Consider the following 72,089-nt stretch of genomic DNA (forward strand, 5'->3'; position numbering starts at 1 on the left):
ATATGACATCAACTTTAAATTGTCGGGAGTGTAAATGGATCTCCTTGACTGTTAACTAAGGGCTGAATGAATCAGAGGAGATTTCAAGACAGGTTTCTCTATTGTGTACAGGGTAACTCTATACATAGGCATCTCCTGTTTCTACTTATCTATTATGGTGTAGAATGCCTGCATTCTAATTTAACAAACTAGCTATGCCATAAATTGTATGATGTTGCCATAATCCTGTAAAACTTGTAAACGTCCCAATGACTATTACGATCAAGCATTTTATGTATTTTTCTATATCTTCTACGTAGATACCTACAGAATATGGTAGTAGTATGCCTGCATTTTAATTTAACGGACGGAAGAAATCTCCCTTGTGGTCAAGGAGTGACCACCCTGTTCAAACAGTCACCAACTGCATCTATGCCAGCGTGCATTTTCAAAGGTTCCCGCTGGATCCCGAAGAATCTGCGACACAGGACACAGACTTCCAAAGCTGAGACCTGTAGCTGACACGACAGACGTGGGACCGGAATTCCTAGACATCCTGCATTTTTGCAACTGCATCTACTTCCTGAGGTATCCCGAATTTGTGCATTAGGGTATTTGAAGCACCTGCCTGGAGCTCCTTTTGCACCGAAGTACAGGCCAGCACTCCACGAGTGACCCGTGAGTCCCCTTTCTTCACCACAGCTTGAGGCGCCTTCATGGTTCCTAGTCCATTGGCTAGTGACCCCCCACGAAGGCCAATCCTTTGTTTCATGAGCTTACCTGGTTGCTCCAGACGTGCTCTCACTCCACTCCTCTCCAAAGGAGGAGTCCCTCAGACCTTGCTAGTCCGCACCAAAGCCAATCTTGTCATCTTATGTGGGTTTTAAAATGGAAATTTATGTTTACTTTTTTTTTCTCCTTGCAAAGTTAGACAGTTGTTGCTCAGATATAAATTTACCTTAAATAAATGAAAAGTCAGGAAGTGCTTGGCAAAACCGAACAAGTTGCTTTAAATAATCGCTGCAGCTGGGAGAGCCTTTGCAGAATGCATCTGCTCAAAGTTTCTCGGTGTAAAACGTTTTGGCCATCAATGTATACAGTTCATGGGGTACAATAAAATGTTCTCTACATTTCTAAAGATCATCTTAGTCAGAAATCAATCACATGTGTGCATCTGATAAGGGCACAGATGACTCTCAACCTCGAGGCGAGCTAATGTGGGCCAGTGTGTATGTGCCCAGATGTCGGGTGTGAAGAGCGACTGTTCACTACGTTTGGTGTGCATGTCATGTCCTGATTGGTTGAGTATACCTATCTACATGTGGTATGTGGCTTGTGGAATTCCTGGCGAATGCAAGCCTTTGTCCTAATGGGTTTTATTGGTGCCAATTAGCTCGTATTTGTTGGTGGTGCAACTATCTATCAGTGGAACTGATCACAGTTTGCCCTGGGTGCATGTTTTATTTGGTTTATGGGGGACCCCACAAGTGACCTGTTACTCGATAGGCGTGGGTATGGGTCCCAGGACCTACCTGACCACTTATATCTGACTCAGGGTTGATGGAGCGGTCACCTTGAGTGTATCAACAGCAATGATGTAAGTTCCTCTGAACACCTAAAAATAATATGGCAGCCACTGATATCATGTTTATCAGCATTACACTTACAGTGGTCAACTTGTAAATTGATATAGTTTGCGCAGGTTTCATGAGGTTATGTTTGCTCTGGTCTGAACGCACATTGACATTGGTCTTATTAGCAACAACAATATTATCGTACAAGCATGGATTATTACATACATTGGTATCACTGTTGCTGGATTCGGCGCTTCTGTGGGGGCACAAGTTATGGTATACATTGACATTGCATTGATGAGCATTGTGAGGCACAAGCTATGGCATATGCTAACATTGCATTTACTGATATTGTAATTGAACGGCATGACAATCATTGACAATCATTGCCATTGTATTAAACCATTCTAATACAATCATGCTGGGGTAAAGGAAGTGTGAAAGGAAAGGCTGTAGGGTGTCAGTTCTTTCTAACACACAGCAAAATATAACTGAACTGAGGAAATATTTCAAAATATATCAGCAGTTAGGAAAGTACAAATTAAGCTCTTTTTTTGTAATTCTGAAATGTGATTGAAACAAAGATTGCAATAGGATCAAAGCAAACCAAGGCAATTGGTGATGTGCAAATGTAAACTATTTGCTGGAAACTGATTTCCACACATTATTGTTTGTGCATTATATGGATTTATCAGTATGTCATTGTGAAATCAGTGGCCATTTCAATGGAAAATATGCTATCTGTAAATGACAGTGTTTTATCGGACTATGCGTTAGTAATGCATTTCCAACAGTATACTCTAAAAGGCACCACTGGATAGCATCCACACCCTTACCGCTCTCCTTCTGAATGCACGTCACTCATTTATTTTACTTGTCCTTGATAAAGCGCTTGGATTTTTCACTGTTCCTATGACTTTAATGTTATAACTTTGATGGCACCACCCCTGATGGAGCAAGGTTTCACTCGTAAAGGGACTTGCTCAGATTCAACCCTCTCAAAGTAATATATAATGTTTTAATCAACATGTTTCATCTTACTAATAACGCACCACACAACATTTATAGCATCTAGCGGAAGGTTTCATATGTGCTTTCACTAACTGTAACTTGAATGACCTAATATGGCCGCGGCAATGCGGGAACTTTTCTAAGCATGCGTCTGTCACACTCACGTGATGTGACGTATTCTTTACTTGGTGGGAAATCTTTACTTGGGCACACTAGAACTAAAGATGGCTGCTCTATGTTTTCATGTGCTAACGCTTGCATTGCTGTTTTTATCAAATTGTTTGTTCTGCTTTACTCCTAACGCTGGCTGTAGTTAAAATAAAATATTGGGAATAGAGTAGAGATAAGTGGCATACAGTGCATTCATTTATTCTTTGTTCTAAAATAGTTTCACTTTGACTTTGCTATTAGCTCGTACTTGGACCTGATGCAATCTTGCTGCACTCCATTTTGCAATCCTGCGACTGCACAGAAGAGCTCAAGAGTCCCCAAGTCATGGAATTGAACTTGTGCCAGTGACTGCCTTGCCTGAAGATGCGCCTGGGAAAGCCACCCTTCGACCTCACGAGAGGAAGTGAAATTAAACATTTTCAATACAATGTAGTTGTTGTTGAAACATCCATTGTTGGGTGGAATAAAATGCATGGGAAAATAAAGTTATGGGCGGAAAAGATAATTTGCATTATTGAATCAAGTGACCTCATAACTGGTATGGTGTGGTGACCTCTCCTCGTCTTTTGACCAATCAAATTGAGGGAATACACAAATTTGCAACATTTGGGGGTGGTACACTGCCCTGGAAAATGGTTTATATAAGGTAGGCTTAGTTAGTTAGATCGTCCGACTTGTCAGGATAGCTGACCTGTCACTGACTCAACACACTCAATAGGTAATGGAGAGCAGAGGTGCTGGCGGAGCATTCTGTCAGGAGAATCGATAACCCAATCGGGGTTCTGGGAAGGAAGGAATGAATGAATTAATTAAGTATGGGCGAATTTTGCGGATCTGCAATCCGCAAATTCGCGCAAAATCAGCAAAAAAATCGGCGTGTTTGCGGGAAAATCCGTGAACTCGTGGATTTTTAGGGTAGAGTACTTTCTGGCTAATCAGTAAGTGCTACCTCGCTGGGTAAATGTATAGTGCTTTTCCTAACACTACAGCTGCGTAAAGTGCCAGAAGAGTTGTCTCCAGTGACCATGTGTGTGTTACTATGCCATCGGGCTGAAGGGTGCAGGGGTCCCTTGAGTGAGCTGTCCATCATAGTGGGTAAACGGTGGGAAGACGGTGACACTGCAAGCGTGTGGGCGGGGCCAAACGGGCCGGATTTCTATGCAACTTCACATGCCTCTTGTGTGTATAAAAGGTAAGAGGCCGATCAGAGCAGCAGACGAGGAGAAAGTAGCCCCTGGACACAGGAACTGCACAGGGATTGCACTGGTGAAAGTGAAGGTTTCAAGGGCCTCCATCCAGCATCACAGATAATTTTCGACTGTAGTTATGGGGGGAGGGCACACCTGCCCAGCGCCAGTGTCCCTTGCCTCATAGTGGGTAAATGACAGGAAGACGGTGACACAAATAGTGTGTGGGCGTGGCCAAAGAGCGGGGCTTCTATGCGACTTCACATGCCTCTTGTCTGTAAGAAAGGTCAGAGGCCGATCAGAGCAGCAGATGAGGAGAAAGAAGCCCCTGGACACAGGAACTGCACGGGGATTGCACTTGTGAAAGTAAAGGTCGCGAAGGCCTACACCCAGCATCACAGCTAATTTTCGACGGCAGATATGGGTGGGAGGGCACACCTGCCCAGCGCCAGGGTCCCTTGAGTGAGCTGTCCCTCATAGTGGGTAAATGGCGGGAAGACGATGTCACCACTAGTGCGTGGGTGGGGCCAAAGAGCGGGGCTTCTATGCGAGTTCACATGCCTCTTGTGTGTAAAAAAGGTCAGAGGCCGATCAGAGCAGCAGATGAGGAGAAAGATGCCCCTGGACACAGGAACTGCACGGGGATTGCACTCGTGAAAGTGAAGGTTGCAAAGGCCTCCATCCAGCATCACAGTTAATTTTCAACTGTAGATATGGGGAGAAAGCACACCTGCCCAGCCTTGACAAAGCACATGATTGTTTTTGGGCTGATGAATGCGTTACTGAATTTGACCTTCAACTCAGGCACGTGCTTAGTTGTAACTATTCTCTGACCCTGCCTGACCTGTTTAGGGTCAGGACAGGGTCAGAGAATGAAATGAAAATGGATTTTATAAAGCGCAAATAGCTGCCCTGAGGCGTCCAAGCGCTGAGACCGAGGTGCTGCCTACAGAGGCCCATGGGCCGAGGGAGAGCTCTATTTATTAAACAGGAACGTTTTTGATTGTTTACGAAAGGAGGGCATATCAAAATTAGATCTCAGATAAAGGGGAAGGGCATTCCACATTTTGGCCACGTTAAAGGAGAACGAGCGGTCTCTTGCTCTTGGTCTCCTGATCTTGGAAACTATGGCTAGAAAAGCATGAGAAGAGCGCAATTGTTTGCTGGGATGATATGGGGTAATTAGAGAGTGATTGATCACTGGGCCTGTTTCCCAGAAGGCCTGGTGGGCAATACACAAAGATTAAAAATTATTCTCTCCCTAACAGGAAGCCAATGCAGGCTTTTCAGCCCAGGGTAGCTGCAGAAGTGTGTGCGTTGCGCAATTTTGAATTATCTGTAGTTTAGGTGAATTCTGGGGCTCCTAAATACAGAGCATTGCCAAAATCTAGGCGAGATTGAATCAGGCCTTGAATCACAATGTGCCTAGCCTCAAAGGGTAGCAGGGGGAGAATCTTCTTAAGGACTCTAAGGAGACCAAAACAAGTAGCAGATAGCCTGGTTGCCTGGCTGTTGAACGTTAGGGACCTGTCTAGCCAGATTCCAAAACTCTTTATGATGTCCGTAGGGGCTGGTGGCGAACCTAGACAGGGGGGCCAGATGGAACAGATTGAGACTGGAGCGGATCGACCCAGTAGCATAAGCTCTGTTTTATCTCCATTGAGCTTAAGACATGATAAGGTCATTAGTTTTTCACTTTCTCCAGACAGCCTGCCAAATCCACCTCTGCTGGTGAGCCGTCTCCCTGCACCAGGGAGACCACCAGCTGAGTATTGTCCGCATAGGTAATGATCTTAATACCATATGGACGGACGATCTCAGCCAGTGGTCTCATATAGACGTTAAACAACGTCGGGCTCAGGGATGAGCCCTGAGGGACTCCACAGCCCAGGGGTTTGCTAGAGGAGATGGTATCTGGAGAAGTGTGGCTCACTGGTTAGAGCGGCAGACTCTAAAGCAGGGATCAGGCCTGGGACCAGGGTTCAATTCCCGACGTGCCATGGTCTTGGGCTCAATGTCTGCGGACTCGATAATTCTCGCCTCAGTGCCTACTCTAATCATGGGTCCCATGCTGCAACTCTGGGCAATAGCTTGCTTAATCTCCACAACGGCCCCTACAACACTGGGATGCCTGGCTTCACCTTGGGGATTCCCAGGAGGGGCATCTCACAGGGAGAGCCAGGAAGGGTTCCACAGCGTTCTACAGTGCCGGGACGCCCCGTTGCTGGGGCAGCTGTGCGCTTTACAAGTATACTACAAGTATACTACACATCTTCATAAACTTGAAAGTTTCCGTCACTCAAAAAAGATTTAAATCACACTAGCGCTCTGCCTGTGATTCCTACATTAAGGAGACGCTGCAATAAAATGTTGTGATTCACTGTATCAAATGCAGCGCTTAGATCGAGGAGGATGACTACCACCGATCCCCCTCGATCCAAGATCAAGTTTCCTCCATCACTGCAAGCAGGGCGGTTTCTGTCCCATGCTTAGGGCGAAAGCCCATCTGAGTAGGGTCAAGCAGATGGTTACTCTCGAGAAAAGGTGTTAGAAGGCCGTTTATATATTTCTCTAGGATTTTGCTGACCCAGGGGAGCAGTGAAATGGGGGGATAGTTGTTAAAGTTGTTAATGTCCAAATTGATTTTTTTAAGAGTGCCCGCACCATGGCCTGTTTCCACATAGGTGGGACAGTACTTGTGGAGATGGAGGCATTAAGTATGTCCAGCATATTGGGAATAATGGTGTGAGTGACAGTGGCCAGTATGCAGGGAGGAGCAGGGTCACAGGGAGAGCCTGATTTCACTTGCATCATTAGGGGGGAAATTGATTCTGAGTTTAACAAGGGGAACTCATCTAGTTTGGCTGGAGAGTGACAGGTAGTTTCCTGAGAAGGTGAAGATGGCGATTCCGCATGGATGTTCAAATCCACTTCCGGGAATGATGAGTAAATTAGGTAAATGTTTTTAAAGAAAAACTCCGCCAGATCATCACCACGAGATTGCAGGTCATAGTTGGTTAAAGAAGGTTGAGGGATTTGGTGAGGCTTTTCACAATTTGATATATCTCTCTGGAATTGAGTGAGCTGTCCCTCATAGTGGGTAAATAGCGGGAAGACGGTGACACCACTAGTGTGTGGGCGGGGCCAAAGAGCGGGGCTTTTATGCGAGTTCACATGCCTCTTGTGTGTAAAAAAGGTCTGAGGCCGATCAGAGCAGCAGATGAGGAGAAAGATGCCCCTGGACACAGGAACTGCACGGGGATTGCACTCGTGAAAGTAAAGGTCGCGAAGGCCTACACCCAGCATCACAGCTAATTTTCGACGGCACATATGGGTGGGAGGGCACACCTGCCCAGCGCCAGGGTCCCTTGAGTGAGCTGTCCCTCATAGTGGGTAAATGGCGGGAAGACGATGTCACCACTAGTGCGTGGGTGGGGCCAAAGAGCGGGGCTTCTATGCGAGTTCACATGCCTCTTGTGTGTAAAAAAGGTCAGAGGCCGATCAGAGCAGCAGATGAGGAGAAAGATGCCCCTGGACACAGGAACTGCACGGGGATTGCACTCGTGAAAGTGAAGGTTGCAAAGGCCTCCATCCAGCATCACAGTTAATTTTCAACTGTAGATATGGGGAGAAAGCACACCTGCCCAGCCTTGACAAAGCACATGATTGTTTTTGGGCTGATGAATGCGTTACTGAATTTGACCTTCAACTCAGGCACGTGCTTAGTTGTAACTATTCTCTGACCCTGCCTGACCTGTTTAGGGTCAGGACAGGGTCAGAGAATGAAATGAAAATGGATTTTATAAAGCGCAAATAGCTGCCCTGAGGCGTCCAAGCGCTGAGACCGAGGTGCTGCCTACAGAGGCCCATGGGCCGAGGGAGAGCTCTATTTATTAAACAGGAACGTTTTTGATTGTTTACGAAAGGAGGGCATATCAAAATTAGATCTCAGATAAAGGGGAAGGGCATTCCACATTTTGGCCATGTTAAAGGAGAACGAGCGGCCTCTTGCTCTTGATCTCCTGATCTTGGAAACTATGGCTAGAAAAGCATGAGAAGAGCGCAATTGTTTGCTGGGATGATATGGGGTAATTAGAGAGTGATTGATCACTGGGCCTGTTTCCCAGAAGGCCTGGTGGGCAATACACAAAGATTAAAAATTAATTCTCTCCCTAACAGGAAGCCAATGCAGGCTTTTCAGCCCAGGCTTGGCTGAGAGCCTGCAGGGTAGCTGCAGAAGTGTGCGCGCTGCGCAATTTTGAATTATCTGTAGTTTACGCAAGGTGAATTCTGGGGCTCCTAAATACAGAGCATTGCCAAAATCTAGGCGAGATTGAATCAGGCCTTGAATCACAATCTGCCTAGCCTCAAAGGGTAGCAGGGGGAGAATCTTCTTAAGGAGTCTAAGGAGACCAAAACAAGTAGCAGATAGCCTGGTTGCCTGGCTGTCGAATGTTAGGGACCTGTCTAGCCAGATTTTTTGACTCTTTATGATGTCCTTAGGGGCTGGTGGCGAACCTAGACAGGGGGGCCAGATGGAACAGATTGAGACTGGAGCGGATCGACCCAGTAGCATAAGCTCTGTTTTATCTCCATTGAGCTTAAGACATGACAAGGTCATCCAGTTTTTCACTTTCTCCAGACAGCCTGCCAAATCCTATCTAAACAAATCGTAAGAGAGGGTCCGAGGGAAGTGTTTAATGACAAAACAGGCTAATACCCCCTTTAAGACTACCTAAATAACAACAAAGCCTGTAAGTCAAATGGTGCTGAGGTACGACTATTGACACTGGTATACTTGTGCACAAGTGAGTTTGAGGAAATATAAATTTTTGGTCATGTTATGTTCCCTAGCGCGTACCCCACCGACTCCATGTACCAGCTTAAAGTGCATGTAACTTCCCTCCTGTGCCAGCTATGAAGACGCAAAATCATTTGCGTCCAACGTTAACTTGTCCTCTTTCAGATCCACCCTGAATGGATTATATAGTCCGTTCCTAAGTATGCTATGCCACCGTCTTTTTGTAGTGTACTTTACATGTTTTTCCTGCTCTGGCAGAGTAGGCCCTGAATTTCTGCCATCGAGCCTCTTTCCTGGCTTCTGACTCTGACAGCCTCTACCCAGGCTGCCGCTGTACCCGTGAACTCTGACTTACTTCCAGCGCGGCCCTCGCGCTCAGCTCAGCCTGCTTTTTGCCGAGACTGACTATAACCTTCTAGTTATCTGTTCCGCTCCTCGAGAATACATTCCTGCCTACTAGCTTCAGTAAACATCCCCTCCAGCTGCAGAGCCAAAGGGCCGACCTGTCTCAGTGCAAGTAATTCATAGCCTCTGTTACCATGCTCCCATAGAAGGCCCCGTGCCCCCACGCTTCTCATGCAGACACTTAGGCGCTTATACACGCATCCACAGTTAGCATAAGAATAGCTTCTGCCCTAGAGACCTTTCCGTCCAGATAATATGGTTCCTAAACATCAGATATCAGATATGATAGAAGTATAAGTTGATCTGACATGCCAGACTTCTGTCTCTTTCCGTCAGTGTAAATGTCAAGCCCCCTGCACCCCTCCAATCACACGTCATGCAGCTGCGCGCGCATCCAAGCTTCCGATTTCTGCCGACATTGCAACAATTCTGTTAGTGCCACCCCCTTGTGACACCTATCAGTGACGTTTCTAGCACACACCTCCAGTGCACGCCCAGTTCACGCCTCTTGATTACGTACCAGTACCACGTGTATACTGTTATCTTGACTTCTCTCAGCTGTTACGCCTCTTGCACTGTTGCTTATGACATGAATTAAGTATATAAGCTATGTACTGTTAATAAAATGTAGCGCTCTATCCCTTCTGACACCCCTGTGGTGGTCAGAATCAGATATCCTGGTCATGACCATTCCTTTTTAAGGAATAAAACCCCTAAGAACTCTAACACCACGGACTCTGTCTTTTTTCTTTCCGATCTGAGTTATTATTGATTAAGTACTTACCTGCATAGAAATTAAGAGAGTAAATTCATTATTTACGTCATTTTGGCGCCCGAATAGGGACCCCTCCCCCACCTCACGCGCCGGTTGGCGCATTGCAAGCTCTGTCCCCTGCCATCAGTTAGACGGAACCTACGCGTACCGGCAGGATTTCCTGCATCTCCCTCTGGCCCAAGGAGGTGACGAAGACTGCGATCAGTGCCCAGACGAGGCGGTGAGGAGTGCGGAGGATCCCGACCAGAGCCTAGCCGAAAGAAGCAAGGTCCGAGGTGTCAAGAGGCCCACCAGGTTTCCGAAGTTTTCCGAAGTTTTCCGAAATTTTCCGAAGTACCGAGTCGAGTCCAGTCGAGTTTTCCGAGGCCTTCTGTTTCCGTGCTTCCCGGTGAGTACCATTGCTGGGACGTATCTAGACGGGTTTGGGTACACAAGTCCGGTCTGCACTGTTTTTAGGCAGTGTATCTGTACTGTTTAGCAGTATATCTAGTATTCTGAATTTCTGCACTGTTACACCAGTGTATCTGTACTGTTGAGCAGTACATCCAGTATAGGGGGTAGTCATCTATGTTTCAAATGTCTTCTTATGTGATTAATGTCGTGGTATGAATGTGACCGTTTTAATGTGCATTATTGTGTTTCTTGTATAACCTAGCTGTAACCAGTATTTAAGGAGTAAGGATCGAGCATTCAGTAATAAGTAAGCAAAATGCCGTTTTTCAGCAAGTTAAAGCAGATAGGAACTAGGAAAGGGATACTGGAGGAAGAAATTCCTATTCCCCCTAGGGACACTCCAGGTAACTTTATGTATCATAAACATGGCATAGATGCCATATTGTATTTAGACTTATGGGCCGATTACACCAAGCACCTAGACGAAAGACACAGATGGCCTGTTACTGGAACATGGGATGCCGAGTGCATCATGAAGGTAGAAGAAGCATTATGGAAAAAGAAAGCTAGACAATCTCAGAAAGACGCCATAGAATTTTGGCGTAAGGAATCACATAAGCGTGCTGAGAAAGCACTCCGTAGAGAAGACAGACTTAAAGAATCAGAAAAAGCTCAAGAAAACGAATTAGTTACTGAAGGGATCCGAGTAAAAACAGAACAAATAGACCGTGCCCGAAACAATCTTGTAAACGGTATGTATCTTGCAGCCGAGGGCACATCTGAGGCCCTATCAGAAATACCGAAAAACTTACCGCCACCATTAGTTCCAACTAAAGTAATACATAAGACTACTAAAGACATATTCCTAAATTCTTATCTAGAGGATGTAGCACCAGCTTACACCAATTTGCCTGTTCGTGCCCTGCCTCCCGACAGGGACGGGGGTGGCACTCCGCCCCCAGATCATGTTCCGCCGGTACCGCACCAGACCTCCCCCGCTCCGCCAGCTCCGCCACTTCCCGCACCCAAAATTGACCTACCGAAACAAAGCCTACCCGATCCTACTAAACGACAAATTCAAGTTCAGATCCAGACTCCGCAGGGAGATAATGCCCAAGCTTCCGCTTCAGGAGGTGCGACCGCGGGTCTTCGGACCCCGCCATTAACACCCAGATTCAATTTCAGAGACATGCAGAGTCCTCTCACGTTCAAGTCACCCCGTCTTGACGCACTCAGAGAAAACATTTCCGTTTGTAGATATGATCCAGTACCTGGTAAAAACGATCTAATGATATTGGCATCACTACGGTTAAGATCTGCCACTGATATCTTGCTATGCTATGTAGGAATGAAGGAACGTCTAGATAGAATATATGAGTTCGTCCAGACAGGGAAAGACCCTGACAGTATCAAGGATGCAATGGAGAAACAGAAGGTTGACATTCAAGCACAGATACTACGATTTTTCATAAATTGTTTAATAAGAGAACGAGACAGGCCCGGAACAGATCAAAGTGAATTAGATGCACTGAACAAGTGGGGTCAAAATATAGCCGATGGAAAACATGACAGGGGGGCTTGCATAGCCAGTATGTACAAGAAAATTAGAAAGGCAGTGATAACGGTACACCAGAAAGGGAATGACAAAGCTTCCTCCGAGGAGGAAGAAGAACTTGAAGAACCAGAAAGAACTACAGATACTATAGCGTATGTAGGTAAGGGAGCTTACCTTAGGAAAGGCATCCGTCCGGAAAACAAGAGAGTTTTTCTCTCTGCTTTAACAAACCCAAATTCTTCTGAACACCAGTTCCAGGAGACCGATAAAAGACTACGAGAAAGAATGGGGTACCATGTACTCAATTCGATGGATGAACAAGAACTAGCCCGGTCAGCCATATTATGGGCTGAAAATCCAGACATATATAATGATGATACCTTAGCACAGACGTTTCTAAACCTTTCCCCAGAGGAACAGAAATTAGCAGGTGTATACATGATTCAGCACCTCCTCATCAAGTACAGAAACCATCATTCTGATCCAGGTCCCTTACACGAAACATTAGAAGCACTACTCATGGATAGATGGAGAGGTTTCAGTACCAAGTTAATACAAATAATTCTAGAACAACGACATAAATATAACACCTTCATAAGCTCTGAATATGTTCCCGTCCCACCTCTAGAAAAGAAAACGTACCACATGCAATGCGGTAGTGGCATTGAAAGTCAGAACCCCTTACGAGAAGTACACCCAGTTATGGGTACGGATCACGTCTTGAAACGTGTATATGTGCACACACCACTGACTAAGTTAGAGCTGTTAGAAATGAAGAAACTAGTTCCGAGTCATGATAAAGACCCTGCAGGTTTTCACAGAGAGCTTAAAGACATGTTACTGATGGGGGATTACACGTATGATGATATTATGAAAATGTTAAAGGTGTTGTTGCCCACGGGCATTTACGAGAAATTAAAGGAAAAAGAATGGGAGGTGGGGGACACAAAGATTGCATGGGCAGAAATAGAAGACGAAGAAAGCAAGCGAATCCCAGGGGTAGGCCTTGGGGACAAGACTAAAGCATTACCCGGTTTAATAGTACAGGTTCTGCCAAGATTATTGACAACTAGAAAGGAAGATTGGGACGCCATCTCGTCCTGTAAACAGAAACATGATGAAGATACTAGTGACTTCTATTCCAGATTCGAGAAATGTTTCATTATAAATAGTGGCCTACAACCAAGTAGCGAATCATATCCACACCTTTTTGTATCAAAACTAGTCGAGAACTCCCTACCCCTAGTTAAAAATAGAGTGTATAAAGTTGAAAGTACTTGGCAGGCAAATACGCCATCCCAGATGTTACAAATGTTACAATATCATCAGAACAGAATTAGAGAAGAACAAGATCAGGAACAGAAACGTATGAAAGACACCAAGATGAAAATGTTAGTAGCTCAGACGGTCCCAGCCGACGGCCAGAGAAAAGGTGGGACCCAGACAAGTCACACTACAGCTCCCGTTAAAGGGACATGTAATTATTGTAAACAGCCAGGTCATTACGTACATGAATGTCCAGTCCTGAAACATAACATTTCAACAGGTAAAACTAAAGAAAGACCGCATCCGCCTAGACATGATCAGGTCCAGCAACAGACCTCACAAAATGTACAGCCAATGCAGAATACACAGCCTATGCATGCTCCATCTCATACAGCACAGACAGTAGCAGGACCACAGCCCATTGCCGCGACTCAGCAAGTTTCACAACAGATGTACCAGTATGCCCAATCTGCATATCCAGATTACCCCCGATATACATGAAACAGCCTAGAGAGGGAAGGTGGTTTGCCTCTTATTGAAATTCCTGTAGATCAAGAAGGTCCTTATGTACACAGTCACGTATTGGGAAAAGACAGAAAGTTTTTAATTGACACAGGGGCAAGCCGCACCACAATCAGTCATAATGAAGTCCCAGGGGCACCCCTCTCAGGCTCACAGAATGTTTCCCTTGGTTTTTCAGGACAGCCTATTGTAAATGAAGTATCGGAACCAGTACCCTTGGCTGTGGGTCCACTATCACGAGTTACAGATTTGTTACTTACGAACTCATGCCCAGAAAATCTGTTAGGAATCAAAACATTGAAGGCTCTAGGAGCTATAATCTGCTGTTCCCCGGAGGGAGTTAGACTCTTTCTACAGGATTTCAAGGGTCATTATGTTTTACGAGAATTTGATGTCAGATTGAAAAATGTACCAGATCACCTATGGGCAAAAGGCCCAGCTGACGTAGGTTGTATGCATATCACTCCATACCGTGTTACACTCAAGACAGGAGTTGTTCTACCCAGAATCAGACAATACAAGTTACCACCCGAGGCTGTAGTGGCTTTACTGAAAATCATTGAAGAGCTCATTGCCCAGGGAGTGGTCGTAGAGACCGACTCCAATATCTGTAATTCACCAATCATTCCAATTCTTAAACGTACAGACCCCAATGCACCGCCAGTATATCGGCTGGTGATTGATCTTCGAGAACTGAACAAATGTATTGTACCACAGTACCCTGTGGTCCCCGATATCTCTTCCCTATTGACTGCCATTGATTCAGAAGCAACGTTCTTTACTGTAATTGATCTCAAGAACGCTTTCTTCAGTGTACCTATTGATCCAGAGAGCCAATATCTCTTCGGATTCAGTTTAAATGGACGAAGTTTCAAATTTTCCCACGCACCTCAAGGATTCACAGAAAGCCCCGGCATCTATAGTCAAGCACTGAAAAGACAACTAGATTGTATTCAAATGCCAGTTAACACCGCTTTACTGCAATACGTCGATGATCTACTGATCACCGCACGAAGTGAGCCCGAATGTGAACAAGCATCACTGACAGTTTTACATTTCCTGGCCGACAAGGGACACAAGGTGTCTCCTTCGAAGCTACAATTCTGTGTTCAGCAAGTTGTGTACTTGGGTCACTTGCTGTCCAAAGTGGGGAGACAGCTCACTCCCGATCGCATTCAGTTAATTGTAAACATGCCACGACCCCAGACACAAAAGGAAGTGCGGGCCTTTATAGGCCTCACCTCGTACTGCAGACAATGGATTCCTCAATATGCATTTCTAGCTAAACCACTCATCCAGTTAACGACGCAGGAGGCAGCAACTTCGATTGCCCTCCCTTGGACTCAGGAACACACACAAGCCTTTGAGGAATTAAAGAAAGCATTATGTCAAGCACCAGTTTTAGCGACACCATGTTACAGCAAACTGTTTACACTTTTTGTTACAGAACGTGACGGTACAGCATTGTCTGTCCTCACTCAAGACCAAGCAGGTTCACATAAGCCTTGCGCTTATTTTTCAAGCACATTGGATTCCGTAGCTCAGGCACTCCCTGCATGCTTAAAGTCAGTAGCTGCAACAGCGTTAGCAATAAGACAAAGTGATTCAATTGTTCTAGGACATCAGTTAACAGTACAAGTTCCACACTCTGTAGAGGTTCTGTTAAACAGAACCCAAACTCAGCACTTGACTATAGCACGACTGACAGGTTACGAATTAACATTATTCCAGCCACACATAGAAATCAGACGCTGCAGTATCCTGAACCCAGCAACACTGTTACCTACAAGTATGACAGATCCAGCCCCGCATGATTGCATAGAGATCATTAATGCAGTAACAAAGCCCAGACGAGACTTAACAGATGTTCCATTGACAAATCCAGACCTGACACTTTATGTGGATGGTTCATGTATGAGAACAAGTACAGGAGAATTAGTGGCCGCGTATGCAGTGACCACTGAAACTGAAGTTAAAGAAACACATCGTATTGATACACTGTCTGCTCAAGCGGCAGAGCTTATTGCTCTGACCCGAGCCTGTATACTAGCCAAGAACAGAAATGTCAACATATACACTGATTCCCGTTATGCGTTCGGAGTTGTACACGACTTCGGAATGTTATGGCAAGAACGAGGTTTTCTGACCTCTCACGGTGCCAAGATCCAACATGGTCCCCTCATTCAAGCACTGTTAGAAGCAATACATCTGCCTTCAGGCATATCCGTCATGAAGTGTAAAGCACATACTAAAGTCACAGATTCTGTTTCCCAGGGTAACGACCTGGCAGACCAGACAGCCAAACATACAGCATCGACTCACACTCAGACAATTGATACGACAAAGACAACAGAACAAACAAATTGCATGACAGTCAGGGATCCCACACTAGATGTTATCGACATTCAGACACATGCTACTCCAGAAGAAATAAAGAAATGGATTGAACAAGGAGGGATCCAAACAGATCAAGGTTGGGTGACGAAGGGAAAATCTACATGGTTTCTCCCTGACTCTATGGTTCAAGTCATGATAAATACAGCACATAGCCCAGCACATCTAGGAGAGAAAGCGATGCTAGACAGTTTACAAAATCTTTGGAACAATAAACACTTACGAGCAGCAGCAAAACAGAAAGTGCGTACTTGCATGATCTGTTGTCAGTTCAATCCAGGTAAAAGCGTCCCTGTAGAGCAAGGTGGATTTCATCCTCCCGATCACCCTTTTGAAGTCCTCCAGATGGATTATATCCAGATGGACCGTTGTAGAGGATTTAAGTATGTTCTCGTAGTTGTTTGTGCTCTGTCCCGCTGGACCGAAGCATACCCAGTCCCAGATTACACTGCTCCGACCACTGCCAAGCAGCTGGTTCGTGAATTTTTCCCACGATACGGCCTGCCTCGTGTCGTGTACTCAGATAACGGACAGCCATTCTCATCTGCATTAATGAAAGAAGTTTCTTTATTACTTGGATACCAGTGGAAATTCCATTGTGTCCGACATCCTGAAGCCGCAGGCCTTGTAGAAAGGCATAACCAGACACTAAAGATCCGCCTTGCCAAAATATGTCAGGAGAAAGGGGTCGACTGGATAGTCGCCCTGCCAGTGGCACTATTCTACATGAGAATGGTTGCCCATTCGAGATCAGGGCTATCCCCATACGAGGTGGTCTTTGGCAGACCACCGAATATGTGGGGGACGCCCATTCCGAAAAAGATTACTGATGTTGATTGTAACATGTTGACAGATTACCTTGCCTCCTTGATGTCTGCACTCCAATCATGTCGTTCACAGGTTGCCGCAGCTTTCCCTGACAACACTGACGTAAAGCCACACGATGTCCGTCCTGGTGATTTAGTCCTGGTACGCAATTTCGACAGGAAGAGTCCGCTGGAGCCCCGCTGGAAATCCCCGAAGACCGTTCTTCTCACCACAAGGACTGCCGTAAAAATCGAGGGGAGAAAGGGGTGGGTTCACACGAGTCATGTGAAAAAAATTTTTGGACTGAAACCTGATCGAGACTCGTCCACCCCCACCAAAGACTGTGTTGAGCCAAATGACTTTACAGAATCTGAACGAGAAAAAACTCCCCAAGAAGAGTACCGCATGAAACTCCGATCTAGCAAGTCAGACAGTTTAATTGTTTAAGTCCTCCCCTAGGTGAATCGGTTAAATAGTTTCTGACATGTATCCCCTAGATCGAGATAGAGAGAGAGAGAGAGAAGCCAAGAAACGTACATACTGTAAATCACTTCGTAGTCACTGTATAGTGACACTATTAATCATGTTTATTCTGAGTATTTTTACTATTGTTGCTAGCATCCTTTTACCTATCTACTACCCTATTTTCAAGCGTGAACAATCTGCTTACAATATATCTGCTGAACACACTTTTAGTGAGTTACCTCCACACGAACTTTCCTACAGACTTGCGCTGCGCAACAACACTTTTATTAGTATGCTACACCATTCTCATCAAACTAACAATGCTACAGATTGCTGGATATGTGGCCGACTCCCTCCCTATCAGAATTACAAGGGAGCTCTGCCCCTCTTTCCGTACCCATTCACTCACAATGGCTCTTGCGGAGCATGGTTTAAAATAATTAATTCCTTAGATCCTGATATTGCTGTTTTCGATGGGGGCTGGGTTTAGGGAAACCTGAACTTAGTCCTGCTTGACGTCTGTTACCCTGATAAGGAGGGACTACCCACTAGAATAGGAACTGATCTAGAAAATGAAGTGTATGGATTAGGTAATTATACAATTAGCCTTATGATTCTTACTGTTGAATCTGAAGCCGCACCTGTTATACCCACTATGTCAGTATTGCCAGTCACTGGTGAATTATGTATCAGGAAGAAAGGTTCAGTACACTTAGGTCATAGTAAATGCACTACTGTGGTCGAATTCAGTGATCAAGGTAAATCGTCTTTTAAAGCTATTCGTCATTCTTACTTTGTTTGTGGTCATACCGCATACATACGTCTACCTCCAGATTGGGATGGTACCTGTTACATTGCATTCCTTCTGCCACCTGTTTTCCTAGCTCCCCCTGATTACCATAGAAATACCAATCTAGTAAAGAATAGACCCAGAAGAGATATCCCACTTGTCGACTACACAGAAACGGCATGGGAACAGTACACTGATTTTAATAAAGGATTCTTTTTCTTTTTAGGACCTGTTCAGAATAGTAAATTAATACGTAGATTAACTAGAACACTTGAAGCAGTAGTAAATGAAACTGCCTCCGCCTTAGGTAACCTAACAGAAGAGCAGTCCGCCATGCGGGTTGTTGTTCTTCAGAACCGTCTTGTTATTGACGTCATCTTGGCAGATAGAGGTGGAGCTTGTAAGGTCATCGGGTCAAGTTGCTGTGTTTTCATACCACAAAACGCACCATCTGTATATCAAGCTATTACCCGTCTCCATAAAATTGCAAATCAGATACATCAGAATCCAGGCACCTGGACTTGGTCCGGTTGGTTCTGGACAACGTTAACAGCTTGGGGATGGAAGATCCTATCCTTCCTAGGCATTGGCCTAGTCCTAGTATTCAGTTGCTGCCTGTGCCTACAGTGTGGGCCAGCGATTTGTGGACTGTGTGCCACCTCTTGTATTGAAAATTCCAGTTTTCTCTCAAAACGTAAACGAAAGAAAGAAGAACAAATGATGTTGCAAGAACAAACTGATCGATTCATGAGGATCGATATTTCATGAAGGGTCCGTAGGGAACAAGGAGGGAATGAGGAAATATAAATTTTTGGTCATGTTATGTTCCCTAGCGCGTACCCCACCGACTCCATGTACCAGCTTAAAGTGGATGTAACTTCCCTCCTGTGCCAGCTATGAAGACGCAAAATCATTTGCGTCCAACGTTAACTTGTCCTCTTTCAGATCCACCCTGAATGGATTATATAGTCCGTTCCTAAGTATGCTATGCCACCGTCTTTTTGTAGTGTACTTTACATGTTTTTCCTGCTCTGGCAGAGTAGGCCCTGAATTTCTGCCATCGAGCCTCTTTCCTGGCTTCTGACTCTGACAGCCTCTACCCAGGCTGCCGCTGTACCCGTGAACTCTGACTTACTTAGCTCAGCCTGCTTTTTGCCAAGACTGACTATAACCTTCGAGTTATCTGTTCCGCTCCTCGAGAATACATTCCTGCCTACTAGCTTCAGTAAACATCCCCTCCAGCTGCAGAGCCAAAGGGCCGACCTGTCTCAGTGCAAGTAATTCATAGCCTCTGTTACCATGCTCCCATAGAAGGCCCGTGCCCCCACGCTTCTCATGCAGACACTTAGGCGCTTATACACGCATCCACAGTTAGCATAAGAATAGCTTCTGCCCTAGAGACCTTTCCGTCCAGATAATATGGTTCCTAAACATCAGATATCAGATATGATAGAAGTATAAGTTGATCTGACATGCCAGACTTCTGTCTCTTTCCGTCAGTGTAAATGTCAAGCCCCCTGCACCCCTCCAATCACACGTCATGCAGCTGCGCGCGCATCCAAGCTTCCGATTTCTGCCGACATTGCAACAATTCTGTTAGTGCCACCCCCTTGTGACACCTATCAGTGACGTTTCTAGCACACACCTCCAGTGCACGCCCAGTTCACGCCTCTTGATTACGTACCAGTACCACGTGTATACTGTTATCTTGACTTCTCTCAGCTGTTACGCCTCTTGCACTGTTGCTTATGACATGAATTAAGTATATAAGCTATGTACTGTTAATAAAATGTAGCGCTCTATCCCTTCTGACACCCCTGTGGTGGTCAGAATCAGATATCCTGGTCATGACCATTCCTTTTTAAGGAATAAAACCCCTAAGAACTCTAACACCACGGACTCTGTCTTTTTTCTTTCCGATCTGAGTTATTATTGATTAAGTACTTACCTGCATAGAAATTAAGAGAGTAAATTCATTATTTACGTCAAGTTTAACAAAAGACTATCAACTATGGCTGATTAAGTCCTATCAGCCCACCCGATGGCGGAGCCTCATCATGTAGGACTCCAAAACCAAGGTAAGTGTGCAGTCGCCCAGTTGTGATTTAGCAACGCATTCCTAAACCATGGTATGGTCACCACAATTGTTAGACTAGAGGGTGAGGCTGATATGTGCAGTGCAAGAAAGAAAGATAAAGTGATGTGTACTAAAATGGCTATCAAGGCAAACAAAGACCTTTATTAGCGTCTGCCAGGACGTCAGATTAAAAATAGTGAAACCACAGTGTAAAAAAATCACTGTTTGACTTGCTTGGTAGAAAACTAAGTAAGATATAAGAGGGCCAACATGTTTCTGCCTTAAATGTGAAGGATCACTGGCATTCGTCAGGGCCGAATTAATATCTGCTACTGCAAGGCACTATAATATGTGCTGGACTAAACAAAATATACAACAAAGTGAGCAAAACAAGAACCATCCTACCACATCTTCTCAGTGTTGTTCTGGTGATGCGATAGGTCTTTCCTGTAGAAGCACAAGAAGATGAAAAAGAACAATGTAGACATTGCATTTAGACCTTGTTCCAAAAAATTAATGTACACCAACTATACTCTAGTGGATGATGTACCGTGCAACACCAGTCAAAAAACTCTCATACCTCAGACTGGACCATCACTCATTAGTAATAGTCACATACAAAGTGCATTGTAATACGTCACCCAATGGTTGAAAAGGTGTACACAAGTTTAACACTTACCCAGCTGTGTGTGGGAAGTGGACCTCACCTCACCCGGCAACTGCTCGGACGGATAAGGCACCGCTCTAAATGTACAAAGACAATGTCTGTGAAAGATACATGTCTAGAGGATACGACCTCTGTATATTATTATTAATAAAACCCACATACTCTCTATCAGCTGTCTGTCACATGTACCCCACCGGTGTCTAAGGTGGCCACATCTAACGACTAAGGCATCTGGCCCTCCAGTGTATTAAAGGGGATGCTCATCAATTGTACTTAAGCAACACCTATTTCCCAGCCAAACTACTGAGTAATGATGTTTAATACTACTGTTTAGAACCAGTGGGGAAAGATCCCCCTCATCTTTATCTCCTAAAGTCCATCTCAACAGCAAAATAAGGGTGTTGAATAATGCTGTTCAGAGCTTGGTAAAAGGGAGTCCTCCTGTTTTTATCTATTAACTGAGTGGAGGGATCAAAATAGTGTACTACCTGGCCTACCCAGTTTAAGTAACCCGGTCCCTGCTTACCTGTCCGTCGGTACCTTAGGCTGAATGACGAGCCGAAGGGGAGGCACCGAACGGACAGGCTGGCGTCTATTTATAGCGCTACATTGATTGGTAATGAGGCTCAGCTGAGTACCGATGTGTACGCGCTGCAATTGCGCGATACACAAATCACTTCAACCTCGCGCATGCGTACAGCAATGTAAACAAATCGCGCGCATGCGCGAAAGCCGGTACGCCTTTTCACGCGTACCGCGCATGCGCGAATACAACTACATCTGTACACGCGTACCGCACATGCGCGTTGGCGGAGCGCTGACTCTATCTATCTTGGCAAGTAGCGAGACGCTGACGAAAAGCAGCAGTCTCGCGCTTGCGTATTACGGGCCCAATCCAGCTCTGCTTATCGCGTGTTATAAGGCAAAAGGGGACGCGATTATGTTGCAGAAAACACCGCGACTCGTTAGTTAGCTTGTTGGGCGGGAGCTAAATAGAGGGATCTTAAATAGCCATGTTACGAGTTTAAAGCCCCTTAAATTGGTAACTGCGCCCGAGGAGCGTAATTGTGCGCTGTCTTGCCGAAAACTGGCAATGACAAAAATGTACATCTGAGGAATTAACAAATTCCTGGGCCAGCTTACTAGGAGACCTTAACCCCTACAGTGTACATAAATTACTAATGGGTGTGGGTTGATGGTGAATATATAGATAAGGGGTCTGTTATAAAAGTCAAAGGTAGACCAGTAGATTGCATGTAACTTAGGAACCTGAAAATGGTTAACGAAGAGCCTGGTGTCGTTAGCGCCACAAATGTGTAGTGGTTATTCGCACTGAACCCGACTCGTTGTGACTACCAAGAGCACACATGGCAAGTGGTCCATTCAGATGGATAACCATGGAATATTGTCATTCAATCCATTGACATCAGATTGCAATCTGTGAATCCACCGTTGCTCCTTCACAAAGAGAAAATGGGAGATATTGGTGATGTGTGGTGGGATGTATGGCTGTTCCAGCACTAACCAAAACATATCCTCAGGTTTGTGTTTCGCTTCCAAGAAGTGATTGGTAAGGCCTGTAGATTGCTTCCTGCATCGGATAGTACTTTTGTGTTCGCTGATGCGAGCCTTAATCATCCGCGTTGTATGGCCCACATATTGTTTTTTGCATGGACAGATGATCAAATAAATCACTTTTTCGGAATTACAATTAGTATGCCTTGTCAATTTCCAGGGTCTATTGGTTCCAATATCCACCGTTAAGGTTTTGCGCGTCTGTGGACAGGCAGCACAATTCCCGCACGGGTAATGGCCTTGAACTGGATTGCTGTTCCAGATGGTATTGGTGGTTTGTCTCATCTCGGTGCGAGGTCTGGTATGTACCAGATTATCCCGAATAGAGGGTCCTCTTCTGAAAGCAAACAGAGGGCGAGGTATTGTACCTGTTGCTGTATTCAGGATCTTCCAATGCTTAAGTATGGTTTTCTTCACCTGGTTGGAAGATGTGGTGAAAGTTTGGACCATAGTCATCTGGTCCCTTGTGGTCTCTGGCCTCTTGTGTTGCAGAAGTACCTCTCGATTATTGTTGAAAGCTCTCTTACGTGCGCGGCGTATTAGATGATCCGGATAGTGCCGATCTTTCAGATTAAGCGCTAGTTCCTTCGCGTGTTGTTCGTATAGGGTGTTAGATGAACAATTCCTTCTCACCCTGAGAAATTGTCCTACAGGTAAATTTTCGCGAAGGGACTGGGGGTGAAAACTCTGATAGGACAAAAGCGAGTTCCGTGCCATTGGTTTCTTAAAGAGCTCACTTTGTAGACCTCCTTCTGCCGGGAAGATCTGGAGATCCAAGTACGCCAATTTCTCTTTGCTGCTCTCCATGGTGAACTTAAGGAACTGATTCCTAGAGTTTAACCAAGCATGAAAGGACGAAACCTCCGTTAACGTCCCTCTCCAAATCACCAAAATATCGTCGATATAACGTTTCCACAGTACCACCTGGTGGATAAAGGGGTTACTGTGGTTCAATACATGATCTTGTTCGAATTGATGCATGTATAGGTTTGCCAGGCTCGGCGCAAATACACTACCCATTGAGGTCCCTGAGACCTGGATGTAGAGATCATTTTGGTATTGGAAAATTTTTTCCATCATGGCGATCCTCGCACACTCCATAATGAAAGGGACGGGTGTAATCGTGTCCATTTGTTTGGACTCTAAGAGGCTCCTAATGCAGTCCAAGGTTTCTTGTTGAGGGATTGACGTGTACAACGATTCGACGTCGAAGCTCACCAGTAGATCTGTCTCAACATTAAATTCCACATCGGCCAGGAGTCTAAGCACATCACCAGTGTCTTGGAGGTACGTAGGTGTTTCCTGCACAATCGGTTTTAAGAAAAAATCTACAAAAGTAGATAGAGGCTCGAGTAACGAACCTATGCCCGAGATGATGGGCCTCCCAGGAGGCGGTCTTTGTGCCTTATGAATTTTGGGAAGGCAGTAGAAATAGGGGATGACCGGATGCGTGGTGATTAAATATCTTGCTTCATGAGAAGTGATCCAGCCTTCTGCCATTCCTTCCTCTACCAGACTCTTAATTTCATTGGAAATTCTAGGGGTTGGATCTTCATCGAGGAGACGGTAGGATTTAGTGTCATCAAGTTGTCGCTGACATTCTTGTTGATAAGCTATAGTGTCCTGTAACACTATCGCTCCGCCCTTATCAGCCGGCTTGATAGTAAGAGATCTGTCATTTGACAGAGTAGCCAGGGCTGTTTTCTCAAAATTGGACATGTTGTGGAAGGTCTTACGTCGTTGTTCGATGTTCATAACGTCATGAGTCACTGCTTGTTCAAAAGCTAGGACATTCGTTGGTACTTGTTGGTTCAAAGGAGTGAACGTTGACTTAGGTATAAGGCCAGTGTTCTGTTCGCCCTGGTCAATCATGTTAGACTTGTTCATGTTGGAACTGGATGACTTGAAAAAGAAATGCAGACGTATTTTCCTATAAAAGCTTTCAAGGGGGCGTGGCCAAGATGGCGGGGTGAGCGGACGCTTCCTCCCGTAGCTCCTCCGGCCCAGCTCAGCTCGAGCCCCGATTTCTGCGCTTCTCTCCCCCCCCGCGGCTGCACTGCGGGCAAGAGAACTGTGCCGGAACTCTTGGGGCACATTTTGATGCCACTTTGACTTCTGTTGCCCCGGGGGAAGTCCCCGAAAAGTTTGTTCAAAGACCGAGGCGAGGAGTGGAGCCTGGATCGCCCCGAGGAGAAGGGCCTGGAGGCGGAGCGTATTGTGGCGCTGTCCGCGCGCCTCGGCTGGGCTGAGTGCTGAAAGCTGCGGATCCCGAGGGAGCGGACTCGACGGACTCCGCGGAGTGTGGCGGCTTCCTGGCCGTCGCCCCTGTGGCCAGAGTCATCGCTGGACGACAGACCCCAGACCTGCGTCGGCGATTTATCCCCCTGCTATGGGTGTTGGTGTGTGACGCCTTGCGGACTACGAGCCTGGAAGCGGGGGACGGCGGAGTTTGAGCGGTGACCGAACCGGGAGTACTAGCCGGTGCAACTAGGGGACACTGGTTTCGCACCTTCCCGACCCATTGCTGTTGAGGGTCGCCCATAGACTTGCTGGCCTGGGCTGCCCTCCTAGGTTCCGCCCTCCCGCCATCTTGTCGCTGAGGAGCAAGTACTGGTGACCCTCGCCCGCGCCCTTGCCATACGGGCGCCTCGGTTCATCCTGGTGCTTACGCATCTGCCGTCCTCCCTGGAAGCACGCGGCTGCAGGCCTCCGACCTGAACCTGGATTATCGCCCTGACTGGCTCGATGGTTGTCTCGCCCTGGCCCGTGCCGCCATTTTGTCGCCTGTGACGCACTACCCTTGTCCTCGGCGAGGTCTTCACATCTGGTGCCCACGAGCGGCTGGGCGCATCTACAGCGGCCAACTCTCGGCTTCACCCACCGCGGAGGCCAAGATGGCTGGGAGGCGAGGTGCGGCACGGGGTGATTGCACTCTGCCGGACATGCTCGGCAGGGCCCAGCAACTGCGAGACAGGACGCAGCCGTCCCCGGGGTCCTCCCGGGCCTCAACGGACGCCACCGGAGGCGAACCGCCAGTCACGAGGTCCTTCATGGAGGACTTATTCAGCTCCCTCAAGGAGGAATTCCAGACTCTCAAGACCGAGGTGGCCGGAGAGGTCCGTGAAGTGCGCAGAGAAATCGAGGGCCTGGGCGAGCGGATCGACACTGTGGAAACAGCGGCCCAGCGTCGTGATGAAGAGATAGTTCATCTCCAGCAGGACGTTCTCCGCCTTCAGGAGCAATGTGTCGAGCTCCAGGCCCACTCTGAGGACCTCGAGAACAGGTCCAGGCGGAATAACATCCGGGTGCGAGGCGTTCCGTCCGCGGATGAGGGTGCGGACCTGGTGGCCTATCTGCAGGACCTGTTCCGCGACATCTTGGGAGAAGAAGCGGACTTCCCGATCCGCATCGACAGAGCACACAGGGTGGGCCGCCAGCGCCAGTCATCGGCACCCCCACCTGATATCCTGGCATTCCTGCCGGATTTCCCCCTAAAGGAGCACATTATGACAGAGGCCCGCAGGAAGCAGCCGTTCTCCTTCCGAGAACGACCCGTGGCGCTCTATCAAGACCTGTCCGCCATCACACTGCAGAAGCGCAGGTCTTTCCGCATCGCTACGGACTTTTTGCGAGAGCATGAGACGGCCTACTCCTGGGGTCACCCCTTCCGTCTTATTTTCCGATGGAATGGGGTGCTACATCAGCTGCGCTCCTTACAAGATGTCTGTGGGGTGCTGGGACTCACAGCTACAGAGGAGGAGGGGGCGACACCCGCATGGAGGCGCCCCGAGCGACGGGGCCGACGGAGATCGAGGAGGCGCCAATCGTCAGCGACAGCGAGTCGCCCTGACTCCCCTACCATCAGGGCGGATATGGCGGAGGCCCTGAGGACTGCGGCCAGGAACTTGCCTGAATCTAATGGCGTGGCCCAGACGGCCTAACTTTTCTCCGGGGGGAGAGACTCTTAGCATCTGCGATGCTGGGTTGGGGCTGGGGGTTGGGGGGGAGAAGTTGGAGGTGTGTGGCTGGACGTCCACTTGACTGGTTTCTACAGACTCGCCCACTTGGGCTAGACTGAGACAATGGGGTGTTTTTTCTTGTTTTTGGTGTTGGCTGGTTGCCATGGGTTGGTTCTGGGGGGGTTCAAGAGCTGGTTTGGTGTTAGGGGGGTCCCGTCCGATACTGTCCGAACACATGCGAAGCCGATTCTGGCCTTCCCTGCGCCCCTGCCCCGCGCGCCCCTTCCGCTGATCCCCCGCTTGCTGCATAGCGCTTTGCGTCCCTGGGAGCGATGCCGTCCCTGAAAGTAGTGACCCTTAACGTTAAGGGTCTGAATAATCCTGTGAAGCGTAGGGCGATCCTTTCCCTGCTGGAAGGGACACAGGCGGATATCTGCCTCCTGCAGGAAACCCATTTACTCTCTAAAGACTGCCATAGGTTGCGCTCTGCCAAGTTCCCCACGCAACTCTTTTCCTCAGCTGCGACTAAGACTGCGGGGGTAGCCATTCTTCTAGCCAGCTCCTTCAGGGGTGAGGTGTTGTATAAACATGCCGAGCAGAAGGGGAGGCTTCTGGTGTATCGCATGCGTCTGGGGGGTGTTGCCTTCACGGTTGGCTCCGTGTACAGCCCAAATGACCACCAGGATCGCTTCCTGGAATCTGTGTTGGTAGACGTTACTGCCTCGCCCGATCGCCACGTCATTTTGGGGGGAGACCTGAACATGGTCTTCGACTCCACCTTGGATAGGTCTGCCCAGCGCTTTCCGCAGACGGGGGAGCTTTCCAGAGCGGTACAGGACCAGATTGCAGAGATGGATCTGCATGACCTCTGGCGCACCTTGCACCCCACCGAGAGGGACTACTCATATTTCTCCCACGCACACCGCACTTACTCGCGGTTGTACTACCTCTTAGTGAGCGGGCCGCTTCGCTCGGCCGCCGCGGCGGCGGACATAGGGGTCTTGTCCCTATCCGACCATGCGCCGGTTTCCGGAGTATTCGCTTGGCCGGCAGCCCCCCCCTCCAGAGGGATGTGGCGGCTTCGGGACACGCTTCTCCATAAGAAATCGGTGGTGAAGCGGGTGGAGGAGGTCATTCAGGAGTACTTGACCCACAATGACAACTCCGACACGTCCCTAGCAACGCAGTGGGCGGCTTTGAAAGCGGTCGTCAGAGGGGAGTTTATCTCCATCTCCTCGGCGGAGAACAGGGAGCGGCAACGTAAGAGGGAGGAACTAACGGCGCAGGTCAGGGAACTCGAACAGGTTCACCGCCGGACGGGGGCTCCTCGAGTTTGGAGGCAGCTGAAGGCGGCGCGGAAACTCCTCTCTGCGTTGGACCTGGACCGGGCGGAGTATGCGGCGTTGCGCTTGAAGCATGCCTTTTACACCGGCGGAGACAGATGCGGTAAGCTCCTGGCCCACCGGCTCAGGGCTGCGCAGCAACGCAACGTAGTAAAGGAGCTGGTGGGAGCGGATGGGGTCCCGGTTTCCGGTGACGCGGAGGTGGCGGATTCCTTCCATGCCTTCTATGAGGCGCTGTACGCTGCAGAGCCCTCCCCACCGGGAGAGGCTGAGGCCTATTTGGAATCGGTAACCCTCCCTGCCCTAGATCCCGCCCAGGCGGACCACCTGGAGAGGGGCATTCATGTGGAGGAAGTCATCTCCGCTATTGCACGGTTAAAGCACGGCAAGGCCCCGGGCCCGGATGGCTATACGGCCTTGTTTTACAAGACCTTCTGTCCCACTGTCGCGCCTCTCCTGGCTCGCTTGTTCAATTCCTTTTCTGAACCGGGAGCCATACCGCCGGACCTTCTCTCGGCGACTGTGTCGGTTATTCCGAAACCGGGGAAAGACCGGACTCTGTGCGGCTCGTATCGGCCCATCTCGCTTCTAAATGTGGACCTCAAGCTTTACACTGGGATCTTGGCGGCCAGACTTGGTCTGTACCTGCCAGGTCTGGTGGAGGCGGACCAGGCCGGTTTTGTACCCGGTAGGCAGACGGTCGACAACACTAAGAGGGTGACGCACGTGCTAGAAAAGGCCTCACGCGTCCCGGGGGAGCGGATGCTGCTGTCGGTCGGCGCGGAAAAGGCCTTTGATAGGGTTCATTGGCCGTACCTCGAGCTGGTTCTCGGGAAACTGGGGATCGGCGAGAAGTTCCGCACTATGGTTTTTAACTGTTATAGGAGGCCATCAGCATCGGTGCGTGTCAATGGACACAGCTCCGGCAGCTTTGCCATTGAGCGCGGCACGAGACAGGGCTGCCCCCTTTCGCCGCTCCTGTTTGCCCTCTATATGGAGCCGTTTGCCCAGAGGATCCGCGATAACCCGGACGCTATTGGGGTGAAGATGGGGCAATACACACATACTGTCAGCTTATATGCGGACGATGTCTTGCTGACCCTGGATGACCCCAAGCGGTCGCTCCCTGCCTGCGTCCAGGAACTGAACACCTTTGCCCGCGTAGCGGGCTTCAAAATGAATATGTCTAAATCGGCTGCCCTGGATGTGTCACTTTCTGTCGACACCAGGCGGGGCCTCCAGCGTCTTTTTCCTCTGCAATGGTCCTCCTCCACGGTGCCTTACCTGGGGATTTTGCTCGCACCCTCCCTACCTGCAATGGTCGCAGCTAACTATTCCTCCCTGGGCAAAAAGATTAAGGAGGAACTCGGCCGATGGAACAAAGGCCTGCTCTCGTGGCTGGGCCGTATCGCAGCGGTGAAGATGACGATACTGCCTCAGATCCTGTGGGCCCGATTCACAGAACTAACTTAAGACAAAATCCTAAATCTACTACCATTTTGGTATTCACAGAAGGCACTTACTCATGTTGGTATTCACAGAAGGCACTTACTCATTTCGGTATTCACAGAAGTTAGGAGTCCTAACTTTAGGACTCCTAAATGACATCTGTGAATACCGAAAGTCTTTAGGACTCCTAAATGCCTTCTGTGAATATCAAAAGTCTTAAAATTAGGATTTTTCTCAACTTTACTACTTATAAACTGAGAAAATCCTAATTTTAAGACTTTCGGTATTCACAGAAGGCATTTAGGAGTCCTAAAGTTAGGACTCCTAACTTCTGTGAATACCGAAATGAGTAAGTGTCTTCTGTGAATACCAAAATGAGTAAGTGCCTTCTGTGAATACAAAAATGGTAGTAAGTTTAGGATTTTGTCTTAAGTTAGTTCTGTGAATCGGGCCCTGTATCTTTTTCGCGCTCTACCTCTCCAGCCCCCTGTAGGTTGGATACGGCAGGCGCAGGCTGACATCTCCCGCTTTGTGTGGCAGGGCCGTAAGCCTCGAATGAAACGGGTCCTCTCCATGCTTGCCCCGGAGGCGGGGGGTCTCGGTGTCCCGGACCTCCGGAAGTACTTTCAGGCGGCGCAACTCCGATATTTGGTGGAGTGGAGCCGGTGGGAATCGGACAAGCACTGGCTCTTTCAGGACCAGGCAGTTGCGGGCCGTACTCTCCAGGAAGTCCCGTTCCTACGGCGCACTCACCGCCCGCCTAATCTCTACGCCTCCTTTATCACCCGAGTTCCGCTGCGAGTGTGGGACGCGGTGTGTGAGCTTCGTGAGCTCACCACTTTTCCATCACCGTTCACTTCCATCGCTGGCAATCCAGACTTCACTCCGGGTCTGGAACCGGGAACCTTTTCCCACTGGGTGAGCGCGGGTTGTAGGGCACTTTTCCAGATCTACGGGCCGGAGGGTGTGCTCCCCTTCCAGCAGCTCCGACAGGAGTTTGGCCTGACGGAGGGGGACAGACTGCGTTACATGCAAGTTCGCCACTGGGCTCTTCAACCCCCAGTGCGCGACGTCGCTGCCCGTTCGATTACGCCCTATGAGCGATGGCTGGTGACCCGGACCTCGGACGCCAACCTTATCACCGACTTGTATAAGTTTCTCCAACCCCCGCCGTTTCATTACCATAACCCAGGGAGAGAGCGCTGGCACAGGGAATTGGGCAGTACCTTGAGCCACAAGGAGTGGGACAGGATCGCGTACCGGGCGAGGCACTCTGCGTACCACACTGGGCTGACGGAGACCTTTACTAAGGTGTCCACCTATTGGTACTACACCCCGGAGAGGCTCTACGAGATGCACAGAATCGGCGATAAAGGTTGCTGGCGCGGCTGCGGACAGGAAGGTACCCTCACGCACATTCTCTGGGAGTGCCCGGTGCTGTCGGCCTATTGGAAGGAGGTCTTGGATGAGGTAGACAGGCATTTTGAGATAGAACTCCCACGCTTCCCTGCGTATGTCTTGCTAGGCCTCCCCAATGACCTGATGTACCCGCTGAAGTCCCGCAGGGGTAGACAGATTGCGATTGCGCTAGGCTCAGCGGTTCAAAACATCCTTATACTCTGGCGTACCCCCACTGCCCCCTCTACCACTGGCTGGCTACACAGGCTCTGGCAGGTACTGGGTATGGAGAAGATGTCGCTGACAGTGGCTGGGAATGTGGACCAATTTGAAGAGCTCTGGCACCCCTTTTTGGCACTGCTGTCCACGGAATTTCGCGAGCTCACTTGTCCACGGTACCTGCGACTCCTTAGGCTGACGCCGCCGGCGGCCCCAGCGGAGTGAATGTGGCGGGATCAGGGGTTTGGGGCTGGGGGTGGGGGGCAGGGTTACATGCTTCTAATGCTGACTTTCGGACGGGGATGTTGGGGTATTGTTTTCTTTCCTTTTCTCCTTCGCTTTTCTTTCTTCTATTTTTCCAGGGACGGGGGGCTGGAGGGATGGTGTGTTTTTTTCCTGTGTTGCGGGACGCTACTCTAGCTCGGCCTTGCTCGGGGAATGGGGGTCTACTGGAGGGTCATTTGCACTGCCTTATTGCCTTATGACTTACGCTTTGTTGCCCTCCGGGGCTTCCTGCTTCCCCACTTTTCCTCTGAATCACTGCAACGCTTCGCGCCTTGTATTGTATGTTCGCTTGACCTCCTATTCCCTTCCCCATGTTTTTTGTATCTTAATAAAATACTTTAAACCTAAAAGCTTTCAAGCTCGCATCTCAATTTGAATAGGTCACCTGTATTTGTAGGGACAAAACCCAGCCCTTTGTTGAAGACAATATTTTCAGTTGGTGTGATGGTCCTCGAACTCAGGTTTACAACTAAGTCGCAGCTCCTGTTGTTGGGCCTGTCTTGTTGGATTGTGGAGCCCAATTCACAGTTTGTTGGTTTCCCCTTTTGCCGCGGTTCCTGCCACGGCCCTGCCATAAAAAAGACTGGTCATAGTAAAATGACGGATTTGGAGGATACATTGGCATGGGGTGACCCATCGGTGGGGGGCCCATTGCCCCCGGATTGTAGTTCCATGGGCCCGGAGGCAAACACTGTCCTGGGTTAGGGTACTGTTGTCCACCCCGACCTCTGTAGGGTCTACGTTGGAAACCTCCGTCTCGTGAGCCGGTATTAGGGCCTGTATTGGAGTTCCCTTGGTCGCTCGAGCCAGAATCAGATCCCGACGAAGAGTAATTTGACCCATATCTTCTCCCTTTCGAGTTGGTGGAGGGGGCTACATAGGAATCACTCAGATATGGGTAAGCCAATTCCATGGAAAAGCGCGCCAGATCTTTTTTAAATTTCTCCACTTTGTTTAACAAGATGTTGTCATAGTAGTCTTTGTTCGTTTTATTGGCATCTTCTAAGTTCTTTTTGTAAATCACGGGCCGCACAGCTGCATTGATTTGTCCCTCTAGGACTTGAATCTCTATCAATAAGGCATCAGCTGTTTTTTTAGCTGTTTTAATGATTAAAACCAGCCAATCGCGGGTGCACCGCCAACCAATCAATGCCCAATTTTTAAGAAATTCTTTGTCTTTCAAAAAGAGTCTGGGCGTCGTAGTGACGATCAAGCCTGATGGTGCACACTTGCCATGTAAGTACTCATTCATGATCACACCATGCAGTGAAATCCGAGAGTGATTCTTTTTCAGGTTCAAAAGTTTGACCCAATCATCCTCTGTTGTGGGAGTAGAGGTAGAGGGTAAATCGTCTAGTATACTGGGGTTGTTGCTAAGGATGGTATTCAAATCCTCATCGTCAAATGCTAGGCCACCAAAGTCCTCCATAGTGAGGAACTGCAAACAGACAGTCAGCTAGATAAGTGAAGTGGGTGAGCTGAATGCACTATAACATTTGCTGTGTAGTGCTAAATGAAAAAACAATGACCCGCAACCGAGGCTGCTCTATACACTATCTAAACAAATCGTAAGAGAGGGTCCGAGGGAAGTGTTTAATGACAAAACAGGCTAATACCCCCTGTAGGACTACCTAAATAACAACAAAGCCTGTAAGTCAAATGGTGCTGAGGTACGACTATTGACACTGGTATACTTGTGCACAAGTGAGTTTAACAAAAGACTATCAACTATGGCTGATTAAGTCCTATCAGCCCACCCGATGGCGGAGCCTCATCATGTAGGACTCCAAAACCAAGGTAAGTGTGCAGTCGCCCAGTTGTGATTTAGCGACGCATTCCTAAACCATGGTATGGTCACCACAATTGTTAGACTAGAGGGTGAGGCTGATATGTGCAGTGCAAGAAAGAAAGATAAAGTGATGTGTACTAAAATGGCTATCAAGGCAAACAAAGACCTTTATTAGCGTCTGCCTGGACGTCAGATTAAAAATAGTGAAACCACAGTGTAAAAAAATCACTGTTTGACTTGCTTGGTAGAAAACTAAGTAAGATATAAGAGGGCCAACATGTTTCTGCCTTAAATGTGAAGGATCACTGGCATTCGTCAGGGCCGAATTAATATCTGCTACTGCAAGGCACTATAATATGTGCTGGACTAAACAAAATATACAACAAAGTGAGCAAAACAAGAACCATCCTACCACATCTTCTCAGTGTTGTTCTGGTGATGCGATAGGTCTTTCCTGTAGAAGCACAAGAAGATGAAAAAGAACAATGTAGACATTGCATTTAGACCTTGTTCCAAAAAATTAATGTACACCAACTATACTCTAGTGGATGATGTACCGTGCAACACCAGTGAAAACTCTCATACCTCAGACTGGACCATCACTCATTAGTAATAGTCACATACAAAGTGCATTGTAATACGTCACCCAATGGTTGAAAAGGTGTACACAAGTTTAACACTTACCCAGCTGTGTGTGGGAAGTGGACCTCACCTCACCCGGCAACTGCTCGGACGGATAAGGCACCGCTCTAAATATACAAAGACAATGTCTGTGAAAGATACATGTCTAGAGGATACGACCTCTGTATATTATTATTAATAAAACCCACATACTCTCTATCAGCTGTCTGTCACATGTACCCCACCGGTGTCTAAGGTGGCCACATCTAACGACTAAGGCATCTGGCCCTCCAGTGTATTAAAGGGGATGCTCATCAATTGTACTTAAGCAACACCTATTTCCCAGCCAAACTACTGAGTAATGATGTTTAATACTACTGTTTAGAACCAGTGGGGAAAGATCCCCCTCATCTTTATCTCCTAAAGTCCATCTCAACAGCAAAATAAGGGTGTTGATTAATGCTGTTCAGAGCTTGGTAAAAGGGAGTCCTCCTGTTTTTATCCATTAACTGAGTGGAGGGATCAAAATAGTGTACTACCTGGCCTACCCAGTTTAAGTAACCCAGTCCCTGCTTACCTGTCCGTCGGTACCTTAGGCTGAATGACGAGCCGAAGGGGAGGCACCGAACGGACAGGCTGGCGTCTATTTATAGCGCTACATTGATTGGTAATGAGGCTCAGCTGAGTACTGATGTGTACGCGCTGCAATTGCGCGATACACAATTCACTTCAACCTCGCGCATGCGTACAGCAATGTAAACAAATCGCGCGCATGCGCGAAAGCCGGTACGCCTTTTCACGCGTACCGCGCATGTGCGAATACAACTACATCCGTACACGCGTACCGCGCATGCGCGTTGGCGGAGCGCTGACTCTATCTATCTTGGCAAGTAGCGAGACGCTGACGAAAAGCAGCAGTCTCGCGCTTGCGTATTACGGCCCCTATCCAGCTCTGCTTATCGCGTGTTATAAGGCAAAAGGGGACGCGATTATGTTGCAGAAAACACCGCGACTCGTTAGTTAGCTTGTTGGGCAGGAGCTAAATAGAGGGATCTTAAATAGCCATGTTACGAGTTTAAAGCCCCTTAAATTGGTAACTGCGCCCGAGGAGCGTAATTGTGCGCTGTCTTGCCGAAAACTGGCAATGACAAAAATGTACATCTGAGGAATTAACAAATTCCTGGGCCAGCTTACTAGGAGACCTTAACCCCTACAGTGTAAATAAATTACTAATGGGTGTGGGTTGATGGTGAATATATAGATAAGGGGTCTGTTATAAAAGTCAAAGGTAGACCAGTAGATTGCATGTAACTTAGGAACCTGAAAATGGTTAACGAAGAGCCTGGTGTCGTTAGCGCCACAAATGTGTAGTGGTTATTCGCACTGAACCCGACTCGTTGTGACTACCAAGAGCACACATGGCAAGTGGTCCATTCAGATGGATAACCATGGAATATTGTCATTCAATCCATTGACATCAGATTGCAAGTCATATAGACGTTAAACAACGTCGGGCTCAGGGATGAGCCCTGAGGGACTCCACAGCCCAGGGGTTTGCTAGAGGAGATGGTATCTTCTTCATAAACGTGAAAGGTTCTGTCACTCAAGAAAGATTTAAACCACGCTAGCGCTCTGCCTGTGATTCCTACATTAAGGAGACGCTGCAATAAAATTTTGTGATTCACCGTATCAAATGCAGCGCTTAGATGGAGGAGGATGACTGCCACCGATCCCCCTCGATCCAAGATCTCTCTAGTTTCCTCCATCACTGCAAGCAGGGCGGTTTCTGTCCCATGCTTAGGGCGAAAGCCCGTCTGAGTAGGGTCAAGCAGATGGTTACTCTCGAGAAAAGGTGTTAGAAGGCCGTTTATATATTTCTCGAGGATTTTGCTGACCCAGGGGAGCAGTGAAATGGGGCGATAGCTGTTAAAGTTGTTAATGTCCAAATTGTTTTTTTTTAAGAGTGCCCACACCATGGCCTGTTTCCACATAGGTGGGACAGTACTTGTAGAGATGGAGGCATTAAGTACGTCCAGCATAGTGGGAATAATGATGTGAGTGACAGTGGCCAGTATGCGGGGAGGAGCAGGGTCACAGGGAGAGCCTGATTTAACTTGCCTAATTAGGGGAGCATGTGATTCTGAGTTTAACAAGGGGAACTCATCTAGTGTGGGTGGAGAGTGACAGGTAGTTTTCGTGACATGGTGAAGATGGCGATTCCGCATGGATGTTCAAATCCACTTCCATGAATGATGAGTAAATCAGGTATCATCACAATGAGATTGCAGGTCGTAGTTGGTTAAAGAAGGTTGTGGGAGCTTGGTGAGGCTTTTCACAATTTGACATATCTCTCAGGAATTGGAGCTGGCTTCAGAGATTTTTCTAGTATAGTATATGGATTGAGCAGTCTATATTTCCTGTTTATAGGCTCTAATCGCCTCTCTATAAATAATTTTGTCCGGTGGGGAGTACCCCAGACGCCATTTTCTTTCCAGTCTTTTACACTGGAATTTCTTCTCCCTGAGCCCAGCCGAGTACCTGGGAGCAGTATTCCTAGATCTTTTCAGGGTGGTTTTTTGAATAGGAAGTGTGGAGTTGAGAGAGTTCAATATCCAGTTGTTGAAATTGTCATTGGCTGCCGAAGGTTCCTGACTGATTGGCAATTTTGACATTTCTAAATCATGAGCCCATTGATCTGGTGACAGTTTGGACCAATTTCGTGCTTCCCGTAATCCGGGTGTTAAGGCAGGGAGTGTATGAGTCTCCCAAATAAGGGGAATCAGCGAATGATCCATCCAGAATAGTTGCAAGTAAGCAACTTAAACTCTTGCAGCTTGCCGGCGCCATCTGTAACTATTCTCTGACCCTGCCTGACCTGTTTAGGGTCAGGACAGAGTCAGAGAATAGTTGCAAGTATGCAACTTTGGCACCTGCTTTATTTATAGCTGTAAGCGCTTCCCTGGTGAGGTACCATTTTTGTTACAGGAGCATTGTACCACAATGAACCCTGCCCTTCATAGTTATACAAGAAGACGCCACCGTTTTGTGCGATATCTCTAATCAATTGGAGTACTTTCTACTGGCTAATCAGTAAGTGCTACCTCGTTGGGTAAATATAGTGCTTTTCCTACACTACAGCTGCGTAAAGTGCCAGAAGAGTTGTCTCCAGTGACCATGTGTGTGTTACTGTCATTGCGCCGAAGGGCGCTGTGGTCCCTTGAGTGAGCTGGCCATCTAAAAAAAAAAAATCCGCTGCTCGCAAATTTGCGAATTTTCGGCAATTTCGCGAGATTTGTGGATCGCAAAATTGCCAAAAATCCGCAAATTTCTCGAGCGTAACGGATTTTTGGCCCATACTTAGAATGAACGAATGAATGAATGAATGAAGTTATATTTGTATAGCGCATTTCTACCCTGAGGCCTTGTAGCGCTTGTGGACCGGACAGTGAGAAGCACATCAGTTTAAGGCACAGTGCTAAACAGGTGAGTTTTAAGAAGCTTGCGGAAGGCCTGTATGTTCGGTTCGCCACGCATAGTAGGGGGGGGGAGAATTCCAGAGGTTTGAGGCATTCAAGGATAAAGAATGTCTCACCTGGAATGATGTACTTTCCTAGTAGTGGCGAGGAAGGCAGAGCTGGAACGAAGATTTCTAGAAGGTTGGTAGGGGGTGACCAGGGAATTCTATTCACCCAGATGGCCTGGCGAGATTTCCAGATGGCTCTGTGAGCCAGGCACATGGCCTTGAACTGTATCCTGGCCCGAATAGGTAGCCAGTGTAGAGTCCTCAAAGCAGATTTTGCTGATTGTCTCCGAGGAATTTGGAGCAGTTGGCAGGCTGCTCAGTTCTGGACCACTTGATGTTTTTGCATGTTCGCCTGCGGGGCGCCCAGGTACAACGCATATCCGCAGTCCATGTGGGAAATTATGAGAACTTGCACCATAATCCTTCTCACCTTGAAGGGAAGCAGTAGGAGATTTCTTCTTAACATCCGAAGCAGGCCGAAGCAGGCAAGCAGGCAGCGGCGAGCTTGACGGCTTGACAGTTAAAGCAGAGAGAGCTGTCCAGCCACATGCAGAGGCTCTTGATCTGCTGCTTTGAAGCAGGCATCGGGTCGAGGCAAGTTGGCCATATTAGTGCTGAAAAGGGAGATGGAGATTTTCCCAAAAACATCATCTCAGTCTTGTCACCATTTAGCTTAAGGTGAGATAGTTTCATCTATTCGGCTTCTGCCTCCAGGCAGCTGCCTCGAAAGCAAGATGAACCCTCTGGGTGGTTAAGTGCCACCACCAGTTGGGTGTCATTTGCGTACGTGATGATCTGTATACCGAATGGAAGAACTACCTCTGCTAAAGGTGCCATATAGGTGTGGGGCTCAGGGAAGAGCCCTGGGGAAACCCACATCTAAGAGGCCTGTGGTTGGAAGAGGCATTGCCCTCAAAGACCTGAAAAAAACGGTCTTTAAGGAAGGAGTGTAGCCAAGTGAATGCCGAATGGGTCACTCACAGACTTTTTAGTCACTCCTACAGGATGTTATGATCAACAGTGTCAAAATCGGCACTGAGATCTAAAAGAATAATTGCTGCTGAGCCGCCCTGATCCAAAAATCTCCGTGCCTCCTCTGTTACTGCCAGAAGGACTCTGTCCCTAGTCGAGGGTGGAATCCTGTTTGTGAGACATGTAGCAGGATGTTGGACTCTAGATTCTGTACTAGTGTTGAATGTATATGTCTCTCAGTCAGCTTGCTCAACCAGGGAAGGAGAGATATTGGACGATAGTTGGCCAAGTTATAATGATCTAAATTTGTTTTTTTAAGAGGGCCTTGACTTGGGCACATTTCCAGGCAGGGGGGACCGTGCCTGAGGAGATGGAGGCATTTAAGATATCCCAAATTACTGGGCAAATAGCATCAGTAAGTAAGAAGAAGTGTCGCAGGGGGCAGGGTCTATGGGAGAACCCAAGGTCACCCTAGGAATAAGAGCATTTAGGGAAACATCGTCCAGTAAGGGGAACTCTGCTAGAGAGCATAAAAGGTTGGGAGAAGAACTCCCGGTGCTGGACGCGATAGGATCAATCTGGCGTGGAGAAAAGGATTGGTAAATCAGGTGGATTTTTTGGAGGAAGTATTCTGCTAGATTGTTACATCAAGCTAGTGCATCCTCTGGGTTGGGGGTTTTATGTGGTATGGTGACCAAGGATTTGGCAATACAAAAAACCTCTTTTGGAGAGTTTGCGGCTGCACTAATCTTCTCCTCATAGAAGGAGGACTGGGCGATTTTGATTTCTGACTTCTGGAATCTGTTTTCCTCTTTTCTATTGGGTTCTGTCTCCAGCTCCTTTCACATTTCCGACAGGTTTGTTTGAGCTCCCTTGTTTTTAAATTGGATCTTTTGTAGGAAGATCTTTCAGGGACTAGCATATCCAAAGAGCTTAGGATCCAGAGATTGAAGTTGTTGTTTGCCATCACTGGATCGGAGCTAGTGGACGGTGTGGTATTCTCCAGGGGATTAGACCATTGGGTAACTGAGAGATTTGACCATTTCCTTTCTAGTGTTGGGGTGGTGCTACAGTTTCCCAGATTAAAGGAATTAATGAATGGTCGGTCCAAGGGAGGGGGATGGAGATATCAGCCAAACGATTCCGTACATTACCAAGCACAGGGTTCAGAAGATTACCTTTTACATGTGTGGGTACCAAGCCTTTCAGGTTAATTTGAAGTGCTGATAGGCTGGATATGAGCTCTTTGGCCATGTAGTCAGAGGGATCGTCCAGATGGATAGTGAGATCCCCCAAAATCATGTAGTTAGCTGGGGAAAGAGCTAGATAAGCAACAAGAGCAGGGAGTGCGCTGAGAAATTGTCCTATGGGTCCTGGGGGGCGTTAGAGTAGTAAGCCAGAGAAAGTGCTAGTAGGAGAGAATTCCAAAGAAAAATTCATATTTTCACTCACTGCCCCTCAATAGAAAACCGGCAACAGAAATTATCTCTAAAAATTATCGTTAGACCTCCCTCTCTACCAGTTTTACGATCCGCTCTTTGTATTAAGTACCCAGGTGGCAGGGTTTGAGTGACAGCTGGGTCTCCTTCATCCTGTAACCAGGTCTCAGTGAGGGATATTACATCTGGTTTAAGGTCTTCTATTAGGATAGCGAGTTCGACTCAGTGTTCAGGAAGGGAGAGACAGTTTAATAGGTAGAATTTTAAGGGAGGGCCGCAAGAGGGTATCTCCTTACTGTCTAGTTGAAGCTTAAAACTACAATGGGAGCAACCGGAGGGACTATTGGCAATGTTTAATGAGTGTAGGCAGTTGGTGCCAGTGACCCCTTTCATACCAAGCAATGTCTGAGCACTGTAGGTGAGAATACGATCCGGAAAACTTCCAGGGTCGTGGCCCCTGGTCCCGGTCGGGCGCTGACAGGCGCAGACGGGCTTGCCTGCGTCGCGCTGGTGGCGCGCCCGCTGAGCGCGTCCGCTGAGCGTAGGGACTGGCATGCTTCCTAAGTACTGCCCACCTATCACGCTGACCTCCTGTCTTCACCCCCAACTGGAAGTAAGGAGACCGCCTACACCCTCCACAACATTCAGTTAAAACCTGCGGTGGACCGGGGTGCAGCGGGAATGCAGGAGCGCTACAAGAAAGTGCAAGTGAGTGGATAGCAAAAGTGATTTAAAATGCGGCGAAAAATTAGAAAAAAAACTGGTTTTTAAAGACACAGTAGCAGGTGTGCTTACAGACGTGCCTTTCTGCTGCACCCCCAATCAGGGTTTCTGAGGGAGAAGATTCGCTAACCCATTCAAGGTCCAACTGTTAGCCGTAGTGAGGTGTGTGGTGCTGGCGTTGTACTTAGCTGAGGGTACCTGTTTCCAACCTGAATCCATCCTAATCTGGTCCTGATCTACACCTGTGCTATCTTACTGGCATCTGAACTACTAGAAGTCCTGTTCTTTATTTCAGCCCGTGGCAAGGTTATTTTATGAATGCAAATGTTTATATACTGCCTATTATGCTAACACCCTTGATCCCTTAGGACTCTAGGTATCAGTGACTAAGATTGGTAAGTCAATGGTATAGGTCCTAAATGGTTAATAAAATCCTGATTAGCGTAGGTTTACCTGTTCAAAGTGTGTATGTTTTATGGGCCCAGGTGAGTATGTTAAAACGAGCAGGTGAGTCCGCACTCTATAACCCCCACTATGAAAACTGTTCCAGCCACCGCTGGGCACAGCTTACCTTGGGAGACATTACATCAAGGTTCAGGAATACCTGTACATAGTTGTGCTTTACAAAGAATGTACTTTACTTTGAAAGGAAGTCAGTAATTATTGTTTAATGTTTGTATACATATATATATAAATATATATTTACATATATTTCACAAGAAGAATCACACTTCCTTCCAGTATGAAATCCAAGCCCATCCAGTCGAGAGGTAAGTAAAGTAGATTTTATTTTAGCAGGCAGCTCAGTAGTAATAGCATGACGCATTTCAACACATAAGTATCTTAATCATATGCAGCTGCGGGGAACAAGTGACTTTGAATTTAAATACACTCCATTAGTTAACAGTGAAGAGGGATGCTTGTATGCACACATCTACTTTAAAAGCACCAGTCACAACTTAATTTCTTTTTTTGTTTTTCAATCTGGGCCTGCACAACTGGTTTCCTTACACAATATTCGTATTAATTTCATTGACAGTGTATAGTTTTGAAGCAGTTTCCGAATTTGTATACTTTACGTCCCAGTGACCAGCATGCAACACACTGTTTTGCGAAATACAGCATCACATCCTTCTTATTTAAAGTCGTTTTCAGTATTTGCCATGATAAAAATGTTTAATCCAAAGGTTGTAACATGCCTACATTAATGCTTTAAAGGAGTCAATTCCATGTTGTGCAAGGTGGCAGGTATAATTATTTTCCTCCCTTCATCTCAAGGGCATTGTTCCTCCTAGTGAAAAATGAAATTCCACTCTTTTCCTGGCTGCACATTTTTATTACTTTTCCGCTCATGAAGTGCAGGGGGAAATCCCCACAACCCCTGGCTGCATACAATATATATTCCACCTCCCCCCGTTTCGATCCGAGGCCACCGAAGTCATCTGCGGCATTCAGCAAGGATCATCACTCAGCCCCACCATCTTGAACGTCTACATGAGACCTCTTGCCGCCATTGCACACCAACACAACCTCAACATCATCTCCTATGCCAACGACACCCAGCTGATCCTCTTCCTAACCAGAGACCCCGACACCACCAGAACCAGCCTACACGAAGGGATGAAAGACGTCGCCGAGTGGATGAAGAACAGCCGCCTGAAACTGAACTCAGACAAGACGGAAGTCCTCATCCTGGGACCATCGCCCTCCGCCTGGGACAACTCTTGGTGGCCCCCAGCCCTGGGCACCGCTCCCAAGCCAACAGACCATGCACGCAACCTGGGATTCATCCTGGACTCCTCCCTCTCAATGACCAGACAAGTCAACGCCGTCTCCTCATCATGCTTTCACACTCTACGCATGCTTTGCAAGATCTTCCGATGGATCCCAACTGAAACCAGGAAGACGGTCACCCAGGCCCTCGTCACCAGCCGATTGGACTACGGAAACACCCTCTACACCGGAACCACAGCCAAGCTACAGAAAAGACTCCAACGCATCCAGAACGCCTCCGCCCGACTCATCCTGGACATCCCCCGACGCAGCCACATCTCCGGCCACCTGAGGGACCTACACTGGCTCCCCGTCAACAGGAGGATCACATTCAGGCTACTCACCCACGCACACAAGTCTCTCCACGACCTGGGCCCCAAGTACCTCAACGACCTCCTGACCTTCTACACGCCCACCCGGCAGATACGGTCTACTAGCCTCGCCCTCGCCGCTGTACCACGCATCTGAAGAGCAACCGCCGGAGGCGGATCCTTCTCCTACCTGGCAGCCAAGACATGGAACTCCCTCCCCATCCACCTTCGGCTCACCCAGGACCACCTCGCCTTCAGGAGACAACTCAAGACCTGGCTGTTCGAGCAGTAGCGGACCTCCTCCCCCAAGCGCCTTGAGACCCTTCCGGGTGAGTAGTGCGCTATACAAATGCAATGATTGATTGATTGATTGATTGATATATATATATTCACAAAAAAAGCAAAGCTTATACGTTAGGTATAGTTAGGAAAACCTTACTTAGGTTTGGTATATCAAACTCAAACTCAAGAAATTCTTTAATTAGAGTTATATCCTAATGTATGCACTACTTATACACTTATTTATATCTTATTTGTGCCTAACACACCTTAAATTACACAAGCATAACAAATTCATAACTTATAGTTATCTTTTGAAGTTATCATTTACGCACTGCTTTCATATTATTTTAAGGCACACTTAGAACTCAATCTAGCATAAACTATAGTGCGATAGTGAGGAGTTCTGTAAAATTTAGTAGCATTTATTGTAACGAGTTTAGTGGCATTAACTGTTTAGACATAGTGTGGAGTGCTATCTAATGGAGTATCTTGCAGTGCAATGGTGTCAAACTCAATTGGATTAATTATAGAAGCTTAAAGTGTAGTCACATACAATAAAGTGTGTTTTAGTGGAGTGGTGCAGATTGTAAACTTGTAAAGCAAAATAGCATTCAGTCGATTGTGGTACAGTGCAGTGGGGTATATTGGGTTTCAGTACAATGCATTGGCATAGAGTGTAGTAGCGGAGACGGGAATATTTGCTTACACTCCAGTAGTGCATCATCAAGTGGGCCTTAATAGAATATTATGTAGTGGAATAGCACAATTTGGAAGAGGGTACAGTGGACTAGCATCAAGTTACGAGCAGTACAGTTTAGGGCCTTCCAGTGAACTGGCATACATGAAAGTGTACTAGGCTACAGCTGTGAATAGCATAATAGTGTAGAGTATAGTGGTAAACATTGCAATGGTGTACATTTCAGGTGGATTGGGTAGAATGTTGTGGCATATAGTGTCATAAAGTGGAGTATTATCTGTAAATTCCGTACAGTGGAATGATATAAACAGACATTGGAGTGGCATAGAGTGGAGTGTATGAATTAAAAGAAATGCAGAGTTAAACTAAATCCAAAGATGGAAATATTTTGTATCCAAAAATATATACTATAATATGTGAATGTTGTGTGTGTAACAAAGGTGGTTACATTCAATGTATGTTGCTTAATTTATATCAATGTGTGTATTGGGAAATCCATCATTCGGAATTTGGTAAAAACATGCCTGGATTACATATTATGGAATCCAATGCTTATTTTAGGTAGTGCAGGTAAGTAGTGTAAAGGTTTTTGAACTTTTAATTCATTTAAACGTTTTGAGTTCAGTTTGAGAGGTATGCTTGATAAATATGGGCACATTTTGCTGTACTACCTAGGAGTGTGGAATTTATTAAAATATCTACTTGTCCATGGGACTGTTGCTTCATAAATCTACTTGTTCTGTAACAGAAGCCACTTGCCCCTTTAGTGCTTAGTAGTGCAGCGACAAATTATGACAGCAATCTCATTATATAAGAGCTCTGATAAAGCCTCTCTGATCATGCCAGGGCTCATACCATAGTAGTGTTTGAAAGTATGCAATTCCCTTATGTTGCCACGTTTCCACAGACCTACATACTGGGGCTGAAGGTAGTGGTAAGCAATAGTTCCAGGGTTAGAATGCCCTTTAGATTCTGTGCAAACCTACTAACTTGCATGTTTAAGGGTTTTCAACAAAACTTCTCTAATCTTTTCCCATACTAAATGTTGGAAATGTACTCCTGACAATGGCAGACGTAATCTTCTTCTATGGGTGGGAAAAAAGTGGTTGGAGGGTAAGTGAACGTGCAAACACATGTTCGCATGAGTCTACGCGTGCATATTTGCTCATGTTAAAATGCAGTTCACAAATAAGTTCTAGGAGTACTATTTCCTTTCCTACTTCTGTGACTTATTGGGGATTCACGAAAGCCATATAGCTCCACTTAATGCAAGGACATATACCATGGGTGCATGCTTGAGACTTTCTTTATTAATTGGACCCCTAATTTGGTCTGGCATTGACTGTGAACATTTGTATTTAATAAAATTCTGTCTCTCCCCCTGTATGGCTGGCTTCACTGTGAGTGACAGTATTCTGTTATTTCACAAGGAGCATATCAGCATACAAAGTAGTTTTGTACAGTGCCAGTAACTACTGTGGCAGTGTGTGCTTTATGAGACAACTTTTTGCTTTTGCCAATGTTTTTTATAATGGTGAGGGCCCTGCAGCTCCAACCCCAATAAGGTTTTACAAACACCATGCCAAACAAGTCACACATTGACAAAACTAAAAATCTGACCACCAATTTCAGACTTACTGGCTTTGTCAATGCTTGTTTATTTTTGTTTCCTATAATCCTATTGAAACTGGTTACACTGATTTTCCATTATGAATATTTTTGGGAACTGCTAGCATGCACCAACATGTTACTAAATGTGGCTGCAAAGAAATTGTACCTGAAATTTTACAGTAGTTTAGCAAAATGTTTTTTTCCTGCTTTCATTTGTATATGAACATTTTATTTTGAAAGCAAAGAATCATCAATCTTGCTTTCATGCTTCTGCAAATATTTGCATCCAATCAGAGAGCATTCTTGGAGCATTATAGATAGCCTCATATTGCTAAAATTTGAAAACGTGTGTATACATTTTTAATCTGGAACCACTGTCAGTAGTGCAGTCGAAGCTTACAACATTTACTTAGAGCGCTCACCCTAATAATCAAGACTTTCAATTGATAAACCATAAATACACATTTGAACAGCATTAACATCTGGGCAAAAATATTATCTTAACTGCAGACAAAGGGCCCGATTCACAGAATAAACTTAAGACTCAATCCCAAACTTACTACTATTCATAGAATGCACTTACTACTTTTCGCATTTACAGAATGCACTTACTATTTTTGGTATTCACAGAATGAATTTACTACTTTTAGTATTCACTGAAGTTAGGATTTTGTCTTAAGTTTGTCTTAAGACAAACTTAAGACAGACCTAAGACAGACTTAAGACAGACTTAAGTTAGGATTTTGTCTTAAGTCTATCTTAAGTCTGTCTTAAGTCTGCCTTAAGTTTGTCTTAAGTCTGTCTTAAGTCTGTCTTAAGATAAACTTAAGACAAAATCCTAACTTCTGTGAATACCAAAAGTAGTAAATTCATTCTGAGAATGCCAAAAGTAGTAAGTGCATTCTGTGAATACCAAAATAGTAGTAAGTTTAGGATTGAGTCTTAAATTCATTCTCTGAATCGAGCCCAATGTCCTTCCCTGATCCATAATGTGGTACTGCATACAAAGGGTTTGTGCTACACTTGGTTGGTCATACTTGTCCAAAGACAAAATACACTAAAACTTGTTTTAGTAGTATTAAACCTGACCCCAAACAATATGTCCTGGGAGTCGGATTATGGGAATTCCACATCCCTGACTACCACAGTACTTAGTGATTGGCTAATGAATGCCTTTACAAAAGGTCAAGGCAGGCATGTAGATTTTGGGTACACTTTTTCCATGTTCTGCATTATGCCTTCGGATATAAATAATTAATTAGTTTGGCATTTTTGCCACTTTACTATAGTGGTAATAGATTTTGCAAAATGTGTACGTTTCTTTATATTTTTTGCATACATTGGAAGTTGTAAAGTACCACCACAGTTCCACCAAATTATTCTGTAAGGCTTCCATTTTTATTTTTAAATTTCTTTATATTTTTATAGCACTCTACGGACAACAGTATTTTATTTTATGTAACACAGGCTACCATTGATATTTTCAAATTTTTTAATAATTTTATAGCACTCTACGGACAACAGTATTTTATTTTATGTAGCAGGGTCATTTTTTGTGATTAATCTGCTACTCTGCACCTTTTTTTTAACAATATTTAAATTTGTTAAAATTGGAAAATACACTTCACCACACTATAGGCCCGATTCAAAGAATGAACTTAAGACTCAATCCTAAACTTACTACTATTTTGGTATTCACAGAAGGCACTTGCGACTTTTGGCATTCACAGAATGAACTTAAGACGCAATCCTAAACGTACTACTATTTTGGTATTCACAGATTGCCCTTACTACTTTAGGTATTCACAGAAGTTAGGACTTTTGGTATTCACAGAATGCACTTACTACTTTTGGTATTCACAGAAGTTAGGATTTTGTTTTAAGTCTGTCTTAAGTCTGTCTTAAGTTTGTCTTAAGTCTGTCTTAAGTCTTTCTTAAGTTTGTCTTAAGACAAACTTAAGACAAAATCCTAACTTCTGTGAATACCAAAAGTAGTAAGTTCATTCTGTGAATGCCAAAAGTAGTAATTGCATTCTGTGAATACCAAAATAGTAGTAAGTTTAGGATTGAGTCTTAAGTTCATTCTGTGAATCGGGCCCACAGTGTTAAATAGTGTTTTTCAGAATTTTTTGTTTTTATTTTGGTTTAAAAAACATTCTGGTACTGTGGTTTTTTAAAAACAGATATAAACTTTTAAATATGTTTTCCTACCAATTACAACTTTATGAATGTGGTAATAGGTGTTGGAAAAATACCAAACTTAATACTTACCTACATTACAATGAGTGACACAGAACCCATGGAAGTTCGAGTTTAAACTAAGATGGTTGTCTTTACCTTTTGTAAAGGCAGTCAGTATATAGAGAATCAGCTAATGATTTGTCATTTCTGTGTACCTCAGGAGTACTGCGATACTACAGTGGCCATAGATTTAGCAAACAAATTACCTTAAAACATATGAAATACTTAACCTATTATCTACAGTACCCCACAGAATTATATGTGCACCAAAATATATAAGGAAATAAAAAAAGTCCCTATTCTACTAAAATTTAGATAAAGTCTACACTTGACATTTATAAACCCCTTGATATCATAACCACATATTCAATAGATCACCACAATAGACACAAACTTAAAAACTAATATACCATAACATTTAGACAATTGTACAATTTATTTGATAAAAATAATATATTCATAGTGCCATTTAAAAACAATTAAAAATGAGTAAATTCACAGAAATTTGATTCTTGTTAAAAAACTTTGTAGTTTCACCTGTTGGACTGATTGCAGTAGGGCTCATGTAATGCTGCAAAAGTAGGTAGAGTAACTCCCGAGAACTTTTACCTCATTGGTTAGGGAGGAGCCAGGAGTAACCTCCACCCACAGACATACATTTGTATCCCCAGTGTCCTCCTCAGAACACTTTCTGGACCAGAGGAATATACAAAGAGGACGGTACCTGTTCTCTGAGACCTAAGAAGAGCCCTGAAGAATTGGACCAGCTCTCCCTCTTGTGTCCAGAACAAAGAAGTAAAGTCCAAGAGTCAGAAAGGCTGACCTCCTGTTCGAGTTTAATAGACAAAACAAGCTATAAGAGGCCTTTTCTGCAAATGCACAGCTGACCAGTTCCAACTGGCCCTGCGCTGGATACTGCTGGTGGCTTCTGCTGGAGTGAGTCTTCTCCAGTCCTTGGGTATGGTCCAATATGTGCTCAATAACTCTTTGTGTGTGCTGCTGGACCGTGTTATCCCTTCTGCCTGGATCTTTCCGACATTGACATTGCACCATACATGATGCTCAGCTACTTTGACATTGTGCTCATTGCACAAACAGTAGGCAATGTTTCTTGATAAATATGGACATTACAAACACTGATCGCATTCACCAAACAATCAGTTCCCTTGCTTCACATACAACAACTTCTACGTTAAGAGTGCCTTGCGCTTGAGACTGTCCACTTTCCGTTCTAATATTGGAGCTTGCTTTCCAGATGTTATACAGTCCCACGTTAACATGCAAAACGTAGCCACTATATTAGGTGTAGTTGAAGGAGACAGCGTAATAAAAAGGGGCCGGCCCATGACGAACACCCACGATTAAAGCAGATCTGGGTTGTTTCCTCACTACTGAACCATGGTAGGAGTGTTGTGTGTGCATTGCACTTACCGTTACTAAGACCAGTTAAAGCCCTCAGGTTGGTGTAATAAACAAACTTAGCAAAGAGATTGTGATTGAGTGAATCCAAAGATGTTGACAAAGCATTTTGTTGATATCGCCCAAGTGCGAGACAGAGTTTTTGGTATATTAAAGATCTTGTACTGTACCTGTGTGTTCCACTACCACTAGGGAGAGTCCACGAGGTTGAGTCTGCAGATGACGATGTTGAGTCTGTGTCCTCTGTGGCACTCCCCTTACCCTCTGGGCCACTTGCTCTCTTGGTGTCTGTTGTGTCAGAACCGGAGCCACTGTGGCCAGCTACTTCACCAAAGATGTTGGCTCTGTCTCCTCCGCTTGCCTGGGATGATGCTGAAATGACATTTAAAATAGGTTTTTTGCATCTGCATGATTACACTGGACCAAAAACGTTTACCACAGAACATTTCTATAGTGCACAGATGACTCCAGCTACAAGGTCCACTATGGTTCTTTTGACATTAGCATGTTTTAGAACATTTGAAGAAATATAGCCTGCAATAAGTACTATATTCCACAGTGTCCAGCCAGACACACAATTTTTATCAATTAAATGTATAAAGTGTTTTCAAGAGCAACCAACAATAAAGTGGGATACAATCCTACATCCAGTACATGAGAACACGACAAACAAACAAATAAACATTAGGATTTTCAGGCAAAAGAGAGACGAAGCTTCTGGTCAATGTAAATACAAAACAAGCTATCCAAAATAGTTATCACAGTAATCTAACACAATGGTTGTCTGTGTGAAACTATTCAAGAGGTTGACAACGTTTTGATTCCTTTGGACGAATGATGGGATCATCATCAGGACTGTTGAAATCACATGCCTGAATATTAGAACTGCCTGTAAAGAAAGGGGAAGAGAAAGGCAGTGGGAGCGTTTGTGAGGGGGGAATGCATCTTGTTTGAACACTCGTATAAAACGTGGCCATGCACTGTGAGGAAGGTGGAGGCCTTAGTGTTCTATAGCGCAAAACATGCATTGATGCATTGTGAAAAGGTCATCAGTAAAGATAAAAAGAAGTGTAGTGCCCTGGAGCAAGGCCTGAGGCGCCATGTGATCGGTTTGTCGGTGCTGCGATCAATAAGTGAAGTACGCGTAGGCACCATGTACTCAGTTTGTAGGTGCGGTGATCAATAGTAACGAACCATGCTAGTGCAGTACGTAATGTAAAGGTGAAGTCAGAAGAATAGTGGTAGATTTAAGAGTGCATAAGGCCAAGTGCTTGGAATAATAATCCGTGCAAGTATAAGGCGCCGTGTATAGTGGTGGATAAAAGGTGCGGCGATCATATCGGCAAGGTGCATAATAGCAATTGGTGTAAGGATGGAGAATTGCACATAAGTGAAATGCATGCTTCGGCAGAAATGGTCTGATGCATGCTCGGTGGACTAACCTGGACACTGCGGAATATAGTACTTATTGCAGACTATATTTATTCAAATGTTCTAAAATGTTTTTTAAGGACCACTGTTGTTACTTAAATTGATACCCAAGGTCCTTAATTTCCTTTTTGGGTTCCCTTGTACCTCTTTAAACTTTGACATTAGCATGAACACATGCATGCATGCTACATCACCTGTAAACTGTTGCTCACAGTGATGCTATAAGCACAGACTGCTCCAATTGCATGAATAAACTTGTCTCAAATCCATCCTCATGCATCTAGTGGGATACTTGATCACCTTGGATCCCTTGTTACTTGTAGAATACAATAGTGACCTGATGTCATCAAATAGGATGGCAATGATAAAATCCTTTCAAAACATTCCATACAAGGCCCTGAATTCATCAAATGGCCAGATACCTAAAACAACATCATTATGCATGATGGACAAGTAATACAGCTATGTTGCGGTCAAGTAATACAGATATATTACAGCAATATATACAGTAGCAGGAATAAGGTGACAGGCAAATGCTCATTTCAATCTTTTTTTTTTTTAAATTATTTTTCTTGAGAGTTCATAAAAACAAGATCATACTCATTTCAATCTGTTGAATTCCTAATTGCAACTTCTTCATATGCCAACTGTCAGAATAGTATAATTATGGCTGTACTTCAGTAGCTTTGCTATGCATCACATGTAGCACAGAAAGTAGCGTGGTGACAATCTGGCCCAAAGTTTTCAGAAAGGTGTCTACAAATATCCACAACATAAGCATTTACCTAGGTCTAGGGACATTCCCAATCCAGCTTGGTACTGGTGAGAACACCATTCTTACAATGCATACGTAAAAGCCAATAGACCATTAAAGGTTGTTAAGGCTCATGGAATCACCATTACATGAAGAGGTGATTTCATGTTTGTCCTAATGGGAAGGCACATCACAGCACCTTTTTGTCTCGCAAACACAAAATGTCTTGTAATACTTAGTGTAGACACTCACATATGATCCCTACATTTCTGCATTTCACTCCCTGATACATGTCACCAGTCAGTGAATGAAGCTTGACAAATTTACATGTGAAGTTCACATATCTGAATGGTATACACCTGTTACAACGCATTCGTTACTCCGCACTACCATTACAACGCGACTTTTACAACGCATACCATTACAACGCATTGCGCTGGGGGGCGCTCTAGGATAGGGAATAAGTATAATTTACTATCCAACACCTTCCCTAGGGTCCACGGGAACTGGAGTTAGAATAGTAAATTATACTTACCACTATCCAGCACCTCAAAGCGCTATGCGTTGTAATGGTATGCGTTGTAATGGTCGCGTTGTAACGGTAGGTAGTTGTAACGGTATGCGTTGTAACATGGTACATCCATCTGAATACTCCCACATCTATGCCATGGAAATTCCAATAGTGACAAATTACTGTAAGTCTACCTGTCATGTCCTTCATTGCTTCATCATTTGTACCTAACCAATGACATTAAGTAATATCAATGTGTATACAGTCCTGTCTGTGGTAACACGTGACCTATATACCTATCACAAATGACTATTTCCAAATACAGATTGGCCTACACATACATTTGTGTTAGAATTAGACATCAACCTAGGAAGACATTTAGATCATGTATGAAACAGTAGTGCAGATGATACTGCAACAGGGAAAGGTACACATTCCAACATGTAGGCACTAATACTAATGGCACCAGTGATTTGTGCACACTCATGCTACTGTTGTATCTCAGCTTACCAAAGGGAAGTGTATTCTAGTCACTGCATACAAAGTGCACTGTGTGCCATGTCATATGTAATAGGGCTACCGTCACATAGTAGTGAGGGAGCATCACTCCTGACACAATGAAGACAAGTGGTCTGTTTGGTACAACGGTCACCTAGAACATCCAAGAACATGAGCCGAGTAATTACTTTCCTGGCAGTGAACTGGGTTCTGCTGTGTTCCTGGTTATAGGGACAATAGGCAATGCACATAATCATGCACCTACTATCAGACCTACACATTCAACAACTTTTCTAGCGCGTTGTACATGAGTCACCCTCACTGTTGATGGGAAAATGGATGCCTGTTCCCAAAAAAGATGGCAATGTAACATGTAGATTTCTGGTCAGGACTTACCCCCTTGTACTACTGCTGTTTAGCCCTCAACTGCCCATCAAGCTCAGGATAAGCCACCACCAGAATGTGGGCCATTGGGGGGGTCGAGATGTGGAATGGGCCTCACCACATTGGGAGGTCTTTCCCAGCTGGACCTCCATGATCTTCCAGGGCCAGTGCCTCAGGTCCTCCCAACTTTTCCTTCAATGGACGCTATGCTGTACATAGACCCCGAGAGTCCGCATCTTCCAGGCGATGGCTTTTAAAATGTCCCGCTTCTGATGGACATTGACCTGTATGGATACAAGAGATGAATAAACAGATTATCACTGCAGGTTTTTTAATATCTCTGTTGTTGAGTAACAAGTTGTAGACATCTAGCACAAGCATAAATCAATAGTTAACACACAACGGGAATACACACATTTTGGAGTCATCTGCTGACTATCCTCATCCCTGGTCATTTCCTACACTGACTTAGCCAACACACTAACATCATGTAGCCCAGGGCCATCCTACATGTACTGTGATGTGGTCTACTCAATGGGATATCACACTACCTCTGATCGAGTGTGGTATGTACTGCTATCACAGGACACACCTTTTACCATATGTGGCACTGTTACAGGAATGAAATCAACAAACCATTGTATTTTGTAACCAATTATATGCATTGTTAATGTGTCACATGTGCAATAGGCCGGTACAGTTTAAGCATGAGTTATGGAGTGACAACAGACCTGTGGAAGTCAGGGGCCTGTCACAAGTAAATGACACACATTGACAATGTTAATGTGGGTCAATGGTTAAGTTAGGATGTTACCTCGGTCACCATTCCAAATATGGTCCATGTGAAAGTAAGCGGGCTAATAAAGGCTCTGAAAACTCATTTTGTGAACTTCCAAGGATCTGCAGGTCTACAGTGAGATTACTCTGTGCATCAATTGTAACACAAGAGTAACTCTGCCCCAGATTGGGCACAATTCATTGTCAGGCCTTACTCTCTGCAGGCTAAGCATACTGATCCCGTATGAATGTCTTATTTCCACCACTTCAATATATAAAAGTACATATTGTGGCCATCCAATATGTGTCCCCGAGGTTGTATGGCACTTTGAAAGGGTCTGTGAGGTATAGCTAGCTTACAGACAACAGTTTGGGGAGCCCTGATTTGGGAGAAGTGATATGTGGAACTGTACACATAGCTAACATCATCCTCACCTGCTTCTTACAGTATAGATACACAGCTCATGCTGTAAAGGCTATGCATTTGTGTGCACATTTGCCATGATCTGATTAGTAAATATATTATAGGTACCATAAAATGTATACTTGTATAGAGTGCTTGCACCACAAGTAGAATCTAGAGCTTATCACACATCACACATCATAATGGTAATGTTAAGTACACAATGTACAGTGCTCAACAATCCATTATATCACTGACCAATGTATACCAGAAAATGTTACAACAGTAATCAGACTTCACTCTGGAATTAAGAGGCACATTGTAGCCTGTGGGAATGGGAATTATGGAGTTAAACAGAGTAATATATTTAGGTAAGATAATAACCTTTGCATCTGGCGAGCAGTAGGGCTGGCCATACAGGGGAAGGACATCCTCAGCCAGTTGCTCCAACTCCTCTGGAGAGAAGGTATGGTCCCTCTCACCTCCTTGGCCTAGAATGATTGTCTATGACTGTTTCCGTCATGGAGGAAAACACCTACTGTGCTGTCGACTTCTGCTACTGGCAGCAAGTTCTGAGCATACAATATGCGAGGTCAAGCATCTACCATTTTAGCAGTTGGAAGCACAGTATTTGTGAATATTAAGTGTGTCGCCACCAATTCATATGAGGTGTTACATGTTTAGATATGTACTACTCCATTGCCATGTAGTTTCCTTTACACAAACATCTGTGTAATGCGTTACTGTGCATAAATTCTATATTAGCGTGGTGCACTGTACACTGTCGGTTATAGTATTTTGAAAGAAAATTTCAGAAATTACTTTAAGGTGCTCAAAATACATTTTGGGATGTATAATGTGCACATTTATGTAACAGACACATGTAAAGACCACAATGGGGATTATAGGTGGATGTTGTACAGTGGACAATTATAATGTGAATAGTGTGTAATGCTTTCTGAACCAGTCATGTTTTGTCACATGACTTTGGCTTACTTTTCATGTATGTTACTCTCAGAACTGTGACCAGTGTTCAAAATTGTTTTCACTCCACACATAGGCACCCTGGGAGAAGAAGGAGGCGACAGCCTCCAGTGTACCGCCCATTTCCAGATAATGGAAGAAATAGATATCATCAAGAAGTTTTGATTGAATAGGCAAACCATGCTGGATTTATGTAATCAGTTGGAGCCTGATCTCCTTCCTCAAAACACTAATCCCACATGTATCCCACCAATTGTAAAACCTATGGCAGTATGTGGAGAAGTGTGGCTCACTGGTTAGAGGAGGCATACCCTGAAGCAGAGGTCAGACCCGGGACCACGGTTCAATTCACGACGCGGCAGGGTCTTGAGCCCAAATGTCCACGGACTCGATAATTCCCGCTTCGGTGCCCACTCTAATCACGGGTTCACACTCTGCAACTCTGGTCATTAGCTTGCTCTCCACAACTGCCCCAGCGGCGGGATGCCTGGCTTTCACCTTGGGGATGCCCAGTATGGGTTATCTTACAGGGAAAAGCCAGGACGGGTTCTCAAGACAAGCGCCGAGATGCCCTACGGTAAGTCGAGCGCTATATAAGAACACACATACATACATATTCTGGCCACAGATTCCTTTCAATACACTGTGGCTCTAACTGGTGGTATGTCACAATCAATGCTGAGTGTTGTGCTACAAGACGTGCTTTAAGCAATGATGAGACACACTGACAGCTGCATCTAGTTCCCCAGACACGAGTGTGCAATAGGCTTGTGAAGGTTGACTTCTATGGATTTGGTTGCCTCCACATGTGGTTAGAGCCATTGTTGGCACCCATATTGCCTTAGTACCACAGCAAGCCAAGGAACAAGTTTACCATAAGAGCAAGCACTTCCATTCTATCAACGTACAAGTTGTCTGCTTATCGGATGTTTATATCTCAAACGTCTGTGCCCTGTTCCCTGGATCAGCCCATAATTCCTTGACACTGCTGAACAGCACCATTCCCCATCTGATGTCACAACTACTACTGTAGAGGCCTGGCATGTTGGTAAGTATGATCTGTCCTACCTTTGTGTGGGTAATTTTAGGTAGCAGATTGGGAAAGTGCATAAGGTAATACACTTATGTCTGTCTTACAACTAGGAGACTCAGTCTATCCTAATCGTCCATGGTTGTTGGCTCCGCTGTGGAATCCAACAATGCCAGGGGAAGTCCTCTTCAATGAGGCCCATGAAGGGCACGGCAGCCAGTGAAGTAGGCTTTTGGGTTCCTGAAGGCCAGATTTAGATATCTGCACAAGACTGGGGGAGCCCTCCTCTACTCATCCCGAGAAGGTGTGTTAAATCACAGCGGCAAGGCAAATGCTCCTCAACATCACTCTGCAACAGAATATCTCTTATATCGCAGAGGATGGAGACCATGAAGTGCCCTGAAATGACAAATTATGATAGTGGTGAAGAGGAAGGAGCTGACTTGTGTCAAGATCTCATGGACAACTTATTCTCATGAGTGTAAGTATTTTGTGAAATGTTATGACTTTGACTGTTATAGCAACTCTTATTATGATGATGTGAGAAGTATGTTAAGGTAATATATTATGAAGGTCAAGCTCTGGAAAATCCAGCTGAAAGTTGTTTGTTGAGGAATGTTCTTTTGACAATGGTCATTATTTTTGTGTTGCTTTGTTTAGCTTTCACTTCTTTTCATGGACTTTGTTCTCCAGAAGTTGACATGGTGAATTGTCTTATATTCATGGTTTAAAAGGTAATGTCTTTGTTTAGGTACCTTCATAATGGCATCTTCATTTGAGCATTTCAGAGTTTTGACATTTGTTGGTATATGTTGCTGTTCAGAAGTGCAAAGGGGATATGGGTTGTTCCTGGGAATAACTGTCACAGACTTTGGGTGTACAAATCCTGTACCACGACAACTTACAGTGACAGGATGGAAGTTATGAGGACTCCATTGGACTTGTACCTTGTCATGTGGCAGTCCTAATGCAATATATGTACCATCATGTACTCCAGCAAAATGTTGCTGTGGGGTCAAATCATGCTATTGTCCCTACACATTGGCAAAATCCTCATTGTGTGTAATGTGTATGTAGCTGTTGATGTGTCTCCTCATTTTAGGGCAACGTGCTTATGGCCCACCACTGACATGTGGTTGTGACATTTCACCAAATGCGGCAACAACGGATTGCTAAGATCCTGTGATCAGAAATTGCAGTACCACAATGTGTCTGGCTATTGGTATTATTGATGTGGGATTCCTTTTGAGAGCTAAGCGATATGTCTCCAGCTGATGATTTTAACCAATTTTATTTTGCATATTCAGTTGGAAATTGTCTGATGTCTCCCCTCCTTCCATGTTTTAAGGTCGGAAACTGAAAATGTGATCACTGGCACAGAATATTTGAATCATATGTGATTTGCTATCTTTCTGAAACAATCACAGCCTATTTGTAGTACACTGGAATAAATATGGCATATGAGAATATACTTGCATGTATGTGTTGGTGAGACATGGTTTTGATCCTGAGCTAATTATTGTGCACGTGCAAAATATTCAGGCTTGCACAAGTTGACATTTTTCATTGTAAAGTTCAGATGAGAGCACATATATCCATTGCTAGTTGTGTGGTATACTCACAAGACAATGAGATTCTGAGGAGTGTATCTTTTTCAGTGAACAAGGAGAAAAAAAGACATTGTGCAAACCCAAACAGGGAATCACCAAAAGTGAAGAAGTCAGTCTTGGTGAATGAAGCCATAGATGTAGATCCCAGTTTTTTTTTCAGTCCAATGTCCAAAATACTACCTCTAGAATGGGGAGTATAAGGGCTTCATATAGGGGGGCTGCATTGTCTAATGGGTGTCTGGCGAGTACTTTATCCACCAACCCCAGGATATACATTTTACTCAGCCCTGCATAAACAGTATTCTAGAATGTAAATGGCTTTGGCCTTGGATGATATTCTGACATCTACGGTCAATTCCTAGAATCACTTCTGATCATAACCCCATCTTAGTCTTTTCAGGCTAAAGCTGCTATTAAAGTGGCATGGCCATTTTTTTTCCCACACTATTCACTTACAGGTAACGATTACTTATCCTTTAATTATAAAAAGTTAGAGGATTTTTGTTAAAGACAACTTGGGTCAGCTTCTCCTTGCATAGTGTGAGACACAATGAAGGTGGTTATAAGGGGATAACTCAGCAGCATATCTGGCAGCAAAATAAGGAGCGGGAGGCTGCAGTCAGGGCTGCCATTCAAACACTCTCAACAATGAAAATACACCGTACAGAGGCAGTCGGCAAGCTGCCCAAGACCAAGCGCTATTGTATTTCTCATTAGTAGACAAACAGCTGTCCATGAGCAGGACGCTAAGGGAGTAAGTAGCTGTGAGTTAGGCACAGGACCTTACAATATGAATATGGCGATCGAATTGGGAGGGTGCTTTCACATCAGTTAGCAGACAATAGAGCTAAAACCCAGAAAAAAGGACATTAATGGGGAGAACGGGGTGCTGTCTACACACCTGCAAGCTATAATTGAACAATTCTCCAAGTTCTATCAAAGGCTTTACATGCAACCTACACAAGATGAGGATGGCCTCCAGAAGTATATCAAGGGGAGCAACCTGCCAGCCTTGAGTGAGGAGAATTCGGCCTCTCTCGAATTATAAATCTTGCAGGACGAGGTTGTGTAAGCCCTATCTAGGCTTCCTTCTGGGAAGGAGGCTGGCGAGGACTCTATACCAGCTGAGTTCTACAAAGCTTTTATTACCATTATTACTCCACCACTGGTAGATGTCATCAAGTACATAGGGGCAATGGATGTAGCTCCTGAATCATGGAAAATGACCAACATAGTCTATTTTTTAAAAGGTATAAGTAAGCCACCCGAGGAGCGTAGCTCTTACGGGCCGCTATCCCTCTTAAATTCAGATGCTAAGATCTTTGCCAAAATCTTGGCCATTCGTCTGGCGCCTATGATGCCAAGGTTAGTTTCCAGCCAGCTGCACTGCTTTATCCAGGGCAGAGATACCACTGCCCATTTGAACAGAACAGTGGGGGCATTTGATCTAGCAAGGAGGTTAGTCATGAGCATGGGCATGATCCTGTTAGATGCCATAAAGGCATTATACCAGGTGGCCTGGCATTATCTGTGGGCAATACTATTATAATTTGGTTTGAGAGGAAAATACTGTAAATGGATGCAAGCTTTGTATAATAAACCTCAGGCTAAATTGCATATTTTAGCATACAATTAACTCTCTTCCAAATACACAATGGCATTAGAAAAAGCTTCCCTCTTTGGAGAAGTGTGGCTCACTGGTTAGAGGCGGCAGACCCGTAAGCAGAGAACGGCCCGGGACCAGGGTTCGATTCCCGACGCGGCAGGGTCGTGGACCAGGGTCAGCGGACTCGATAATTCTCGCCTCAGTGCCTACTCTAGTCAGAGACCACACTCGGCAACTCTGGGCATCAGCTTGCCTCATCTTCACAACGGCCCCCCCAGACCGCCGGGGATGCTTGGTCGCACCTTAGAGATACCCATCAGGGACCATCCCTCAGGGTGAGCCGGACGGGTTCCCCAGCGGTCGAAGCGTGGAGATACTCCTCCGGGAGTCGATTCCTAGCGCTATATAAACCCGCAATTTCTCCCTTGTTATTTGCACTATTTATAGATCCCTTTATCTGGTTGTTGCAGTCCAACACACAGATGTTACACTTTATGTCAAGACCAGGCCAGTTGAAAGTCACCGCTTATGCGGACGATATAGCCGCCTTCACTACTGACCAGTAAATGCATCTTATCAATGCCGAAGCAAACAAATTTGGCATCCTCACTGGGTTTAGGCTAAATGTTAAGAAGACACAAGTGCTCCTCAACTTCCAGCCTAGCAGACCAATACCAGGGGGCTGTCCGACAGCAACTTACCTTACTTGGGGATGCATATTTCTCCACAGATAGAATGCATACCCGCATTAAACTATGATCCCCAGTTGGAATTCACAACCAAGCAACTGAGAAGTTTGCATAAGCTCCCAATTGGTATTATAGGGAGGTGCAATAATATTAAAATGAAGGCACTTCCTAAATTTTTATCTTCATTTCGGCAATTCCTTTATGTATTCCTAACTCTTTCTTTAGGCAGTTAGAAGGTGTGATAAGTAACTTTATCTGGGGGTATTAAAGTCACGACAGGCTATAGGACTAATGAAACTCCCGTATGACCAGGGTGGGTTAGACCTCCAGGATTTCAAAATGTGTTATTGAGCAGCATTCTTGGTCATCTTCGTAGCCTTTTGGACCCTGTGACACAAGACCTTTGTCACCGTCTGGTCTTGGGGCCTGCAAGCCTTATGTTCTTATATAGAATTAACAACCCTAATTATTTTAAAGGAGTTCGTTTTAAGACCATCAGGGATAGCTTATATGTATCACAGGGAATCTTTCCCAAATGTTCTCTATCTCTTATTCATGATAAACATCCTCTATGGGACAACCCTATACTCCCTGAGATTTTCCAGGACCAGGCCAGCAGATGTTTGGTCCTAAAGTATTGGATTGACCGCCTGTAGCAGTTGTTCGAACAAAATGGTTTTAGGTCATTTGAAAGCTTACAATCCTCTTTCAATCTCCCAGGCTAGACTTTTGTTTAATACTTCCAGATTCATGACTACTTTTTGAGACACCAGGTATTAACAGCTGGGTCAAGCTCTGAGGCATGGGAAAGCTTACATGGGCAGAATCGGAAAGCTGCAATTAGCATTATGCATCATCACTTGTTCCAGGTTAGGCCAAATAGCTGCAAAAAGCTGGCAGCAAAATGGAGTAAGATCTTGGGGACAGATATCACTACTATAGCAATCAATTGGGCCCTGGGAACTATAGACAGATTGATACACTCTGCTAGTTTAAAATTGCAGCAGTTCTGAAAGATCTGTATGCTAAACTATACTCCAGAGAGAATCGCAAGGTGGCCTCAAAAACGGGGGAGGCCAAGAGGGGTTCAAAGCAAATGCGCCCAAATTGTGGCTTGATTGCGGCTGACATAGTCCACATGTTTCCTACGTGCCCAGAGTTAGATACATTTTGGCAGAAGATAAGCCACACCTTGAAGCTACATTTAAGATAAGACTATTCTCCAGCTGTAAGCGAGATTATGTTGGGCTATAAGGAGAACAGCCATGGGTCAAGATCCCTTACTTCAATTATCCTGGTGGCTGCGCGATTCGCCATAGCCAACGCTTGGATCTCTCCAAAATCACCTTCTGTGGCTGAATGGCATGCAATAGTGAGGGAGACTTGCGAGATGGAGATGGCCAAAGCAAAAGGAATTCACTCGCAAAACACTCGAATCTATAATGGGTAGCCTATTTGATACATAAGGGCACCAGGCTAGCCTTTGGGATTGAGCAGAAAAAGGAATGGTGACTACAGGGCCATGCAACTTAGTAGCAGCACTATCATTCTACCTAATTTAATTTAACCTAATGTATGTGCTATAACGCATTCTATTTCTACTTTGTTTCGCTCTGCCACATGATAAACAAAATATTGTATTGGTGCTTCCCTTCTGACAATAAAAAATACTAAAAGTAAAAATATCCATTTTTCTAAATTGGTTTGGGTTTTTTCATGTGTTGCAGTTTTACTTTATTACTGTTTTGGTACTGCATAAATACAAAATACTTTACACCTTGCCTCTAATTTACAGCTCTCTGCTCTGTACCATAAATACAGGGGGTTGTGTTCAGGTTAATTTAATGACTTTCGTTTTTTACCCTCACAAAGACTGGGATCATTTCTTAAATAATACTCCAATCTCTAACAGAGACAGTAATATGTTTTCAAGATGACATTTTTTTGTCCACCGGAAAACTGTAATGGAAAATGACGAGTTATTATTTGAGGCTTTAGGGGGCTAGAGAACAGAGGGTTGACTGTAAAAGAGGGGATGCCTCACTACCATGTAAACGACAGTGGACAACTTTGGCCATATTACCTTTAGGTAGGTTGAAAATAAATTTGGTGGAGTTTGTTTTTGTAAATGCTTGTGCCATGTGTTATAGCTGAAGTAAGGTCATTTCTCAGCTTGGCCCAATACTATCGTACATTTTCAGTTTCTTAGAAGAGCTGGTAAAGAAAAGCGATTTTGAAGGGACAGTAGATTGCCAATGATAATTTATTTGAAACAATAAAAAAGCTGATTGGTTGTGTGACACCCATGCACAAATATGATGTTAAGAGAAAATTCATAATGACAACAGATGCCAGCATGAAAGAACAAGGGGTGATGCTATTCCAGAAAGAAGGGAAGAATGAGATTGTTCTTGCATTCTAACCCTAACCAGGAGCCCCAAGGGGTGGAGAAATAAACTATTCTATCATACTTCACCCTCCAAATTGACTGCTTATGACATGATGTAACAGCTGATATCACAAACAACGTAGATGGTATCACTGGTGACAATATGCAGCAATTTACCTTTGGCAATAAGGTTGATATTACTATGGGTACAGTATTTGTCTTATTTGTGTATGTATTGTTATTTAATGATGTGAAGTTCTTAATTTCTGTTAACTATTGTTATAAATGTTGAGAGTTCATAAATGGTGCATTTAGTGTGCATGTTATGGTCTTTATGGTTTGGGAATAGTGATGGTTTGTGAAATTAACCATAACTGTTCCAGTTTCAGAGGCTTTTCAATGGTAATTTGGAACTATTACGTCCATTTAGCTGTATTTGTTTAAGGACATTTTAGAGTGTTTCTGTTTTTTCACTTTAGGCTGTTATGACCACAAGAATTCATAACTTACTTTCGAGAACGGGTTTTCAGCGAATTATTATTTTTCATAATCTACCTTCTATAACAACATTGCACATACGGTCTGGGCTCATGCTCCCTGGCTTAAGTGGAAGCTCTGTCTACCCCTTTTATTATACTAATACTGTTTTTCAGGACAAAAGCTTCAGTTCCTGGTATTATGTAATGGCTATGGCTACTATTTTTTTCTGTTGCAGCCAACCAATTAGTTTTCCCAGAGCCTCAAATCATCTGATTATCTGTGGATACTGCATTAGAAGAAGGAGAATATTTCTCCCTCTTCCAGTGATGTACTTGTTTTCTGGGTTTGTAGATGTTTGCAAACTAATGGCCATGATATACAAAATCTATTTCACATGCACTGTTTGAAGCCCATCTAAAATATTTTTGTAACACAAATTTCCTATAAAATTCAGATGGAATTTCCACCGAATCAACCATAGGCACACTACTGAATATGAAAATAGTTTCATGACAAATTTGGTGTATTTCCATTTAGCGTTCATGCTGCATTCCATGGAGTTTAAATGAAAATACTTGTTTTTTTCATGAATCTCAAACATTTAAATAAAAAATATTGTGAAACCTTATATTGTTTCGATACTATTGTATTCATTATAATTGGTAATTTTCACGTGCAATTAAAATACATTTTTATTTAATTAATAATTTCTAATTTAATACCACGTTTTGGGGCTTTAGGAGAATAGAGTGGGAATGTTTTTAAGTTATATTAGATCCTTGGTGTGGTTTTCCCCCTAACATTTTGCCTTTAACCCTCCTCTTATGCTGATTTTGGTTTTGCTGGCTTTAGAACTCTGCACACTTTCCCGCTCCTAGCCAGTGCTAAAGTACTTGTGCTCTTTCCTTAAACCACGGTAAACTTGGCATATACCCAATTGACAGATCTGAATTAAGTGTATGTCCCTGGTAAAGTGGCACCACCTGTGCACATCCAGGGCCTGTAAATTAAATGCTACTAGTTGGCCTGCAGCACTGATTGTGCCACCAGTCAAGTAGCACTTTAAACATGTCTCCGAACTGCCATTGCAATATGTGCATGCAGTTTTAAACTGCCGGTTCAACCTGGAAAAGCAAACCTTTTGCCTGGCCCAAACCTTCCTTTTTAGTACACAAAGTTCACCCCTAGGGTAGGTCCGGGACAGCCCAGAGGGCAAGATACAGTGTACCTAATGTTAGACATGTTCTTTTTAGTTTTACATGTCCTGGTAGTGAAAATCTCTTAAATTAGTTTTTCTCTACTTTTCCCTACTGCAAGGCCTACATCTCCCATAGGTTCACATTGGAGTTACCTTATTATATTTCATAAGTGATAATTTCTAAATGGGAGAAAGAAACCGGATCTTGTTTGGTGTCTTTGGAACTGTACTGAAAAATCCTCTGTCATGATGAAGTCGGCTTTTAAATTGCAATTTTGAAACTGTTAGAAAGTTGTAATTTTCCAGCCTTGGCCATTTAGTGCCTGCAGCCTGTCTCTGTGTAACACGATTGGGTGTGGCTGACAGTTGGGTTTTGTTTAATCCTCCTAGATAGCCTACAGCATAGGTGTGCCTGGATGGGTTATCACTGGCTGAAAGGGTGGGCAGAGCTGGGCACAGCCCTACTCACTTGAATAGGCTGTGTCCTGCTTCCACACAAAGGGCTGCATATCTACCGTAGCAAGTCTGGAGCCAGGACAGGGAAGGCAGTCTGCCTTTGAACTACAAAGGGAAACCTCTAGAAGCTTTTCCCACTTCAAAAGAAGGTCCAGGTATAAATATTAGACCTCAGACACCAGCTCTTAGTACACTTCTGGACCTGTGGATACTCTGCCAGAAGGAAGCACTGCTGTGCTGCTGAAATGACTGCCACTCTACTGGAATGCTACTCTAAAGAACAGCTTCCCAGTTGCACGGACATGTTGCCTACTGCCCTCTTGCTTAGGTGAGAAGGACAGAACCTGCATCTTTTGAACCAAGAGTGACTTCAAGGCTAGTTGGCTGGCTTCCTGACTAGAGCCTCAGGGACAGAAGACTCTAGCAACCTTGAACCCTGCACGTGGACTCTGCCGTCTGTGAGTCCCACCCTGGCAAGTGGTTCCACCCCACTCATGTACTCTTGGAAGTGGACCTTAAGGTGCTTTGCCAGCCCATCTGCAGATCCTGCAGAATTGATGCATCTCCTCCTCTGCATGGCGCAACCCCAAGCAAAACCGATGCATTGCCTCTGCTGCAAGACTTTTCTCAGTGCAAGAACTCTAGATCGACCTTGCAGGCCGTATGAAAACCACCACAATGCAAAGCTTTACTGATGCAGGCCTTCTCATTAAAAATCTCTTGTCGACCTATCTCAACCTCGATGATGAAGCAGGTTCTCATATTGCAGCCTCCCAATGTGAGAAACTGGAAGCCCTCATCGACGGGATCCTTGATAATGGTTCAGGATCTTGCATCGTAGCTTTGTTACTCCTCGGAACCAAAGCAGAGCCTCAGTACTGGCAGCAGGACTTTTCCTCGGCGTGAGACCTTGTAACTCTCTGCACCAGGATTTAAGGTACTCTTGTTCAGCAGGCCTAACCGGGTCCCTATAATAGCCAGCACTTATACGCAGTCAGGCTGAATTCTTGACTTTGTCCAGGTCCGGTGCAACCAGATATCCTCAGTTGCTGCATTGTGCTTTTTGGAACTATAGTCACTGAAATATTTTAAAATTGTGTATCTCTGGTCTACTGGTTTAACTTTTGTGATTTTCATACTGATTTATTTATTAATATTTCCTACATTTTTCTAACTTGGCGTGGGATTTTTCTTGTGTTGTGTTTTCACTTTATTACTGTTTGAAGTGCTGCATAAATACTTTACACATTTCCTTTAAGTTGAGCCTGACTGCTCTGTGTCAAGCTACCAGAGGGTTGAGCAAGTGCCTCACCCTGACAATGATAGTTGTTGCTGCTTGAGTAGGGATCCACACCCATCAGTCAGCTACCCCATTTCTTATAAATTAGAAATTATTTTTATTCTAATTAAATATATTAAATATATATTTGTGATTCGTAACAAAAATTGGTTAATTGATCAATTGTTTTTTAATTATATGTGTATGTTGTGTTTTTTAATGTATACTTTATTCTCATATGACTAAATTAGTAAGGGCCTGGAGAACTTCTTGGGTGATTAGTGCGCTATACAAATCAATATAACATAGTTGTGGGTTATTATGTTTCAAAGGGAAAAGGGTGAGAAGTTATTTGAATATATATATTTATATAACTTTTTTATGTTAATGAAACGATTAGGGCCTGATTACGAGTTTGGCAGTCCCACCGCCGCGGTCATGTCAGCCTTGGATTCACCGCAGCCGTTTAAGTGGTCTGGCCGCTGTATTGCAATGTAGTCCGATTTCAGAATGAAGGACTGTCGAAGCACTACCGCCACCGCCAGCTTTTTGCCGACTGTCATGGTGTCGGTCGGGGCAAAGTAGCTGCTATGGGTTGGTGCAGAGAAGTTTTGATGGCTTCTGAATTACGAATTGGCTTTCCAACAAGCAAAACATGGCAGTGGGACAGCCTGCTTCGAGTCATCGGAAACAAAGGATTTGGGGTGCATACTGACCCATTTCCATTTCCATTTCCTCCCTTCAGTCTTCAATGTGGATTCCTTCCTCCAGGTCCCTCCTTTACAGCAGCATTTTTTACCTTATAGCAAATTACCCTTTTGGTGCCGAAATCCAGGTAAGTCTGTTTTTTTATATTTACCCATTGACCAGACAGGGCACATATGGTTCAGACTCTACCAATGTTTTGAAGGTATTTTTAAAAATGTGTCATGCATATGTGTACATTCAAAACGTATGTGCTCATAATATTCACAGATGCTTCGACAAATACAAAAAACTTTCACTACTGTCAGAAAGACCGCCACTGCCCCATTGGAGATATTGTAATACGACGGCTGGAGATTGCTGCCATGGCAGCCTTCTTCAGATCATTGCTTTTGTGGTACGGCTGTCGAACCACCAAACTCGTAACCAGGCCCTTAATTTTCAATTAATTATGTAAAATCTATAATTGACTATTTGTTGTGTAAATTATGCATTTTTAATTGATTGATTGTTTAATTTGTGTATTTAATAATTAGATTTTTAAAATGTCTTCAATATATTAATGGATTTAATTGTATTTGTTTATTTGATCAAAGTGTTAATGATATTATTGTTTTATTTATAATTTATTATACTTTTTTGGGGGTTGCGCTGTTTTGGTGCTAGGGAGGGAAGTGTATTTATTTAAAATTATATTTGACAAATTGTTTTTGTATTAGTATCGTTTTGCATTATTATTTTTTTACATTTAATTTTATTTACTTATCTACTGTGTATTTTTTATTTTGAATATGTTTAGTAATTTTAAGTTGTAGACATTGTAATGTTTGTTTAAAAAATTATTATGATTTGATATGATATATCTAACCCATCTTAAGTCCCACACTTTCACTGATTTTGCTTATTGTGGAGTGGGGATAATAAATCTAACCCCTCCAAAGACCAACACTATCCCTGATTTTGCTTACATTGGAGAGGAGGTAGCAGCTTAACCTCTCTAATTCCAACACTTTGCCTATTATTGCTTAGCTTGGAGCGGAAATAGTGAATCTAACTCCTCCAAAGTCCAACACTTTCCCTATTGTTGTTTGGATTGGAGTAAATCGACCCCCTCCAAAGACCAATAATTTCCCTACTTTGCTTGGATTGGAATGGGCAGAGTAACTCTAGCCCCTCCAAATACAACACTCTTTCTCCTTTTGTTTATGATTGAACAGTTAATCTGAGTCCTTTGAAGCTAAACACTTTTTCTAGTGTTGTTTATTTGTTTGTTATTTTTCTTAAGTTTGTCTTAAGACAAACTTAAGACAGACTTAAGACAGACTTAAAACAGACTTAAGACAAAATCCTAACTTCTGTGAATACCAAAAGTAGTAAGAGCATTCTGTGAATACCAAAATAGTAGTAAGTTTATGAATGAGTCTTAAGTTCATTCTGTGAATCGGGCCCATAGTATCTGGAGAAACCAGAAAATCCTGTTCTACCAGAGACCTCTTGCTCCAACCTGCATGCATGCAGAAAAAAATTTACAAGCGGGCCTTCTCAGGGGCCGCACCAAGAATTTGGTACTCTCTACCGGCGGCCATCTGTAAAATTCTGTCCCTGGCATGCTTCAAAATGGAGGCCAAAACTTTCCTTATGGGCAAATTCCTCTCCTAACGCTTCATCACAATCACCTTAGCGACTTTGTGCTACCTTCCGGTGGGCTTTCGCGGTGTCCGATGACACCCATCTGGCATCCCTGGGCATCCCACCCTGGATCGGGGGCCACCTGTCTCTTGCAATGTGTATCTACCTGTTTTTATCCAAACTGTTTCCATTCTATGTTATCCCTAATGTACCCTCCCCCTCTAAGTTTCCTTGTACACTACTTGCCTTTCCTGTAAAGTGCTCTGATACACTTATAGGCCTGGTTTATGATCTATAAAACTCTAAATAAATAAATGGATCCACTCACATACCCACTCAAAACTCATACAATCACTCAGAGAGCCATTGAGACATGTATGTACCTACTCACAGACCCACTTAGAGATTCACACACCCAGTCACAGACCCACTCAGAGACTGATACATTCACTTACAGATCCACTCAGACACTCATGAACTCACTGAGGGACCCACTCCTATTCTCCTGCACTCACTAAAAGACCCACACAGACACTCACTCACTCAGTCACTCAGTCACTCAGTCACAGACACATTAATATTCTGAAGCAGTCACTCACAGGCACATTAAAACACTCATGCACCCACCTAAAGACCCACTGAGATACACACCTACACACTTACAGACACTCATGCGTCCACTTATAGGCCCACTCTAAGACTCGCGCAGACAGTCACCAACCCAGTCATTTACTTACACACCCAATCACAGATCCACTTATATACTCATGCATCCACTCAATGTCTCATTCAGGGACTCTGACACCCACTCAGAGACCCAGTTTGACTCTCATGCACCAACTCACAGACTTACTCAGAGATCCACCGATCTTCTCACAGACCCACTCAAAACTCATACACCCACTCAGAGAGCCACTGAAAAAACTCACACACCCACTCACAAACCCACCAAGAGATTCACACACCTTCTCATAGACCCACTGAGAGACTGATGAACCCCCTCACAGATTCACATCAGAGACCTATACAGAGACTCATGCACTCACTCACAGACCTTTTGGTATTCTGATGCAGTCACTCTGAGACTCGCTCAGGCACTCGCACATCCACTCAGAGACCCACTGAGAGACTCATGCGTCTACTCACAGACCCTGTAAGAGACATTGATGCCCACTTACAGACCTACTCAGACACTGACATACACTCAGAGAAACACACATCCAGTCACACACCACTCAGAGACAGACACACCCACTGAAAGATCCTCTGAGACATTGACTCACAGACCCAGTCATACACTCACACACCCACTCACAGACCCACTCTTTCTTTTCTGTACCCACTCACAGATTCACTTACAGATATATATTGGTAGTGGTATTGATGGTGGTGGTTTTAGTGGTGGTATTGTGGTGGTGATATTAGTGGTGGTTTTATTGGTGGTGGTATTGGTTTTGGCAGTGATATTGGTGGTGTTATTGGTATAGGTGGTGGTGATATTGGTGGTATTAGTGGTATTGGTGGCGGAGGTGTTGATGGTGGTATTGGGTGTGGTATTGGTAGTGGAGGTGACATGGGGGTGGTTGTATTGGTGGTGGTATTAGTATTAGTAGTGGTATTGGTACTGGTGGTGGTATTGGTGGTGGTGGTATTACTGGTGGTATTGTCTGTGGTAGTATTGTTGTTGGTGGTGGTATTGGTGGTAGTGGTGGTATTGGTGGTAGTGCAATTGGTAGTGGTGGTATTGGAGGTGGTGGTATTGGAGGTGGTTTTGGTGGTGGTGGTGGTGGCATTGGCAATGGTATTGGTGGTGGTATTGGTGGTGGTGGTGGTATTGGTGGTGTGGTATTGGTGGTATTGGTGATGGAAGTGGTTGTGTTGGTGGTATTGGTGGTGGTGATATCGGTGGTGGTGGTGGTATTGGTGGAGGTGTTGGTGGTATTGGTGGTGATGGTATTGGTAGTGGTGGTGGTATTGGTAGTGGTGGTCTTATTTGTGGTGGTGGTCTTAGTGGAGGTGGTATGAGTGATGGTTTTGGTGGGGTGGTGGTATTGGTGCTGGTGGTATTGGTGCTTGTGCCATTGGTGGTATTGGTCGTAGTGTTATTTGTGGTGTTGGTGGTATTGGTATTGGTGGTGGTGGTTGTAGTTGTATTGATGAGGTGGTACTATTATTGGTGGAGGTGGTATTGGTAGTGGTGGTAATGGCATTGGTATTGATATTGGTGGTGGTGGTATTGGTGGCGGTGGTGGTATTGGCGGTGGTATTAGTGGTATTGGTGGTGGTGTTATTGGTATTGGTGATGGTGGTATTGGTACTAATGGTGGGGGTGGGGTCGGGGGTATCGTTATTCGTGGGGGTGGTATTTGTATAGGTGGCATTAGTGGTGGTGGTGGTATTGGTAGTGGTGATATTGGTGGTGATGGAATTTGGAGTGTTATTCGAAGTATTTGTGATATTGCTGGTGGTATTGGTGGTGGGGTATTGGTGGTGATGTTGGTGGTGGTGGTATTCATGGTGATATTGGTGGTGGTATTGGTGGTGATATTAGTATTGGCAGTGGTATTGGTATTGCAGTGGTATTGGTGGTGGTGATATTAGTGGTGGTATTGGCGGTGGTGGTATTATTGTTTCTGGTAGGATTGGTGGTGTGGTATTGGTGGTGGTATTGATATTGGTGGTGGTATTGATATTGGTGGTGCTGGTATTGGGGGTGGTGGTGCTGATAGTATTGGTGGTGGTGGTTGCATTGGTGGTGGTGGTATTGGTGGTGGTGGTGGTATTGGTGGTGGTATTGGTGGTGATGGTGGTATTATTGGTGGTGGTATTGGTGGTGGGGGTATTGGTGGTGGTGGTTTTAGTGGTGGTGTTATTTGTGGTGTTATTGGCGGTGTTATTGGTATTGGTGCTGGTGATATTGGTGGTGGTGTTATTGGTATTGGTGATGGTGGTGATGGTGGTATTGGTACTGATGGTGGGGGTGGGGCCGGGGGTATCGGTATTCGTGGTGGTGGTATTTGTATAGGTGGCATTAGTGGTGGTGGTGGTATTGATAGTGGTGATATTGGTGGTGATGGAATTTGGAGTGTTATTCGAGGTATTCGTGATATTGCTGGTGGTATTGGTGGTGGGGTATTGGTGGTGATGTTGGTGTTGGTGGTATTCGTGGTGATATTGGTGGTGGTATTGGTGGTGATATTAGTATTGGCAGTGGTATTGGTATTGCAGTGGTATTGGTGGTGGTGGTATTAGTGGTGGTATTGGCGGTGGTGGTATTATTGTTTCTGGTAGGATTGGTGGTGTGGTATTGGTGGTGGTATTGATATTGGTGGTGGTATTGATATTGGTGGTGCTGGTGTTGGGGGTGGTGGTGCTGATAGTATTGGTGGTGGTGGTTGCATTGGTGGTGGTGGTGGTATTGGTGGTGGTATTGGTGGTGATGGTGGTATTATTGGTGGTGGTATTGGTGGTGGGGGTATAGGTGGTGGTGGTTTTAGTGGTGGTGTTATTTGTGGTGTTATTGGTGGTGTTATTGGTATTGGTGCTGGTGATATTTTTGCTGGTGTTATTGGTATTGGTGGTGGTGTTATTGGTATTGGTGATGGTGGTGATGGTGGTATTGGTACTGATGGTGGGGGTGGGGCCGGGGGTATCGGTATTCGTGGTGGTGGTATTTGTATAGGTGGCATTAGTGGTGGTGGTGGTATTGGTAGTGTTGATATTGGTGGTGATGGAATTTGGAGTGTTATTTGAGGTATTTGTGATATTGCTGGTGGTATTGGTGGTGGGGTATTGGTGGTGATGTTGGTGTTGGTGGTATTCGTGGTGATATTGGTGGTGGTATTGGTGGTGATATTAGTATTGACAGTGGTATTGGTATTGCAGTGGTATTGGTGGTGGTGGTATTAGTGGTGGTAATGGCGGTAGTGGTATTATTGTTTCTGGTAGGATTGGTGGTGTGGTATTGGTGGTGGTATTGATATTGGTGGTGCTGGTATTGGGGGTGGTGGTGCTGATAGTATTGGTGGTGGTGGTTGCATTGGTGGTGGTGGCATTGGTGGTGGTGGTGATATTGGTATTGGTGCTGGTGATATTGGTGGTGGTGTTGTTGGTGGTAGTATTGGGTGTGGTATTGGTGATAGTGGTATTGGTGGTGGTGGTATTAGTGGTGATATTGGTGGTGGTATTTGTGGTGGTATTATTGTTGGCAGTGGTATTGGTATTGTGGTGGTATTGGTGTTGGTGGTATTAGTATTGGTATTGGTGATGTTATTATTGTTTGTGGTGGTATTGGTGGTTTGGTATTGTGATATTGGTTGTAGTAGTGGAATTGGTGGTGGTGGTGGTTGTACTGTTACTGGTGAGTGGTGGTATTGGTGGTGGTAGTGGTATTGCTGGCGGTTGTGGTATTGGCAGTGGTGGTGGTATTGGTGGTGGTGGTACTGGTGGTGGTATTGGTGGTGGTTTATTGGTGATGGTATTGGTGGTGGTATTGGTGGTAGAAATATTGGTGGTATTGGTTGTGGTGTTATTGGTGGTGGTAGTGGTTGTGGTGGTGGTATTGGTAGTCATATTGGTGGTGGTGATATTGGAAGTGGTGCTATTGGTGGTGGTGGTATTGGTCGTAGTATTGGTGTTGGTGATATTGGTGGTGGTGGGATTGGTGGAGGTGGTATTGGTGGTAATGGTATTGGTAGTGGTGGTCTTATTTGTGGTGGTGTTCCTAGTGGTGGTATTGGTGGTAGTGGTATTGGTGATGGTGGTATTGGTGGTGGTATTGGTATTGGCAGTGGTATTGGTGGTGGTGG

Source organism: Lissotriton vulgaris, chromosome 1_1 (assembly GCF_964263255.1).
Source record: "Lissotriton vulgaris chromosome 1_1, aLisVul1.2, whole genome shotgun sequence".
In the NCBI taxonomy this organism is placed as follows: domain Eukaryota; kingdom Metazoa; phylum Chordata; class Amphibia; order Caudata; family Salamandridae; genus Lissotriton; species Lissotriton vulgaris.